The sequence below is a fragment of the Stegodyphus dumicola genome, chromosome 7 (genome assembly GCF_044657685.1).
Source record: "Stegodyphus dumicola isolate Sdum_Otavi_A_Nest chromosome 7, ASM4465768v1".
Taxonomy (NCBI): domain Eukaryota; kingdom Metazoa; phylum Arthropoda; class Arachnida; order Araneae; family Eresidae; genus Stegodyphus; species Stegodyphus dumicola.
In genome coordinates this window covers 7,146,308-7,218,396 of record NC_140774.1, presented here as the reverse complement: position 1 = coordinate 7,218,396, position 72,089 = coordinate 7,146,308, and the positions used below count along the sequence as shown (strand labels likewise).

General features: G+C 33.1%; 1 protein-coding gene across 1 annotated transcript; it reads left to right on the top strand.

The window, feature by feature from the left end:
- Positions 1-32,645: 32,645 nt before the first annotated feature.
- LOC118204337 (uncharacterized) lies at positions 32,646-46,097 on the top strand. The gene is made up of 4 exons (XM_085821341.1): positions 32,646-33,096; positions 33,206-34,362; positions 38,051-38,114; positions 45,769-46,097. The coding sequence occupies exons 1-4, from the start codon at positions 32,646-32,648 to the stop codon at positions 46,095-46,097; spliced, it is 2,001 nt and encodes a 666-aa protein (XP_085677467.1).
- Positions 46,098-72,089: the final 25,992 nt, after the last annotated feature.

The window sequence follows — 72,089 nt, the reverse complement described above, 5'->3', positions numbered from 1 at the left end:
TATAAGGCGTCAAAGATAAAATATGTAAGTTCTTAAATCGTGAACTAAAATTACGTTGTGTCCGCTAAACCCATTGATACATATCAACGAGAGATGAGATGTGTGACCTAAGGAAAAATACGTATAATTAAAAGAAACTTACCCAGAATCAAGAGACAGACGCAGAAGGATGAGCACAAAAATATGACATGCGAATTATTTTATTCTTATTTTTAAGCATCACTATTTCTAGAATAAATATTCATGAAACAATTATTGAAAATGACCAGATTAATAAAATTTCACACGCTGAATAACAAATATAATTTTTGCCAGATCTACGGTAGTATGGTTGGTTCTACACGTGATATCACAAATATTATTTACTGTGTAGAACACGTCGGAACAAGTTCATCATTTTCCATCCCTTCAAAAAATAGATTCTCAGAAGGCAAAGCCGTAAAACATCTTTGTAGAGAGCCAGTAGAAACCAGAAGAAGGCTTATGTTTTGAAATGATAGAAGAAACACGTATTCTCGAATACTTATATGATGAACCACGAGGCTGATGAAAAAATCATACCAGTGAAGCCATCTTTCGTGCCTATCTCGCTATCCAGTAGAACAGCGCTGTCCGACTTATCATAGCCCGCGGGCCATATTTTCTTCACCAAACATTTTGGGGGCCAAGAAGGTTGATAAATGAAAAGTCAGTTTATGTTAATTAAAAAAATATTGTATTTATACTAAAAAGAAAACTTTAAAATATTCGTAATATATTAATGAGAACATTGTGGCCCTCATTGTTTAGCAACAATATATTTTATGTCCACATCAATATTTGTGTGGTAAGTCTAATTATATCTTCAAGAGTGGAATCTTTCAAACTGTTTCTATATTTTGACTTTATATATTTCATATCGGAGTATGCACGCTCGCAGATATATGTACTTCCGAACATTGATACAATTTGAAGTCCAAAATCTTTTCTCTTTATCTAAAAATTTGATTATTTCTATTCCAGTTACTCCACAAGATGTAAAAAATGAGTCTTCCTGCAGGTCGCATAATTTTATTTGATATTTAAGATCAACGGAGTTGATATCAGTAGTAATTGGATCACAAAATAAATCAATATACGGTTTAAGATCATCAAATTGAGAAAAATCTTTCACTAAAATCTGTAATTAGCGTATCCAATTTTGGTAGAAATATTTTAAAATTCGCTTCTATATTACATTCTTTCATTTCTTCACAGATCTCTTTGCAAGATTCAAAATGAAATAAATTATTTTGCTACAAATTAAACCTTAACAATTTTAATTTGTTTCTAAATCCAGTAACAAATTTATAAATGCAAAACACATTTTGATCTTGTCCTTGCAAGGATTTATTCAAAATATTTAAATAATTTGTAATGTCCGTTAGGAAAGCAAGTGAATAAATAAAATTTTTATCAACTAAATTTGCTGTCAAATTTTCATCGACGGCAGTTTCTGTGAGAAAAAGATGAATTCTTTTTTCGAAGTGTAAAGAATCTCCTCAAGCACTTTCCAGCACTTAACCAACGAACGTTACTATGTAAAAGCAGATCTCCATACTCAGTTTCCAATTCATCCAAAAATGCTTTAAATTTTCGGTGTGTAAGAGAACGATTTCCTCCTCGAATTAAATTAGTTATTTTGTAAACCTTGTCCATTACGTCTTTTAGTTGTAGGGACAAACCACATAATGCCTACTGATGGATAATACAGTGTAACATACGACATGTTATTCCTTCTCTTTTGCGAAAGTCCGGCGAGCCCAATAGTTTTGCCCCTCATAGCTCTACCAACGTGGGTTACAATAGCAGTGCACTTGTCAAATCCGCCATACTGCTCTACTTTAATTGCTTGCAAATATCTTCACCTTTTGTTGTTCCGTGTAATGATTGTAATTTTAAAAGTTCTTCCGAATAATTATAGTTTTCATTTACATTTCTTATAAGGATAAGCATTTGACTTGTATCGGAAATGTCTGTGCTTACATACAATGCTACCGAAAAATAGCAGCAACTATTGATGAGGTTTTCTAATTTATTAGTGACATGCATTGCTAATGTCGTTTACACGTCGGCTTACAGTCTGGTGAGAAAGTGATACTGTTTGAAATTTTCTTACCATTTCGTTGTCATTAAATGCTTGAGCCATTTCTATGGCACATTTTTTAATGAATTCTCCATCCAAAAATGGCTTCTTTGCCTTTAGTATTTCTAAATAAACTTCAAACGATGCAGCTACAGATGCTTCTTGAAATTATGGTTCTTGATTTAAATAAATCGTTTGATGATCCAACTGCTTTTTCATTTTTTTCACTAGTGGTATTTTCATGTCTCGCGTATACGAATGATACGTTTTTTCATGCATGGAAAGGTAATGGCGCTTCAAGTTATATTCTTTACACACAGCTATGATTTGTAAACATTCCAAACACTGTGGTTTACCATTCTTGTTCAGAATAAATAAAAAATCTGTATCTCCCAGCGATCTTGAAATTCTCAATTTTCGAGGTCTATTTTTCTTTTATTAGTAGCATTTATATTCAATAATTATTTTAATAAGTAAATAAATATGAAATTAAGTTAATAATATTTTAACACATTCACCCCTCAACAAATTCTAGACAAGACTGCACTCGCACGATTGCATGAATCAACCAAATAGCGCAGGGTAGTGTGCGCATCACGTACGCCAACCATAGATAAACAATAACCAACCACAAATATAATATGTGGCACCAACGTTAAGCCAACCATCATCAGACGTTAAACGGATTGTTGCTGTATTCAGCCAGATTAAGTGAAGTTACTCAAACTAAATAGTACCTACTTTAAATTCAAATTAGATTTAAATTTTCACATAGTAAAATAATTTTAATATTAATAATAACAATTTAGTAACATAAATTTATTCATACTAAAATGTACTCGCGGGCCGTAAAAATAATTTGGTGGGCCGTATATGGCCCGTGGGGCGACAGTTAGACAGCCCTGCAATATAACCCTTTAACGCGTTCGATATTATTTTAATAATTATTTTAACTAAAAACTCTAGAAACTTAATATTATGGTCCTAGAGACAAATAGTATATGAATTTAAAAATATCTACGCTTGCCCATTGTTCTGTGATTGGTGGTCGCACTGTGAAACCACCGCGCGTCTAGGACTTTGAAACTTACCGAGGTAAGTAGGATAAAAAAACTTAACTTTCTCCGTGCGCGTCTCCAATAAATGACGAAATTTACGAATTTAAAACAAAATGCATGTAGGAATTGCATAATATATAATATATATTTTTTTACATTATTTTACAAAGTACATCGTCAGAAAAAAATAAAAAATAAACATTTATGTAAATTTTCTATAGCAGTGAAAGTACCTACATAATAAGGACGTTCGGCTACATGGATTAAAAAACTCAGTAAAATAGGGATAAAAAAAGACTCAGTGTTTTTTTTTTTAATTTCAAAGAACAAATATTTTTTGTGACACTGTTCAAAGCATATTTTGTCTTTTTGGTACATGCATGCCCACATTGCACGTTTCGCCACATGTATCTTCTTCTATGAGGTTTCTTCCTTGTGCTACAAAATGTACACTGATTGGATCTAAATTTCACTGGTATATGTCCAGCGTTATTTAGTTTCTTTTCACCCGGCACATGAAATTTGTGGGTTTTTTATGTTAATGAGGAGGGGCTTGGTCTTTTTAGCTTTGATACGCATCATTCGTTTTCCATTCATACCTATTTTATTCGAATTTTGTCCCAAAATATACAGAAAATATTTTTAATTTAAATAAAACTTTACGCGATTTCTATTTTTAATTATAGCAAAGTATATTTGCATTACATTTAAACCACAGGAAATAATTTATAAAATCACAATACTAGCTTGGGGAGCAGGTGTGTTGAGCAGTGGCTTAGCTACGATTCCAGCGCCCGGGGACAACTGAAGAATTTGCGCCCCTTTATGTGTGCCAAATGGGAAAACATTATATTAAAAAATTTCGTAGCATCAATTTGGCGCCCCCTGGATGCTGCGCCCGGAGACAAATGTCCCCCCTTGCCCCACCCTAGCTACGCCACTGGTGTTGAGGTCAGAGAAAAGTCTCTGGAAAAGAAAGACTTTTCACTGGGCAGGTGCATGTATTGTTTAGTAATAAAATAACTCTGTGATTTCAAAACCCCTTATCTATATCCGGGTAAAAATAAACATCCTATTTGAGAAGCAAGCAAACGCCATTGTGAAGAGCAGTTTCAAGGCGCGACCAGCATATTCACAAAGCCTATAGAACGGCAAAGAATCTTGCCTACGGGCTGCTCTCATTAGAGGAAATATCTGCTTGGCGGTCATATTTGGAATGGCGAGTTATCGCCTTGTAGGCGTGGTAATTAACGCAAAACAAACGTTATTTCATTCGATATTTTTTTAGTTTATGAATGAAAGCTTAGAGGAATTGTGTAGAATATATTTTAAATAACCTACTGATCTTATTAATAGTTTATTTGTATTTGAATTTAAACTTTTAAAAGTACGTAATTGTTTTACAAGAAAAAGGTGTTTACATGGAGATAGCATATGCACTTTTTCGTCATTTCTGTTGTGTAAATTTCCATAGCGCATTAATTTATACAAATAAAGGAATATTAAAAAATTAACCAAAGGAAAACATTCAATAAACAGTTAAGGGCGTCGGATACCTATTCTTTTTACCTAAATTATGAGTAACTATAACTAAAATTATATTTTATTCCATTATGCGCTATTTCTATTGAAATGCTTTTCGGAATCTTGGATAGTAATCTTGCTACTGGTACCTACTACAAAGAGTACAAACCAGTAAATAAAAATAAGAAAAATTAAAATTAACAAAAATAGAAAAAATAAAGGCGTTTAATTTTTAACACCACAACCGAAGGCGAAAAGATAAAATCATTCAATAAAGTTAAAATAAAAATAAATCCGTGCAAAGCAGAGTTTATGAAAGCTACGAGCGGGGGTAGAACCGGCGATCTAGAAGCATGAGATTTTTTTCCCACGCTCGTTACCGCTGAGCTTCGGTTTCTCCGATGGATTATGCTCACTTTTTGGTACACGACGCTGAAATACAAATTGTAAAGGCGATGAAGCAAAAGTCGCCAGCCAAGCACTCGATTCTGTAACCCTACCGTTTCCTGTTTTAAACGGTCTGTAGGTTTTGTGAATAAACGCGCGACCACAGAGCCTCTAGTGGCGCAGTGATCGCGCCCTGAAACCACAAAGCAAATGCCATATATATAGAGGTTTTTTTTTATATGCAGTTTAATTATTGCTATTTTTCATTGTTTATGATAGAAATCCTGATGTGCGATGAATAACTTTTGAAATTTAAAGTTGTTTATATTAATAAAAGGAAGTTATTTTGTCTCACTGAAAACGAATTTTAAAAGGCATCCGATTTGAAGTACTAAGACCTAAAACATGTATGATTCTGCAGTCATTTTGTGTTATTTAGAGGTAAAAGATCCGTAATCAATTGATTTTCACTCAAAAATTTCGGAAGAAAGAGGAGAAAAAAAATGGAATATTGGTGGTTTCAGGGCGCGACCACCGCGCGTCAAAGGGATAACAAATAATAACTGCAATCTTATAGGAGTCTGGAGTTTTCTTTTATTATGATTCACCAGCAAGTTGACTTGAAGCTCACAAATTAACAAAGAAAAAAAAAAAAAAAAAAAGCAGACATCAGTTATGGCGGCAAGGAAGGAACCGGCGAAAAACCCATCCTTCACCCTCGAACCCCACGCGCAGAACAGAAGAAAACCCAGTTGGTGGAATTCCTTTCAAGAATGTTCTCATTCGATGACGAGTACAAAACGATGCGTAAATGTAACGTGCTTGTTTGCCTGCACACTATTGATAACAAAATTCTGAATGTGTTTGGAGATGATGATATTAAACCTTCATTAGCATCTTCTATAATTAGCTTTCCTGACAGCAATCTCTTTAATTTTGATGCGCAATGTTTATTCCAGTTTATGAGCAGTGTGTTTTTAAACAATAGGATTCTTTTAAAGCCTCCTGAAACAACAATGCCGATGAATGATTTTAAAGTCGTGGAAAATTATTTTCGGCGATCATAGAATTTTCTTTATACAATGCCAAATAGAATTTTAGACACTGTATTATACAATACGTTATACAATACATTGCATTATAGAATTTTTTCTATACATTTCCGGCTACACAGAAAATTTTGTATCACGTAAACTTTTGCAGGTAACGATCACGACTGAAGTATATCTACATTGTAAGCATTCCTGCGAAAGGAAAAAAAGAAGGCCTTAAAAATTTTTCTGTTGACTCTAAGAAGGAAGAAAAATTGCTACCGGTCATCAATCATTCGATGGCCAGTTGGAAAGCATCGCTTTTTTTTTTCTATTATTTTTTAAACTGCAATGTTCAGAATCCCCACCTGATCTCTCTCTTGCTGAGAAAATTCACGATTCATTCATTCTTTGACCAGGATGAGAAGAAAGCACTAGTTATTGCGTCTGGTTTACCTTCCACATTTTCCAACCTTAAAAGGCTGCAAACAACAATTCAATTTTATTGGAACTGCAGTTCCAATAAAATTAACGTTACGAGAATTTTCGTTCTAAATATGATAGCGAATTTGTTACTTTTACTGCTAATTTGACTAGTGTTTCTGTATCACGGTACGCTATTCCGAATCAAACAACATGATGGTACAATTTTAGCAATACGAAGAAAATTTCAAGTTTTCGTTTTTCGGAACGAAATTGCTTCCGTGCAAGATTGGCAAAAGTTTAACCCATATCACACCAAACACTGAAAAAATTAAATTTTTTTTATAAATTTTTAAATATGTGGTTTTCTAAGACTCTGTATACATATAAAATCGAAAAACTTACCGAATTTGTCTTAGTTTGATTAATACAGCCTATCTTACAAATAATGCAATGGTATAATTCGCTGCTAATCATTCTTACTTTAGTGGATTGGAAGAAAGCATCTTAAGCATAGTCCAACGTTACATTTTTTACACATAAGTTGTTGGCTTTGCTGTGCAAGGTTTGTAGAGACATTAGGTTAATTTGGAAGCAGACAAGATGAAAAATTAGAAACCGCCTTCGCCGGGAATCGAACCATGGACCTCTGGAATACCTGCTCAGCGTGCAGAACCACTACACCACGAAGGCACACTAGGAATTTCCATTCCATTTTCCGCTGTTATACTGGACTTAGCCTGCGTGGATTGCAGGCTTTTTGCCAGTTGTCGTTTAATAAGGGTTCCTGGAAGTACTAAAAACAGAACAAAGGTGTCGCAGAGACAAGATGTGAAAATAAGGGAAAGTGTAGCACTTTCCCAAGTAGCACCGGAACGTTCCAGAAACGTTCAGAGACGGTGTCACAGCGTTCTATAACGGTGTTAGGTGTATTTAGAACGTTCTACACAACGTGCTAAAGTGGTGCATGTAACAACTGTGTTTTTAGTACGTACATTTCGACGTACAACACTGGTGTTTTTTCAAACGTTCCCAGAATGTGTTATAAAATACGTTTGACATAACGTGCTAAAGTTGTTCGTGTTAGAACCGTGTTCTTAGGACGTACATTTCTACGTGAAATACTGGTACTTTTCGAAACGTTCTCAGCATGTGCCATAAAATACGTTCTAAACGACGTGCTAAAGCAGTGCGTATTATAACCGTATTCTTAAAGTGTACATTTGAACGTACAATTCTGGTACATTTCGAAACGTTCTCAACAGGTACTATGAAAAACGTTCTAAACGACGTGCTAAGGCGGTGCGTATTATAACCGTGTTCTTAGAACGTATATCCCTACGTACAGCTTTGGTACTTTTCGAAACGTTCTCAGCATGTGCTATAAAATGCGTTCTAAACGACGTGCTAAAGCAGTACGTATTATAACCGTATTCTTAAAATGTACATTCGAACGTACAATTCTGGTACATTTCGAAACGTTCTCAACAGGTACTATGAAAAGCGTTCTAAACGACGTGCTAAGGCGGTGCGTATTATAACCGTGTTCTTAGAACGTATATTTCTACTTACAGCACTGGTGCTTTTCGAAACGTTCTCAACATGGGCCATGAAAAACTCTCTAAACGACGTACTAAAGCGGTGCGTGTTATAACCGTGTTCTCACGACGCATATTTCAAAGTACAACACGTATACTTTTCGAAACGTTCTCAACATGTGCTATAAAGTACGTTTTACAGGACGTTCTAAATCTGTGCGTATTATAACCGTGTTTTTAGGACGTACATTTTTAAAGAACAATACTGGTACTTTTCGAAACATTCTCAGATGTGCTATAAAGTACGTTCTGCATGACGTGCTAAAGAGGTCTGTGTAGTTCTGTGTTGTGTGTGCATGTTCTTACAACGTGCATTTCGACATAGAATACTGGTAATTTTCAAAATGTTCTCAATATGTACTATAGAGGCCCCCCAGCGGCCGAGCGGTAAGTCACTGAACACTGGTAGTTCGGTCCGAGGGCGCGAACGGGCTGGCTGCATGGACGTTTTCGTGTTTTTTTTCCCATGTGTAGAGTGTATACGAGACAGTTACCTTCAGAAAGACCTCCACGAAGGCCTCCCTCTTCCGTGTAGTCCTAAGAGCGGAGCACGTAAATAAATAAAAATAATGTGCTATAAATTACATTATACATGACGTGATAAAGGTAACTGCACAGAATAGAATGTTTTTTTCAGAGTATCCACTGGTAATTTTCGAATCGCTCACAGCATGCTATCAAATGCATTCTACATGACGTGCGTGTTACACCTGTGTTCTTATGCGCATTTTTAATGTATATAATGTATAACATTGCAGTGTTGTACCATGGTCTTTGTTAAAACGTCTGGTGTAGTATAAAGTACATGCTACTCAGGTTACAATTATAGCAATTACCTAGCCTTCAGGCAACCGTTAAATTATTCACTTTCAATAAATACTTTAATAACATTTATTTTGCCGCAGTATTAGTTTTAGAAAACATTTTCATTAAATATGCATTGTAACGACAGTTTTATTCGTAAGGCTTTTATTCCAAATATAGATAAAATAATGTTACTTCAAAACTGTAGTCTCTTATTTAATGTAAGTTACTTAGAATTTGATAAAAAAAAATAATAATAATATTTAAAAGTTCCTGTACATTTTTTCAGATGGAATGATGGCGTTTTTTTTTAAAAATTTCGTATTAATTATATAAACAGTACCAGTTATTTAAAAGTAAAATTTGAAATTGCTTCATTAAGAAGTAACTGGAGCAAAAATATTCAGAACACTGAAAAATTGTAGAATCCTAACTATTTAACGAATCAAATTAAAAAGTTGGTGATGCAACTAAATAATAAGTAGAAGTTCGCATAAGTAGAAGAGCATCTCTAAAAATAAAGGAATTAATGTTTTACACTGTTATTATTAAAGTCATGCGGTAATTTCGAAGCAAAATAAAGTTATCTGTGGTAACCATACAGTTAGAATGAGAAGAATGTTTGGTCTTTTGTAGTGGTGGCTCCCTTTAAAGCGATGCTGTTTAATTCCACTGTTTATAGTCTCAAAAATGTTGCTTACTTTCAAAAGTAATTTCCTCAATTGATCACTCTGAGAGTATTTGTTCACTTGAGTCATATTGGCATCGCTCCACATTTTAATAAAAATAAAATCATTATTATTAAGTATTAACTATCGTATGTTAAATTTATCTCAGGTATAGAAAATACAGCAAAATAAGAATTTTGAATTGTGGAATAATGTAAAAAGACCTGTACGAATGTAGTCTTTCGCGGCATTTTGATACTAGCAAATTGCTAGTTCTTGAAATAACTGTTATACTCTTCGACCGAACGTAAAGACATTTCGAAGTCCACTTGGCGAATTGATGTTCAGTTATTTTGGTATGAATAAACTGTTCCGGAGTAGCAACAGAACGTTCTCCCAAATGTTCAAAGGGCGTGCCATTCGTTCTATCCCAACTACCAACTACCTCAAGAACGTTCAGAGGACGTTTAAAACAAGTGCTTCACGAACGTCTCGAGAACGTTAAAGCAGAACATTCTAAATTAATTGTATATGTTACAGTTCTAATATGGACAATAACGTCAAATACTTGTATTCGTAGTACATTCATAAAACGTGCCATGAACTTTCTAGTAGAACAACAGTGTGAATAGTATGTACATTTCTATGTGCGATATTGGTATCTTCCATAACATTTGGAACATGGGGTAAAAAATTACATGTTATTCGCGTTATAAATACTAATGCACATATTTAGAATAGCAACAGAATTATGATGATCTTAGGAATGGAAAATATTCTACACTGCGTTCCAATAAGTGTTTGCTACACCGTGTTGTTGGTGTGCAGGAAAGTACAATACTGATACGTTTGGCAGTGTACTATTCCCCCCCTCCCTTCCTAAAATGAAATGTACGTATTATTCGCTTAATAGGTGTTAAATGTGGTTGGTGACGAACTGTTCCTTTCAAGTCGAAGATGAAAAAAACCACTTAATGATTTTTATTAGTCCAAAGGGGCAGTTTGCCCAGATGGACTATTAATTTCGTTTTGGCATTTTACGTTGATTCATTTTTCAAATTGTTGCCACCAAATATTATCGCCCTCTATTATATTTAAAGAAATTAAATCGTGAAAAATATTATTAAATGTATGTATATTTCTCACATTGGGATAAAACAACGGTACTTACAGCCATCAAATTTTGCATGACGTAATCCTTCTGCGAATATGGGCATCTGGAATCCCAAATTTCAAATTTGGAAATTCTTTTATTATCGATTTCATATTTTGTAAAACTTTAACGAATTTTTGATTAACAAACTCAAGGATTTCAAAGCGAGCAATAGCAACGTTGTACAGAAAAAACAGTTTAATCTCCAGCGCGAGAGACTGTATCGGGAATTCTAAAGATACGGTCATTTTAAATTTTTTTTTTTTTTTGCGATATTGCTCTTGAAATGAATTTTATAGTTTGAATTTGAAGAAACATGATATTTAATAAATAAAGGTAACGCACAAAAGGTTAAGAAACGCCCCTCCGGACGTAATTGAAAATCTGAAACATTTCGGAATTTTTTAAAAAAATTTTTGTTTAAAAACATTGTTTGAGGAATTTTGTTAATTTTACAAACATGTAAACACGGGCACAATAATAATTATAATATTAATAATAAAAGATACAGATTTGGTTCAACATAATCCATTTTCTGGCTTGAACATTTTTCACGATTCTCACCCCCTAAAACAGGCGTCATAAAGAGCATATTTGGCAGGCACTCAAGTCAAAATCTCTGGCGCGCCCCCTTCACATATTGCAATAACCTGTGATATTGTACAAGATTCATAATAAAGCAGCGTGATGTTATATCAAATTTAGGATAAAAAATAAGTCAATTTAAAATCAAACTTATTTTCGAGCGCATGTGAAATAATTAACAACACATGTTCCAAACATCAGAAGGGCACTAAGTAATTGATCAGTGCGTTACCGAATATCAGTTATAGTGAAAACTGAAAAGTGAATGACATCAATAGAAGACCATTATATAACAAGCATTAGTAAGTGCTAACAAAGATATTTTACTAGCCATTCTTCTTATCTAGTACACGCTAATGCTTAATTGCTTTTCTTTGGAAGAAATGCAAAAAGGGCTTGGGATTATTGCAAGATTCGGATCTCTAAAATATGCCACAAATGGAATCCCTTCCGAGTGACCACCAAAGGATTCACATGTACACAATTACATCTTCATAGGAAAATTAAAAATTGAAAATTAGGCAAAATAAGAAATTTATGAATTCAGAATATGTTGATATTTTACATTTGTTATTCATTTTCATTGACATAAAAAAAAAAGAAGAGTATGTAAAAGATAGTTTTTTCAACAGCATTTTAATTTCATACTCTATATATTTGTTGCTTTAATTTTTTTTCCTGTTTAAAAACTTTGCGAAAATGAAAATTTAATCCTGTTATTTTTCACAAATTTAAATAATTTAATCATTATTCGAAACATCACATATATGAAGCTAAAATTTATCAATGATTTTTAATTACATGCGAGAAATTTATATCCGCATCGAAATTGTTAGGAATATTATTCATCTGTAGATTTTCAAATGAACTTATATAGTTTCTTTAATATAAATGTGTCCTTTGTTCATATCAACTTTTAACTCAGAATTTGATTTCCTGTATGAAAACCCTATCATCCAATTAACTAGAAAGCTGTTTATGTATTCCTTCTGGTATTCCTTGCATTTAGTAAATATTCGCTGTTTTAATGAAAAGCAATTTTTATTTGCATTGCTCACCTATTGGCAATAATATGTAAACAAAGTATTCTTGAAAACTCTTAATTTCTTGAACAATCGTGAAATGTAGACCAAGGAGAAATGAATCGCACATAAAAGCTTATGCACATTCGGAAAACATGGGAAATAATATTTTACTTTATTTTCGAAAGTTTTTCTCGCAGAAGCCCATAAGGACATGTTTTTCATTTCCTTAAAGTTTCCCTTTGTGACTATGACTCATTCTTGAGGATTCAAAGATTTGCACCAAACTTGGGCATAAAGATGAAAGGCCTCAGGTTCCCGCTGCTTTTGACCATTCTCAAACTGGCTGTTAAGACCATGGAGGTAGGAAGTAAGAAGGAGTCGCCCTAAACAAGTTTCTCCGTACCCTGCTCTGAAGCACCGGCGATCCCTACGTGGTGACCAAAACATTGGGTCATTTATCATTGAGTTCTATGGGATTTGACGCGTTCGGGTGTAAATATTTTGTAATTACGTCGCAAATATACATATAAATGTATATATTTTCTTTTTTTACAACACTTCAGAGTCCTAAGTATGTGAAAACAACATATTTTTAAACAACATTTCATTCTGAACGGAATTAAATGCTATACTTTTCACAGGACAGTTTTCTCAGAATGGTTTAATTTGAATGAAATATTTTCACAAGTTTTCCTTAATTACATTAGAAAAAAAATTAAGGTAATTTGATTTTATATGGTTAAGGTACAAAAATTAAGATCAAAGTTTATTGTATTATTAATATTAAAATTATGCATTATTTCTTTTCTATTTATAGAGCTTCTTCCTAAAATACTTTCTTAAATATGACATGATTTTTTGGCTTCTTTTAAATAGAAAAATGTAAGTCAATTTATAATTAATGCTCTATTCGGTTCATTTTAAATTAGAGAATTATTAGGAATTAAATAGTATTTGACTTTCTCTGAACATTTCTGAAAGGGAATAAAACAAGTTTTTTTTTAAGTATTATTTAAAACTTGTAACTGAGTTATTATAAAATGTAAAGGGAATAATTCTTTTAATTATACTTATCAGATTTTTTTTTTTACCCTTCATTTCAACAATACATATTCCAAAACTCTTTATTACGTTCTTAAGTGCGCATCTCATAGCATTTGCTTTACAATATCTTTTAACAGATTGCTTTCCAATACGAACAATTCTTGCTTAAATAGTTTTATAACGTATTTGTCAACAGGATTTCAATTTATGTTTACTATTCAATATTAAGGTTATTATATATTTAGATAACATTTATAATCATTATAAATTAGATACATTTAATCATTAGATTTCTTCACAGTACTTTTACAGTTGTTTATAAGTGAATAAATTCTTCATTTCAAATACATTTATAAATAATTTAATGAATATTTAAGTATTTTGTCAAAGGCAGATACATGCTTTTTGCAAGCACATGCATAAATACCCATACATATTTCCTATTTATCATTTCCGGCATGTGCAAATCTTTAATTTCTGTGCATTCACTATATTTTTCGTGTAAAGTAATTTACACTAATTTAGCATACACCCGAAAGTTTTACATAAAAATATATATGAATATAATTTGAATGAAAATTATAAGTATTATTTTTAATACCCACTCAAAGGTCAGTTTTTCTTCAAAATTCCTCCACGATGGCATCTCTCTCTTTAGGCAGATAGCCCTTGCATGCGTTACTCTATTTAATAAAAACTTATCTGACCTATGTGCCTAATTACAAATATTTTAACATACATAATTTTATATTTACATTTAGCTATCAAGTTTCAAACTTTTCAAATCTTCTAGAAAATAAATTTTGGCAGATCTCTTTCAGCAATTTTCTTAAAATATATATTTTTGTAGTGCAACAGCTTATAATTTTATAAAACAAATTCATAATCAAAATTGCTGTTGTTAGTTATCGAAAAATAACCAAGATGTGATTTTTGCGTAAATGTCACTAAACTATACAAATTGCTATTATCCATCCCACTATGAATGTTTCTTTCATGCGAAAGTGTCCCTTTTTCGATTTCTATGGAACTGTCGTGTGTTGAAATACTATCAGAATCTTGTCAAGCGAGCTTCTGAATGTAAACAAAGAACAACCCCGTCTGGTGACCCAAGCTTCAAAGCAGTGCTTCACTTCTAGCGCGGAATGGCCCCTCCTCCCTTTCCTACCTCCATGGTTAAGACCAAGGAGGTTAGAATAGAAGGAGGGAGGGTTCGCAGTTTCCTCCACTATCGGGGAATGAAACTCCGCCGAACAAGCGGTGTCCATGTTTGTGACTTCAAAACATTGCATTACGGCAGTGACATGTACGTGTTTCTAAGCTGATCCGTGCATTTATTTTCCAGTAAAATTACGTTAAATTTATAATGAAATCCCCCGCTATTGTTGAATTTTTGTTTTAAAGTAATAAAGATGATATCCATAATTTACTATGTACAGCAAATTGTTAAGAAATAGTTCGAAATCTAAATGCATGCGCATAACATTAAAGCCTTTAAAAAATGATGTTTCTGCATATTTCACGGATTCGCTTAGGTTAGAAAATAAATCTTAATAAAATAAAACAGAATTCATTGATTTCAGTTTATGCGCATTTCATATTTATTAATCTCAAAGAAACTGCCTTTAATTAAGTTGAATTACAGAAATACACCTATATAAGTTTTTGGATACATCTTTCCACATGTTCATTTGTGTAAATATTTTACTTAATTTTATCACTATACTGCTCAGAAATTTGTAAGTTTATACAAAAAATTTTTAACAACAGAACAGTTTATCTTAACTTTAAAAAATGAATAATAATTAATATATAAAGAAAAGCATTGCTTTATTTAACACCTTTACAATTAATAAAAATAGTAACAATTGATTTCTTACTTTTCATGAAAGTTATAAAACGAATTAACTAAAACGTTCAAATTATACAATTTAAATCCTACCATATAGCATTGTATCTTAAGGAACGAAGATACCAGCTATAAACAGAAACATTAAAATGTATTTAATATATTTTGATTATAGTTATATTAATTAACCTATTTTAAGTCCTTTTTTTCACATCTGGAAAGAAAACCACATGACATTGTGATATTTTTTGACATAGCTGTCATATTACATAAAAAAAAAAAAAAAAGAAAAAAGAAAGAAAATTAATACTTACGTGTGAAAAATAATGCCCGGAATTTTTTTCGAGAATCTATTTATGCATCCATATGCAATACAAGCTGACATGCTTCAAAAAGAAAAGAAAAAAATGTTGCAATGACAGGCTTCCTTGCACTAGTCACGGTGATAACAGGAAGATGGCCGCCAAGCTTCACCGTTTGAGTTGAACCTTCCCTCCTTCTATTCTAACCTCCTTGGTTAAGACATTGTGGGGCGCCAAGTGCCTCGCCTGTGGCTACGTCTGGTAACAATAAAGCTGATCTTTCCGGTTACCGACCGCGATTGTCAGGTCTTTAGTAATTACTCTCCTCTCACTGCATGTAGTTATAGCCTTAAGCTGCGGTTTAGTGAAACATTTATTGACGCACAACAGAAAACTAATTCATCCTGAGCTTTGGTATAAGAAACAGTTGTAGATGCAATTTCAAGTTACGGTTTGCGATAAGAATAGGACTAAATTTTTTACCTAATTAATTTTCGCATAATTTTTTTTTCTCATTTGATTTTAATTAAAAGTAACGCATCTGCACAGGAAACATTTGTTTAAATTTGCACTTAAGTTTGAAAACAAGAATACCACAGTTATTAAAATTAAGAGGTTTATTTCAAAATTATTAGTCTCTGAGGGACTAATGTTTTCATTTTGCGTCGAATCACTCTGAATGTCCGTTTCACTTTTCAAACTGTTGCCACAAAATATTGTGATAAAACAACGGTACCTACAGCCATCGAGTTTCGAATGACGTAATCCTACTGCGAATATGGGCAACTGAAAGCCCAAATTTGAAATTTGGAATTCGTTTTATTATCGATTTTATATTTTGTAACGAATTTTTGATTAACAAACTCAAGAATTTCAAAGCGAGCCATGGCAATGTTGTACAGAAAAAACATTTTTATCTCTAGCGCGTGAGACTGTGAATCGGAAATTCTAAAAATGTGCTCAATTTAAAATTATTTTGCGATACTGCTCTTGAACTGAATTTTATGGTTTAAGTGCGAAGAATATCATATTTAATAAATAAAGGTAACACACAAAATGTTAAAAAAAGGCCCCTTTGGACGTAATTTAAAATCTGAAACCTTTCAGATTTTTTATTTTACTAAAATTTTAAAATCTAATTAAAATGGATCCCATAACCACGCGATCTGGATTTAAACATTTAATATGCAATGAACCCTCTTGTGGCGACCTCTTCCAAAATAATTTCTCAGAGTAGAAATTAACGCTTGTACCGAGCATTATCTCTTTAAGATGACCACTTCCACCAAAGACCAAAATAATTAGAAACGTAGATGATCGTATTAGAGAGGATTTAATGCATTTTACAATGCACCAATGCGTAACCTATTCAGAGCCGGACCATCTAGTAGCCCATAAACGATTATTATGACCATCTCCTTAAGACGATCACTTCCAAAAGTGACAGGCATTTCTATAGGTATAAACAAACACTTGCACTGAATATCATCTTTCTAGGGTGGTAATCTTCACAGAATACCAAAAATCAACTAGAAACATGGATGGATTAGGATTATTCAATTATGGCAAAGCGCACGAGGGCTATCTAGCTAAAGGGAGGGGTGCCTTCGTGGAGAACTTTCTAAGGGAAACTGGCTCGTATACATATTACACATGGGGAAACCACGAAAGTGCCCATTCAGCCAGCCCGTTCGCGACATTGGAATCTCGGACCGAACTACCAGTGTTCAGCGTCTTTACCGCTCGGCCGCTGATAGGCTGAAATCTGATGGATGGCTGATGGATATCTTAGAAAAGATTTTTACTTATAGTAGTTATATTAATTACAATTACGTGTAGAGCTTATGGAAACTTAAAAGCGGCCGAGCGGTTAAGTTGCTGAATACCCTGTTTGTTATATCTGGGTTCGATTCCTAGCAAAGCAGCTTTTCGTGGTTTTTTCCCTATATAACGTAGTTACGAGCTAGTTTTCCTTAGGAAGCCCTCCACGAAGGCAACCATTCTCTTAGGCAGATACCTTTCGTTCGCTTTGTTATAGTCAAGTAAATCAAACCAAATTAAAGAAGCTTATTCATTCTACTCTCCAAATTGAGCTCCAAATAAGTCATACGTGGGAGCTTTTCGTATTCATAACGTAAAACGTATCAAAACGGAAAATTAAATAAATTTAATTATTTAACTTGGTTATCTAGAATTCCAGTTTTTTATTTATCTCTTGTTTCCAAAAATTTGAACATGAATAATTGTGTAATAAAGCATAGACAGATAACTTTGAAATTCAGAGAATAACTTAAATGACCTTTGACCACTAGCAGCCGAGAGGTAAAAATCGTTGAATATTGGTAGTTCGACTGGCGCTCAAACCATGGCGGATGTGCTGCTTAACAGGAAATTTTCGTGTTTTTCTCCATGTGTAACATAAATACGAGTCAGTTTCTATCAGACGTATGAAATAATTTTTGTCAACTACTCGTTATAAACAGTCTTCCATGAAGGCATCCATATTCACTTCGGCAGATAATCTTATGGTACTTTGCCATAACCTAAATAATCTGATTTGATGATTATGCTAATTTTTTCTCATACTGAAGACTGTGATGCTTTAATTAATGTTTTATTTATCATAAACTGTGTTAACTGCTTTAAATTAACCAAATCAGGATTTTTTTCTGTTAGATTTCCTTTTTGAAATTTTTGACATCATTTTAGAAGCCTAAATATGTCAGATCGTTTTAGTAAGACGTATTATTTGTAACTGTTTTACATATAAGTACAGAGAATCTCATGACGGCGAACTCTAAAAGTGTTTCCTACAACATAAATAAACAGGGTTTTATACATTTGCCTCTCTAATGCAACCATCAATATAAGTGGCCTAAAAATCGCTTGAAGCCGCCGTTAGTGGTCGCATTAGAAAAGTCTCATTATATTTGCATTTTTGTGGCATTTAATAATTTCAGTTACATGTCTGCCTTATAAATTATAATATTGATTTTTCAAGGTCATGTAACAACTTTCAATATAAATTAGAATAGTAATAATCTTTTACATTCCATTCGGATTATTGTATTCGTATGAAAGCCTTGAATCAATTGTTGATCATTATATTCTTAATTATGATATTTTCCGATATTCGGGCTTTAAATGCCCAAGTTATTTAATTTTATGCCAAGATTTAAACTTTGTGTATTTACAATAGGAAGATCTTAATTCTGGAACTTTTTAACATCTGAGGCTGGTTAAAACTGGTTGAAATGTGTTGCAGTCGCAGTTCGTATGCAAAACCATTCTCGCACTAATTTGTTTTATGCTTAATTTATAGCAATTTCCCTAAGTAACCAAATTTTAGATTTATATCATTTTTTTAAAATTGTGAAAATAAACAAAAAGTTTTTATGTTAAACTTTAAAATAGTTATTAGAAAAATTATTAGAAGCATTTGATGTAATTAATGATCTACGTCGCCCATAGATTCGCAAATTTAGAATTTTCAATATTGTTGCAAGCACTTGAGCAGAAAATTTGTCTTTTCTAGCAAATTTCAAATTTTAAAATTCAAAAAATTAAACTCCATCAATCCAATTTTGAGACTCAATTAAAGGCACTGAAGTTATTTAACATTTAAGAACTCTCGGTGATTTAGAACTTCCCGGAATTTGTACTCAAATAATTTCAAAAATGATCTTCTACATCTATTAATAATTGTTCTATCCCTTGAATAGCTAGTACCTACTGCATTTTCTCCTCATTTCTTCTTTGGTGGTTATTTTAATCATGGCAAAGCACGGGAACTGTCTGTCTAAAAGAAGGCATGCCTTCGTGGAGGAGTTAACGAAGTTTGAGAAAGGGAAACTTGATTGTATTTACCTTACACATGAAGAAATAACTAAATTATCTTGCAACCAGCTTGTTTGCTGGGATTTGAGCCCCTGTCGAACTATGAGTGTTAAGCGACCGCCAGAGTCGTAGCTAGGGTTTTCAGCGCCCAGGGACAACTGAAGATTTCGCGCCCCTTACTGCTTGCCAAGGATGGAAAACATTTAATTCTACAATGTCGTAACATCAGTTTGGCGCCCCTTTTGGATTCTGCGCCCGGGGACAGATGCCCCCCTTTCCCCCTTCTAGCTACGGCCCTGGCGACCGCTGGAGCGCTGATGAGCTGCATTATGTATTCTGCTTAAGAATATAGAACACAAATTACTGTCAATTTTATTATATCTTCAGTGTTTGGTAACTTTCCCTATGAAAATAAAATTGTTAGAAATATGAGTGAAAAGACATGTAAATATTTTGAATTTGGATTCAATTTAATCCCCTTCATGTAACATATAATGCTGTAATTTACGTAATAGCATTTAAAATTTTTGAATATATTCACACAAAAGGATACGGCAATGCTGTAACGGCATTCGACAAAATATGTCTCGTTTACGTACCAATCTCTGCAGAAGGAAGAAAATTATAGCCAATGCAGAAAATTTCTAAATTCAATTTCGCCAAATAAATTTTACATAAAATGAAAAAACAATTTTCAGTACACATAAATAATTAATTGAATGAATGTAAATTTTTACTGCAGAATACATAAACTTATTTTCAGCTCAATGTAAAACTGTTCCCACGCAAAATTTATATTATAAGAAAAAGTTAAATGTCTGTTATGTCGAATATTTCTTCACTTAGATTGCAGAGACATTCGATATTTTATGGAAGCGGGAGACTTGAAAAATGAGCAACCCCCTCTCCGGGAATCGAACCGCGGATCTCTGGAATACGCGCCCTGCGTGCAGACCACTACACCACGAAAGCACGTCAAGAAGGCTCAAGATAAAATTTATGCATATTTAGTATTAATTCTATATTTTGCATATTAACATTTAAAAAAATACCTGACTAAATTACTCCTGAACGGTTGTGTACGGTTCACCAAATGACATAAGGTGAACAACAAAATGCCACTGATGAAAAGAAGTATGAAATTCTAATCGAATTCCTCAAAATGACGATTTAATAACAATAAGCAGCATTTATGCGATGGCTCTGTCAAGTAAATTTTGTTGTAGAAAACATTTTCAGAATAACTTGAAATTTGATTGATTTTTCAGAAATCATTGTGTTCTACTTATAATTTCTGAGAAGCGACATTGTATAACATTACTTTTGGTTCATGGGTTCTCACTTAGTTATAAATTTTACCTTATTTACCTTATTTGCCTAATGAAACACTTTCGTATTTGTATTCAAATACAAAAGCGGGCAATGCTACGAAATCTGCTTATTAGGATTTATTTCATTCATAATTAATAACTGCCAAGAATACATTATAATTGAAAATATTCCACCATAAATGGCTAAAATTTTAAACCATGAAAATAGATAGGACTAGGATATTTTCAACTAAGTTTCGCATCATGAATCTTGTCTTACGAGTGGACGTTATTAATGATGCAACTTTACAAATATATGTTACCCTTAAAGCGTATAATTCAGTTGTTTCATTGAAAAACTTGATTTTTAATGAAATAACTAGCCAATCGGTTAAAGTATGTAATTGATAAATAATTTCGCACTTTAATTAGTTATACTATAACAAATGATAGACCGGTAAAGTGAAAAATAAACAATTTGAGATTAAAATAAGTTCGTTATTTGATAAATTAACTAATGGTAAGCGGAAAATTCTCTCCAAAAATATATTTCATATTACGAATAGAATAATTTATAAATAATAAAGAAAAACAGAACATATAATATTATTGCTATATTAGTTAGCGGCTTTCCCGTGCCATCTTTATTAAAAATTCGTCATTTACTAACGCTTTAACACCATCTTTACTTACGATTAGGCATTTACTAACAATTTGACGAAGGGTCTTTTCTAATTCTTTAACGATTAGGAAATCGTTATTCTATAAAATTACTACTTAAAGTGTAGAATCCAATAACTTTATGTACTCTATATTATGTACTTTATATTACAACAGTTACTCTATATTTCTTTGAAATGCATACAATTTTACTACTAAACTCAGACCTTTCTCGTTTAAGTTTTGCCTGTTTTTAAAGTAGCATTTTTCTTACAAAATTCATCACGCGCTGAGATTTAGAGCCAGTCAGGTTTACCATAAAAAATCCATAAAACTCTGTCTATTACAGAAAGAAATAAAATATAAGGCTTTTGAAATGCAAAGGAATTCACGTAGAAAAAATATAATGCAATGGAATTAGATTTCATTTAAGAAAGAAAGACACAATAAATTATTTAATTATATTAACAATGCAGTGCAGATGCAACAACAGACTACGAAAAAGCAATTAATTTCAGTACAGTAACATTATAATTAACTTAAGCATTGATGGTAACAAAAGTTTAAATTAATTACAGTACAATGTGCATTAACAAAATAAGTTAACGTGTTCAATCAACGAGCACCAATTCTATTTAAGTGTACAAAATAATTCATTTATACTTTTAAAATTATCACTGCAGGAAAAGAACAAGTTTTATACTGTTTTAAGTTAAGCAATACTCGCTCTTAGCGGAATTATACAAATCGACTATTTTAGTAAGTTCTGATTTACTAAGTTTCTAAGCTGATTTACTAAGACTTGGAATGATGCTCAAGGCCTGCGCTAGACATTTTGCCGCACGGTGCCTGCTTTAGAACTTCAAAATTCTGCCGCCCAGCTCTTTCCAAAGTTCTAAAAATTTTGCGTTCTCTCAATTCTGCCGCCCGGTGCGGCGGCGCCGATTGCATATGCTCTGGCACCGGCCCTGATGATACTAGGAATGACTAGGAAACGATAATTCAGATAATACTTATTATCTGAATTGCCATTTCCTCATAAACATGATGCTTATTAAAAATTACAGATGTTTTAATTAATAACAACCTTAAAAACTGGTTGTTAGTAGCTTTAATTTTGACTCCATACACTTCAACAATTAAAAAAGCCAAAAGATAGGAAGTTTCCTTGTCAGCTCTTTTTGAGTCCTTTTCTAATACTGCTAAAATTCTGCATGATATTTGTTTTAGAACTGCTAACAAACTGCTAACAAAATTTTAAATACAAAAGTTATACTGCAATTTTAAGTCTGAAAAGTAATTAATTCAGACTTGAAAGCTCTTGAAACATAGAACTTGAGCTCAAAACAATAAGAATAGAATTTTGCATTCATTTTTTTAATTATAAGATTGTTGCTTCATTGATAACAATGTTATAAATAGTTCATTTAGAATTACACTACAATTGCTGCATTAGAATCCATATTTCTTACTAATTATTTAAACATGAAAAATGAGAACTATAATATTTATATGTACTTTTTAATCTCCAAAGTCATAATAAAGTTTTCTCCTAAATAGGAAATTGACTGTTTTCAACAGTTTTCACCTCTTCGTCAAGATGCATTTCTTTTACGGTCCTAATTAAAAATTACAGAACAGCAGAACATAATCTTCTATCTCACGAAATTTGCTAAAACAAATTCTTTCGCATTAATTTTGAATTTTATTTAACTCTAATTTATTCAATATTTCGAGTTCTGGATAATCAAATTAGCGGTATCATTCTAAAGCTGCAAAATGTAATTAAGAAGCTCAGCTTCGTTTTTAATGATTCATTTTACCACGCCACTGGGGAAATAAAAATATCTGAGTTTTCAGATTTTCAATTACGTCCAAAGGGCGTTTTTTCAACATTTTGTGTGTTACCTTTATTTATTAAATACCATGTTCTTTGCACTTAAACCATAAAATTCAATGCAATAGCAATGCCGCAGCATATCTTTAGAATTTCCCATACACACTTCCGCGCGCTGGAGACAAAAAGGTTTTTCCCAGCCGTAGAGTGTTACCATTGCTCCCTTTTAAATCGCTGAGTTTGTTACTCAAAAATTCGTTAAAGTTTTGAAAAATATAAAATCGATAATAAATCAAATTCCAAATTTCAAATTTGGTCTTCCACATGCCCATATTCGTAGGAGGATTACGTCATTCAAAATTCGATGGCTCTATGTACCGTTGTTTTATCACAATGCGAGAAATATACATACATTTATGCAGATTTTTCATTATTTAAAGGAAAATCTGAAAGCTTTTATATTTCATATTGCGCCCAAAAGGAGTTTTTTAACGTTTTGTGTGGTACCTTTATTTATTAAATATAATGTTCTTCGCACTTTACCATAAAATTCAATTCCACAACAATATCACAAAATATTTAAAAAGCGCAAAATTTAAGAATTTCCAATACACAGTTTCGGGCGCTGGAGATACATTTCTTTTTTCGTACAGTGTTCCCGTTGCACGCTTTTAAATCGATGAGTTTGTTAATTAAAAAATTCGTTAATGTGTTGCAAAATTGGGAATAGCTAATAAAACAAATTCCAGATTCGGAATTTCAAGTGCTCATGTTTGGTTGGAGTACTGCGTTATTCAAAATTAGATGGCTCTAGGTACTGTTGTTTTTTGAAAATGCGGAAACATTCATGCATTCATGCAGAATCTTCATTATTTAGTTTCTTTAAATATAATGCATGGCAATAATATTTTGTAGCAACAGTTTGAAAAGTGAATCAACGCAAAATGTCGTTTTGAGACTAATAGCCCTTTGGGTCTAACGCCCCTTTGGGCTTAAAAAAAAAAAAAAAATAAATAAATGTTAGATTAGCAAGTTAAAAGTCAGAAATAGCAACATTTAACCGATAAGAAAGTCAGAACTCTTTACTACCTCGCTCGAAAAATGCAATTTTGAATAAAATGATAATTTAGCTTCTTTATTAAATTATTCTTATAACAGGGCTTGCATGAATGGATTATATTCTACTGTAAGAAATTTTTTCATACCAATAAATTGCCACAGTTAGAGACAGAAAGTACAGTAAACCCTTTCTAAGATGACCACAGGTTCATAAGATTTTGGGCTTTTGCGAATTAGAGAAATAGCTCTCAGCACCGATGTCCAAGTTCTCAGAAATACTGATCATCACAGGAAGATAATCACCAGAAGAAAGTTCACTGTTCACATTCGGAAGTGCATTATTCTATAAATGAAAGTACATTAAGCCGATTCGATTGCGTGTATGGCCGTATCTATTTATATATAGGAAAAATTTTAATATAAAATAAATATAGTGCAAAATATATGTTACCGTTAAAGCGTATAATTAGTTATTTCCTCGAATAAGTAAGTATTTGGCAGGGGGGGGGAACTAGCCAAGCCGGTTTAGCTAATTATTTTAAAATAACTATATTAATTAGTATAGAATATAATATTCTATAAACTAACCAATGATAAATGCCGCTCAGACGGTGTAGTGGTTAGGGGAGCCAACTTCGATACCTAACGGCTTGGGTTCGAATCCAGGGGAATGCATAGTTCTAATGGTCCGTCTCTTCATAGGAGGCAAAGGTGGCCCACCTATTAGGTGACTGCATAATAAAGTGACAACTGCTTCTGGTCAAGTCGAAGTCCGCTGAGGGACCATCATTCATATTTAAAAAAAAAAAAAAACTTAATAACAAACAAAAATCTTAAAGGTTTCAGGTTTTAAACTACGTCCAAAGAGAGCGTTTTTTTTTAACGTTTTGTGTGCTACCTTTATTTATTAAATATCATATTCTTTGCACTTAAACCATAAAATTCATTTAAATAGCAATGTCGCAAAAGAATTTTAAAAAAGCATATCTTTAGAAGAATTTCCGATACACAGTTCCGCGCGCTGGAGATAATTTTTTTTTTCGTATAGTGTTGCCATTCCTCGCTTTTAAATCGTTGAGTTTGTTAATCAAAAATTCGTTAAAGTTTTACAAAATATGAAATAGATAATAAAACAAATTTCAAATTTGGGCTTCCAGATGCCCATATTCGCAGGAGGATTACGTCATTCAAAATTCGATGGCTCTATGTACCGTTGTTTTATCACAATGCGAGAAATATGCATATATTTATGCAGATTTTTCATTATTTAATTTCTTCGAATATAATGCAGGATTCTAACATTTGTTGGCAACAGTTTGAAAAGTGATTCGCCGTTTATAGCGATTCAACGCAAAATCGCAAAACGAAAAGAATGGTCCTCCAGGATCAAAGTCTCTTACACCTAATGATAAACCGTTAAAGTGGGGAAAAAAATGACACTATAAAATATCTGTCGTTTTATAAATTAACTGATGATAAACCGTTAGTGTTTAGAAAATTATATTTCATATTACGGATAGATTAAATAATAACGGAATGCATAATATAATATTATTGCTAGATTCGTTAAACCGTAATAAAAAATAACAAACTATACTACGCCAATAGTTCTGTTTAGCAGCTTTCGTGTGCCGTCTTTACTGAAAATTCGTCATTTATCAACACTTTAATGTGAACAAGCTGTTAGCTTCCAGTTAGGGATGGATGAAATTTAGTTTAAAGACCGGCAATCATTATTTAACAGAGGAGAAACATTTGCTCGCCGTGAATTCTTTCCTTCCGGGTGAGGTGGGTCGGTTTCTTTAAGGAAACGGGTGAAGCAAACCACGGGGGAGAACATACGATTTTTCCGCAGGCAAGTTGGAAAAACCTGCTATCGAAATGACCTTGCTCAGCTGCAGCCAGCTCAACGTCTTACCCTTAAAACCTCCCTCAAGAGAGCCCGCTATAACCCTGCCCGTTTGGCAGGTTTCCCCATCTCCAATCGGCGACATTATTTGGCGAGATTTTAGAGTTCCTTTTTTCCGTTATTCCTTATTTTCCGAGTGACATTTTTTCCGTTCCTTATTTTCCAGGGACATTCTTTCCGTTTCCCTTCTTTCCGGGTGACATTTTTTCCGCACACCTCTATTGGCAATATTCAAGTAAAACAGTATGTAATATCTTGAAACGAAATCGTTTCAACTTTAGGCTTTGGTTATAACAATGTGAAGTTCGTCATTTCCAGATGTTTACAGCTTTTCAATTAAATCTAAAGTGCATTTTATTTCTTTCTTACAACTATATCACCTTCAGTACCTTCTTATTATTATTATCATCATCCATTACAAAAGAACTTCAATACCTGAACTCTACGTAATTTTTGTTTTTAAAGAATGAATCGTGTTTTGTATCTGGTGTTTAAGGAATAGAAAATATTTTACTTTTCTCTTAGCTCTGTTATCTCTGATGAAACAAAACTTGATATGTAAAAAATTTATTCACTTGTAGAACAATAATCGTATTTAGCCTACAAAGAAAGTATTTGTTTCGTATCCGTAATTAGTTCCACACACAGTAAATAAATATGCTCTACATGCGTTAATCCAAACGTTAATTTTGAAACAGAATATGCCTCTTATATAAGAATAATTTTACTTTATATGTATGCATACTGCTCTACTTAGTGATGAAAATTTCAAATGAAGCAACACAGAGGGAGTTATGCGTTTCTGCAACAAAAAAATAGCTTTCTGGCAACATGGTGGTTAAATAGATTTTTCTCTAATAAACTAGCTAAAATACCGCCGATTATTGATTAGCAACCAATCTTTTATGCTCAAATATTCGATTACTATTACATAAATGATCACATATAATTAATTAAAATTTACAGTAAACTATTTTAAGAATACAGTTAAAATACCCCCCCCCCCCAAAAAAAAAAAGAAAGAAAGAAAGGAGGAAAGAAACTTACATTTAAATTGTGCAATGTGGGGGGGATAATATCTATAAAGATTTTAATTTTTAATAAACGTGCACATATAAAACTTAAAATAAATACTCAAAAAATCCTTTTGCGACTATAGTACTTTAAATTGTTGCACAATACGTCTGCATGCATATTCATAACAGCATTCGAAACCTATAAAACATTTATATACATTCTCTTTTGCAATAAAACTTATGAAATTTCCATAAAAATTTCAATCTGATTCTGCGAATTCCAACTTAACAGCTAATATGAGCTTAAACCAAAGGCATTCTGTTCCATTTAAATTATGCATGGTCATAAAAATTTAAATTTAATTGACATACGATGCATTTAAATGATGTGTACGGTCATAAAAACTTTTGTCAACAGGAAAATTTATTAGTTGCATATTTATATGAAGCTAATGATCGTTATAACGTCATTTCGCATCCTTAGAAAATGTCATTAAAATGAGTATCAACGGTATAGGAAATGTGAATCAAATAATTCAACTCAAAATAAAATTCAAAATGAAAAATTGTACAATGTTATGAAAATAATGTTGTAAAAATATTATTCATTTGGTTTATATTGCACGCTAGACGTAAAAAAAAAACTGATTGGGGTTTTAAGAGTGGTTCTACTCCAGTTAGCATTATTTCGATATTTTGAAACTAAGGTATCCTATAGTGGGAAAATGTTCACTGAATTACAATTTTATTTATCACCTGATCTTTGGATACCTTGCACATTGCCGTGTAGAATCATATATGATGATGGAAAACATGAAAGATAAAACAAAGTGGGATATATGCACGAATGTTTTAGGAAAACACAGAAACTCGTTATATCTTGTATGCTCATTGCATAATTAAATTGCACTATTAATTAAGCGATTTTCAGTTTTATTTTCTGCATCTATGAAGCGCGAGAAATTCTGATAGTCATGTACAATTCAAACAATCTGCGAAACTAGTTGAAGTGAGAACTGAAAGCTGTAAGTCTCAAATTCCGGGCATTTGTAAGGCCAGTCTTCATTAGTTATTCAGCCATTTCATCACAGAGAACACTGCTATGAGTGCGACCGATCTTCTGCCGTGAGAAAGGGAAAAGTTTCGTCGCAATTTTGATGGAGAACACTCCGAGGGACTCTCACCTCTCTTTCCTTGCCAGCAAAACACTCAAAAGGACTCCCCACTTGTCAGTATTATAAGTGCTCCTTGAGAACTGATAAGTAGGAACTTAAAAATACAATATATATATTTTTAAAAAAGTTTAAAGGAAATTTTAAAAGGAATAAAAAGAAATTCCATCTGTTTCTGTGAGACATTTAGTTTGTTAAAATAAATCGCAATGTTTAGATTTTATTTACATCTTATGATCTGGTCTAATACTTATTTTTATTTCAGTAAAGTTAATAAAATAATTCAGCAGGAAGATTTGCAATTAGAAACTGCAATTTACAGGAAGAATATGTCGCATTTGAAGAGGGTTTTTTTTTTTTTTTTTTTTTTTTTTTTTGTATGCTTCTTTTCTATTTGGCTATGAAAAACGAACATAATTTTGAAAATTGTTGATGTACAAAATATATTTCATAAGTAACTTCAATTTTTAATTTCGAAATAATATGATTAATGATAATAAATTAGGCGATAATCTAAACATACTATAGAAAATGCAATTTAAAAGAGAAACCGTGTTAAAGGGCCTTAAGATCCAGGTTGCGTAGATTACCAAAGTTACTTAAACCGATTCTAATCCCGCGATATATTTTTTACCTAATTGTGAAGAAAAGTTCTGCTGCATATATTACAATTTTTATTCGCTCTTCTTTCCGCATACATTCGTACGGAAACTGAAACCACGCTACTACGTATTTGGAAGATTCGGAATTCGAATCCTGGCGAGAGCATTGCGGAATTCTTCAGTTTTGTGAGTTCTATAAAGGAGGTTAAGAGTTACAAGGGACGCTCGAAATAAAAGGCGGTGGACGACAATTCGTCACGACCAGAATTTGGCGCCTGGGTCACCTAATACCTAGTCACCCTTTAAAAGGGTAAGTAGTAACGTTATAATGGCGGTGTCAGTTACAAAAACGCTCTGAATTATGTCTATATTTTACAACTTTTTTGCCGTATGATCGCACGTCAGTTACTGGTATTGGTAGCAGTTTCGATTACATGTAACGAAAGTATAAAAGTTTACGTAGTAGTGCATCTAAAACATGCCATATGGAACGGTGTATATGTTCATGAAGTGTATCTTTTTGATATTTTAAATATCATAATGATGTAATAAATAAAGATGTATGTTTTTTAATATTTCACAATGCATTTAAAAAGAAAGCTGGAAAAAAAAAAAAAAAGAATGCTTTCTCGTGAAACATTCAGAAGCAAAACCCAAACACACACACAAGCATGCCAAATAAATAAATAAAATAATTAAACACGAGAAAAGGCACTCTAATATTTCTAAGTTAATGGATTTAAATTTCCTACTCTCTTCCAATCACGAAGATCAGTTTAATTTCCAGATATATTGGATATATTTCAAAATATTCGAATATACTTTTTAACCAACTTTTGTTTACCACCAGATATAAAATATTTCATTACAGTTGCGCTATGGTACGTTGATCTTTCTATGATACTTTTTCGAAAATTATTAAAAAAAAAAAATTTAATGTCGACGTGAATAGGAAAATATTTTGGTTTTCTGAAATAATTATCTGATTAAATTTTGAAATTAAAAGTAACTTTTGCAATGTGTGGAACTTAAATTCAGTAGGAAATCACTTGCAAGAGAAGCTGCTAAATAAATTCCTGATTTAATGAGAAGTTTTAAAATTAACTCCCACTTTTTCGCTTAACTATTAAACAATTACTTTATTAAATCACTGCCAAAAAGCCAAACAGTCTCTGCAGTGAATGTGTTGTAAATTGTAAGGTGCCTAGTAAAATAGTCTTAATTTTTAGTCGATGGATTAATCAAAACAAAATATTTTTTATACTTTTACTTTTTTTTATCATCTCACTTGGCTTATAGATCTGCACACAGTGGGCTCCAAGTTGGAGCTTTTTCAGCTTCTCCATATGTGGGCCCACAGCATTGTTTCTTTCAATGACGAAATCGCTTTTTTTTCTCACGGTAGTCTCCTCATTCCCTGCGGTTCCCCCCCCCCAAAAAAAAACGTATGTAACCAATCAAATCCTGAAATTACTGACGTCCGGCATATTCTGACCTCAGTCAGGATTGAGGGAGAGCGATTCGAAAGACTGGGGTGTGAGGTCATCGAGAACACCGCTAAAATTGTTATAGATCGAAGGATAGTATTGGTGACTTAGATTTTATCCGCTTCTTTCTTCGCTCTACTAAAAGTGTAAGTATGCATATTTTCCCATTTTTAATCGTATTTTTTAATAATGAAGGATTGCTAAAACTGTTTTGTACATGGCTAAAATCTTCAGATGCTATAACATCTCCGGGTAAATTACCGAATGTCAAGATTTTAAAGATTCGATATTTAAGTCTTTACTAAAGAAAATTTTTCTCAGCAAAAAACGAAATTTATCGAAATAAACTTTCAGGTAGGCAAATTGCATTCGTCCACCTGTAATGATTTTCACAATAATTTTTCTTGTTAAACTTTATTTCACAAAACTGTATTTTTTCTTATTAATTTTATTGACCTTAATAATTTTTCTCATTGAATTTCGTTTAATCTGATCTAGACATTAGTAGATTTTTATATGTAGATTTAAGCAATGTTTAATTTCTTAAAGTTCGTGTTTAATTTTGTATATGGTATATTACTAATTTTATCTGCAGTGTTAATATGCATGTTTTATTATATGTATGTTGTGTGTATGTGATTATTTAAAAATACTTGGATAAATAAAAGCCTTGCTTCACTACTCATGATTTTCTCAGCATAAAAGGTGAAAAAATAAAAAAAATTAAATTAGCAAAGAACGTCAATTTTAGACCATCTAATGAAATGCTAACACATCATCAAAATTGAATTACAAATAGTTTAGTAACTTGAACCATCATGCATCATAAATTGAATCAAAGTGAGTTTGGAATTTCTTTGAAATGGTGTAGAGGCGCAGAGTGAAAACCCGTCTTTAACGAAAATCTTACGTCTTTTAAGATTTTTTCAAGGCTGGAAGCTATGATCTACAAGCATTTATGATTGTGCTTATGGCTTTAGAAATACAATTTTTATACTATTCAAATGTAGACTCGTATTTTAGCACACACTGTTTTCATTAAATTGTAAAGAAAATTAAAACATTAAGAGAATTAGATATCTTATATTTACTCAAGTATTGAAATAGAAAATTTTTATTATTTAGAGTTAAAAACTGAAATTTTGAGTAGCTTCATAACTTTTTGATATTTTATAAGAGCAGTTTATGTTCCCCAGCTAAAGCGACGCTAAATAAACAGATAAATAAGTAAAAAATTCGCATTAAGCACATAATTGTAATTTAATCTCTTCACTTAGCTATTTTCTATTACATCGCAGCTCTTCTATTCGCTTAAGTACTTTTAGATTAGAACTGTTTATAAACATCAATTATGATTATTTATTTATTTATTTTATCCTGCATCAGTTATTTGGAAAGGAGCAGGTGATCAACAAATGTAAGCAATAATTTTAAAATTTTCCCCAAATGTTCATGAGGCTAATCTATAAATGATAAACCTTTCAGTGAAAGTTATATGACATTTTGTACAGTAATATTTTGATAGTTTTAGTAAGCACAAGAATTTGAAAATACACCTTGCAATTTTTTTATTTCAGTTATATACTAATACAATAAGGCTGAAATTATTAACCCTGCATAAAATTAATTTACGCTTAAAAAAGAAAATTTTAAATTGCCAAATGCAGGGATATTTGGTAAAATGTCTTCAAGAGTTAGTTTTTTCCTTCATGATAATATAATTAGAATGAAATCATTACAGTCATAAAATAATTTATGCTTAAAGAAAAAAGAAAATGATAAATTATCAAATGTAGTGTTATTTGGCAGAATGTCTTCGAAGATGGCTTTCCTCTACTAATACAATAGGAATGAAATTATTAGCCAGACATAAATTAATTTATACTTAATAAATTGACAACTATATTATTATTTGGATAGAAATTAAAAGTAAAATTGACACCTATATTGTTATTTGGGCAAAAAATTTCTCGAGTTCATAAATTGCTCATTTATTATATACATCTGGATAATAAAATTTGTATCTAAAATTCTGCTGTTTAACTTGCTCAGAAATTAATATTCGCTATTCATAATGACATAGAAAACTATTTTGCAAACTTATTTCAAAGGTAATTTGTTAGTGTTATAAGAAAATATTATTTATCATATTTTTTGAAAAAGAGCTGTTTAATTTTTTTTTTTTTACCATTTGATTTCAGATGGAATCCCTTGTTAAGAAAAGCAGGCAGCATAAATATCGCCTACGTACTAAGTCTGTAGAAGCACAATGCAAAGAAATTACTCTAGCCACAGTTGTTACAAAATATAAAAATAGCTTTTGCTCTAAACATGTGCATAAAGGAACTAAACATAGTTCAGTTAGCAATTCCGGTGTCGATCGTGTTTCCAGAATTAGTGAACCTAATTTCACTCATCCAGCAGCATCAACAATTATAGTTGACAATTTGTGTAGTACAAGAAATGGAAATATTTTCAGCGATTCCAAAATTAACAGTAGTATAGAATTTTTTCCGGAGTCAAGCTCTGATAGTCAGTGCGAAAAACACAAAGCTTTGGAAAATCCGGCTCATAAATCTATAGACATTGATGAATTGCGTGACTGGTGTTTAAAGCACAAAATAACTCACTCTGCAATTAATGACCTAATTGGTATATTGCCTGAGCAATGGAATTTACCAAAAGATGCTAGGACATTACTGAAAACTCCTCGTTCAACTCCCAATTAAAAAATTGCAAAATGGAGATTATTTCCATTTAGGGCTATTAAGCGGAATTAAAGAAATTTTGAATGCTACACAACCAAAAATCAATGATTTTATTTTAATTGATATAAATATTGACGGTTTACCACTTTACAAAAGTTCCGGTCTGACATTCTGGCCCATTTTAGGAAGACTATATCATATTCATAACAAACCGTTTTTGATTGGCGTTTTTTGTGGAATGGGTAAACCTCTAAATCTGGAACAATACCTTGAAAGCACTATTAGAGAATTTACCGAGCTTCTTGCTAATGGTATTGAGCATAATGGTGCACTGTACAAATTCAGAATAAGATGTTTTATATGTGATGCACCAGCTCGTGCTTTCTTGAAATGCATCACTGGGCACACTGGCTATCATTCCTGCGAAAAATGCACTATTGAAGGAAAATGGATTAATGACAGAGTTGTATTTCTGAGCTGTGATGACAATTTGCGAACGGATGCTTTATTTCAAAATAAAAGTGATAGAAAGCACCACGTACAAAATTTAACATCACCTTTGAGTCAGTTGCCACTCGGTCTAGTATCCCAATTTTCCCTAGATTATATGCACCTTGTCTGCTTAGGCGTCATGAGAAAATTGTTATTTTCGTGGGTTAATGGAACTTTCAATAAATCACTAAAACTTCACTGGAGAGATGTAAATGAAATATCTTCATCTCACATTGGTCTAAGACCTTACATACCAAGTGAATTTAGCCGTAAACCTAGAACGCTTAGAGAATTACATAGGTGGAAGGCAACAGAGTTTCGATTATTTCTATTATACACTGGGCCCGTTGTCATGAGTTCAGTTTTACCATCTGCTGTGTACAACAACTTTCTTTTACTACATGTGGCTATTTTTATTTTAATACAACCTTCAGATATTGCTTTCTCTAATTATGCATTTGCAGAAAATGCCTTAAGAGCTTTTGTTAAACACAGTATTCGGTTATATGGGAAAAGATTTATTTCCCATAACGTTCATTCTTTAATTCATTTAATAAATGATGTTCGAATATTTGGGCCTCTTGACACTTTCAGTTGTTTCCCATTTGAAAACTTTTTCGGAAAACTGAAAAATATGCTTCGTTCTCCTTCAAAACCTTTACAGCAGCTTGTACGTAGATATGCTGAAAAAAGCTTTTTTGAAGAAGAAAAGGAATCAGTAAGTGAAGGAAGGCAAAATATATCGTTTCAACTCTCAAAATTTAAGATATCTGCTGACACTGGTGATAATTGTTGTTTATTGAAGGACAAATCAGTTGTAATAATCAAAAATCTGTTAGAAAATTCATCGGGAAAAAAAAATTGTTTTTTACAGATTTGAAAAACAAAAAGAATTTTACAGTTATCCTTTCAGTTCTCTAAATTTAGGTGTCAGTATAGTTTCAGAACTATCAATAAATTTAGAATCTGCATCAGTGGATTCTGTTAACTGCAAATGTATGCTTCTACCATATAGGGATTATTATGTTTGTTATCCGTTATATTTTTAATCAGGTACTGACAGGGTTTCCCTCACCTAGAAAATTCTAGAAAGCCATGGAAAATAAAAAATTATATTCAGAAAGTCAGGTAGGAATTTTCCCAGAATGTCAAGAAAGTTGAATTCGTATAAGGTAAGCTTTTTAAAAGTTGATATTAGCTATATATAAAGTAAGATTGCTTCAATCAGTCTCGGAAATTTTACGGATTTATTTCATCACATTAATAGAAAATGACATTTAGCGTTGTATTTTTCCTAACGACCGATGAAGTGGCTCTCGTCTCAAGTAAATGAGTATCAAATGATAAAAAGACATGTGTCTGGCCTTCGTATGTCTGGCCTTCGTATAAAGAAAGCAATCACATGAAAAAAGCAATTCTGGAACACAGAGAACCAGTTACATCCTGGGAGAATTTTGAATTTGTTGTCATGGGAGAATATTGTAAGTATTTTACAAATGATTTTTATTTCTGTTTTTCCATATTATTTTAATTGGTAGGAAGTTTTTCGGTAGTATAAATTTGAAATAATTTGTTTTCTAAAATGAAACAATGAAATTTAAAAAAAAAATGTTTTGATGCGTAGAAAAATTCAATACTTCAATTTTTCTAAAAAATATTATTTATCCTTATTCTCTCTTAATTAATTGTAGTCATATTACATCAGCTTATTTTTTAGTAGTTTTGCTCCGAAATAAATCATGTCTACATTCTTTATTACGTTTCACTGTACAGCTCTAGTATTCAACAAGCTTTTTCATTTTGTGAATTTTAATACAACCTCCTCAAAATCTTACTCAGGTATAAAAAAAATGGATGCAAAGGGAAAGATTTCAGCCTGAGGACCAACATTAATGTCAAATTCAATTCCATTGAGTGAATTCATGAAACAGGCTTCAAAATGTTAACAGTGTCTTTAAATTTATTTAAAAAATGCATATATACTTCATTTAAAAATCTGAATAAAAATATAATTTTCAATAATAAGATTTGAGTTTTCTGTAAGAAATTTTAAAGTGTTTAACGATTCTAAACATAAAATATGCTATTGAGTTAAAGATGAGACTTTACCTAATGAAAAATATATATATTTTTGTAGCTAATTATGCTACAGTCGAAACTAAGTGTAAAAAGACCTTGGAGACATTGAATTTAGATACAGATTCAGACTTTGAAACACCGAAACAGAAGCGAAAGAGGCCTAATATATACATGTATCAGGATGTTGATTCCTTGGATGATGAATTAAATACAAAAAGAAATAAAACAGAATTACCTCCTGCTAAATTTTAAAATTCCGTTTTAATTTTTCCCCGTGGGGTAGCGAAAAATTAATATTATTATGTTTGTTATCCATTATATTTTTAATCAGGTGTACTAACAGGGTTTCCTTCACCTAGAAAATTAATAATCTTTTACTACTGCAATTAATAAAAGTAATTGCAGTAGTAAAAGATATTTTTAATCATTTATTTCAGTTTTAATTTTTTATAATTAATTTGAATTTATATGATTAATTCTATTATATTAATTTTGCATGCTGATTGTCCTTTTGTAAGTTAAATTTTATTTTAACAGTTTCGCATTATGAAATTTTGGACAATTTTGCCTGTTATAAGATTTTTGGATTCTACATTTCTCTTTTTCTTGATGGCTTGTGCTTTATGTCACTGCACTTTTTCAAGCTGCTGTTTTTATAAAAAGTTCCTAACTTTCAAATTAACAAAATTTCCTCTTTTTTAAAAATACTTTGACTATTTAATATATTTTATATATTGCGTAACTAATTTGAATCACGTCAGAAATAATTAGCTATTTAGTCATTTACTTTTATTTTTCAAGAATATTTAATTCAGAGGCACTTAGCGCTGTGTTTAATTCCTCAGCATTAACTTTGCTTATAAGCTATTTTTTTCGTCGATTTAAATTATTTATTATTATTATTTTTTAATTTGATAAGTTTATTAAGTCCTTATTATTCTCTGTGTTTTGAATTCTGCATAGGTCTTTTTCGTTTTCTTTCTTTTTTTTTTTTTTTTTTTTTTTTTTTTTTTGGGCTTTTCAAATTATGTCTACTTTATGTCTACACTATCTCTATGTTTCTTGTACATTAAGTACTATTTTCCAAATTATTAATTTTTAAAAACTTTTTAATTTAAAATTAATAAATGTACTTTCTCTTATTCTTCAAAGCGTTTAAAAAACACTTCAAAAGGCACGACTAGTCTATTTTTGTAATTCATGTATCCAATTTTGAGTCCCATCGGTGTAAGTTATATCGTGATAAATACTGATTTCAGATAATTGCAGTTTTTATCATTACTTTATTTTGCTTCATCAGTGGCTAAATATTTAACACCACCGAAGATTGGGAGTTCGTCCTGGGTTATATCCCAGGCGAACGGTCTGGTTGCGAGTTACTTTTCATGGTTTTCCTATGAGTAGCATGAATACGAGCCAGTTTTCCTTAGAAATTCCTCCACGAATTGATTGCCTCCCTTAGGCAGCTATCACTTGTGCACTTGGAGTATCCTTACATAATCCTGATATAAATTTTTAAACAGTTTAAATTTTTTGGAAAATTTAAATTTTGAATTTTTGGTCTTTTAATTCAAAGGATTCTTTTATTAGTTCTATAATTCATCCAGATATAATTTAGAAATCTCTGTTTATAATCCTATTTACAATTATTTCGGCTGCTCCCTGATGAAGGAAGTTTTTAAAATTATTTTTTATTTTTAAAATTTCATTCGAACTTTGTTTTATTTATGCATTTATTACTTTTGCTTCAGTTTTGTTTTCCATGTTTTTGATTCCTTCTTTTGATTAGTGCCTCATTGCTACAGAGTTCATGATTTTGGGTTTATATTAATTCGTTTTAATTCACATCTCTCTCTCTCTTTATACATATAAATACTGCATACATACACGTTTTAATTCATTCGTATTGTAATTTTATCTGCCTATAAAAAGGTTACACAATCTTATCCTGTACATATGAGTTTCAGGTACATTTCCAAAAGGTATCTGAAGCATAAATGTTTCTGAGCCGAGGCATTATAACTCTGAATACAAACAGTCAAGCAGGTATATGCTGTATATTGACTTTTTATATTCTTCCGAAAAAAGACATCATCACGAGTACTCACTGTAATGAAAATGTATTTAATGTGCTGTTTTCAACTGGGGACGTTCCACCCGTCATCGTTAATTGCAATGTCATTACAGCGATCACTGGTTTTACTTAAGATAATGAAAATAATTTCTGTGTGATAGATAAGCTAACATCTAAACTTGTGTTAGGAGTTACTGGTATAATGTTTTAATATTTTTATCCTTAAATGTTAAATATTTTTCTTTTCTAACAGGTAAAATTGTTTTCCTGCCGAGTAGGTGCTGGCGTCAGCCATTCAACAAGAAGACTTTACCTTCGTAATTACAAACAAATTAGCCCAAGTATACATTGGGCAGAAAAGCAACAAAAGAGTTAAAAACAGTTTCTTTGATATTATGTAAGTATTTTGATATTTTAATAGATTATAACTGAATGTTTGAGAACTTCCAGGCATTAAAATTTTAAAATCAAAAAATACCCTCACTTTAATATTTCACTTAACATAATCTTTCAGATCAAATCGTTATTTCAAAATACATATAAATAAAAATTAAAATGTTTCAATGATTTTTTCAAGGATTATATATTTTCTTCAAGTGAATTTAACTAAATTCAAATAGTGACATTACAGAGCGCGCTAATTTTGTATTTCAGTTTCCAAAATGAATTCTTCAAACGGCGAACATTCCGAGACCGCTTTAACATTATAAGAGCAATTGATAGTATAAGAAATTGCAGCGCTATTTGTTGGCGACGTTTGGTACTATTCTTGACCCTATACAATAATCTTCTGCGATATTAATTTTAGTAAGTGTCATAATTTGCTTGCTATTTCGTTTTGAAACTTTTCATTACAGTTTTTTTGTGGTTAAAATTAATTAGATCTATTTTAGTAAAATCTAATGAGTAAGTATTATGTTGCATTTCTTGTAGTGTATAAGTTTTAAATCATAAGCACTAATTAAATGAATTATGAAATATCTATAGCATAACTATTGTATTAAAAGACGTAATTATTACCCAAAAATTTGGCTACCTAGCTTTCCTGAAGTCTATTGCTCTTAAAAAGAGTCTGCAACAAAATGCTGTATTCTATTTAAAACAAGGGTGCCAAAATTCCTAAATACACACTTGTAGGAATCAATACCATTACATGTTAAACTTTTTTCTGACTTTACATTCCTCCATTTAAGTTGACAAATTTTCATGATTAAATACTTTACTTTTTTGTTAAGATTATTTGACGTTTAATTAGATACATCCACAAATTTAATACAACTAAAGCACATTTAACAACATATAATGACATTATTCTAACTAATCAGTGAAGAACCTCTAATACTAAATGAAATTTAAATTTGAATAAAGCACTATGATGAAGAGCTATTGAGATTACTGAAATCTATTCACGAATGTAAAACAATAGCAAATATATCAAATTTAATTTCTCAATTTGGTATTTATTATATGTATAATAAATTCAAAAATTTTCGGGAAAATGTCATTGTAAGGTATTTTTGTTTGCGAACGAAGATGCAAGGTTTTTCTTTCAAAATCTATTTGTTCTATTTAATTTCCTTGACATTCGTATTAAATAAATATATAATGTGTATATGTATATATATAATCTTTACATATATATACGTATGTAGTTAAATTTTTATCATAGCTGCACTGTACTCTGTTATTTTAAAATAAGCATTTCAAGGTGGTAGTTTCTATGGCCCTTATTTTCGTTCCTAACATATGTGTTGCATTCCTTCAATGAAATAATTTTTTCTCCTCTATGACTGTAGCTCATATCAAACTTTATGAGTATGGTTTATCTTATTGCCGAAATAAAAGGAAAATAGGAAAAACAAATCTGTAGAATCCAGTCTCTTCTGCAGCACATGCTATTAGCATTGTTTACTAGAGAAACTAAATGGGGGAAAAAGTAGCATTCACAGCTACTTGAAGGAAACATAATTCAACATATTTTATTTGTAATTTTAAATTTGATAATCTTAGGTCTACTTCATTCTTTTCAAAATATTTAACTAGACCAGCATTTCATAATTTAAATAATCATTTTCGTTTCTTTTTTTCGAAACAAATTTCATTTTTTATTGTTTATAATGATGCTATCTGAGATTACCAAAAAATGAGGTATTTGTATTGCACAAAATCTTTATCAAAATCTCAAATCTTAGTTCCATTGCACTTTTAGTTCCTGTTTTCTAAATGAAAGTCCAATTTACAATTGTCTAATTCGTAAAAAATTGAAATTTATGTAAAATTTTGATTTTTTAAAAATCTACCCTAATGTAAAAATCTCAAATACAAAATTTTTGAAGCATTATTCTACAGTACTGTTTCAAGATAACATATATTTACATTAAATTGACCCCATTACATGAAGCAGCATCGCTTTTATTAAAAATTGAGAGAATTTATTATTTCTTGATTATTTAGTTTAAAAAAGTATTTTTTATTTTTTTAGGTGCCTTCAAGGAAAATCGGGCCATCAGAGAGGTGCCTTGCAGTGTTATTGAAAAAATTATAAAAGACTGATTGAAGCATGATTCCTGTCCAGAAAAAGTATCATAAACAAAAAGGAAAATTTACAACAGAAGGAAGTTTGTAAACAATGGAATAAAAAATTTGTGTATTATCTTATACGAAAATACTGTAATTAAAGTTATTGATTGTTCAGTTCGTTTCATAACTTTCATGAAGACTTGGATTCCTGAAGGATACTTAGCTTAAGCATTGCATAACTGAATATGAAAATAATTAGTTCATTGAATATGAATGCTTGATTCTAGAATAGAAATTTATTACATGAATGTGCAATATTATTTATGAATTTTATTAATTATATGTAAATTTTCATTACATTTCCTTTAATACTTTAAAATTTCATGAAATAATTCAAAACTATCAGTTTATATATTCCTGAAATTTAATGCATTCCTAATAGCTAAATTAAATTAAAAGAAAACTGGACACTTTTGCAATAAATGCTTCAAATTTTAAATTATAACAATAATTATATTTTAACTGAAATTGCTTCTGAAAATAACTGAAATCAAGATTCTTATCCACTGACTGGAGTCACACTGAACTAATTTTGTAAATCAAATTTATGCCAAAATAATAAATTTGTGGAAAATATATATCATTTTATTTGTTTATTAGCTTCCAAAACAAGTCTTCTAACTTTGTAAACAAGTTTCATGGACAGAAGTAATTTTTACGGAGAACTGTTTAGTACAGCTTAATTGCTTGTAAACAGAGCATAAGAAAAATATTTATTATTTGGTAAATTCGCGTACATTTAAATGCAAACTTTTAACTTTATTTTAATGACAAGAAATATCCACACATTCACTTTAATTTCCATCATCCTGATACTTTTAGTCTGCTACAATGACAAAAGATATCAGTAGTCTCATATAACGTTTAAATAAAGTTACTAAACCGGCATATCAAAACTTATTAATGTTCAAAGAAAACAATTTGTTTTCAATTTACTGCAAAAAAGTACTGAGGATTATATTTAATAAGAAATAATTATTTCGTCCAGAATATAATACAGTCTTCCATTAAAATAGTTTGGTGCATATGATCACATGAATAAGGTTTCAGAATTTGGAAAATGACAATGATTCTGTCCATATATATTAAAAATCATTATTTGCTGCTCTGTTTCCTTTTCCTTCCAACAAGAACAGTAACTTGATTTCTTGGTTAATTTATAAAGCTTAAAATACATTTTTTATCATAAAAAAAGAACTGCAACAAATCTAGTTTTTATATGTAATTAATAGGTATTGCATGTAAAATTTTCATGAAAATATAAGGTCTAGATAATATTGCATTGGAGGAACTACATGTAAATGTAGAGAAAAAAAAGTGGAAAATTTCATTAATAAATGGCATGTCTTTAATGAAGTAAGAAAATGTGAAAAAATAATAAAATTTGAATTTTGATGCATATATAAAGCATGACATATATCTGTAAATGTAACATTTCAAGCTCAACTCTTCAAACAGATAATTTCTTTTCCAGAAAATTGCTGTGTTCTTTTTCATTAAAGAACAGTAAATTTCTATATGAATTCACAAGTTGGAAACTAAGTTTCTGGCACATTAGATGCAAGTATTACAAACACAAATATTTCACTTACAGTTTGTTCCTCTGAGTCTATACATATAGACGGGATTCAGAACGTTCTAGTTAAACGCGATTTAGAACGCTCTTTGCAGGTTATACAGAAATGTCAACAGCACAAGTATTTGACGTGTTATTGCTCGTTATAAACCTGTAATCTATAGACGACATTCAGAACGTCTGCCCAAACGTTAAAAGAACGTTCTGCTATCACGTTATAGAAACTTTCATAGAACGTTCTAGGAACGTTACATAAAATTGTTACTAGTACCATATTTTGACGTTCTATTGTCCATTAGTGAACTAGATCTAAGAGACGTAATTTAGAACGTTTTGCCTGAACGTTAAAGAAACGTTCTGCTAGAAGGTTACCGGAACTTCCATAGAACGTTCAAGGGACATTTTACAAAACTGTTAGTAACACCATTTTTTGACGTTCTACTGCCCGTTATTGAACGGTAACGTAGTGACGTGATTCACCACGTTCTACCAAAACGTTAAAGGAACGTTCTGTTAGAACGTTAGAAGAACATTCATAGAACGTTAGAAGAACATTCATAGAACGTTATAAAAAAGTGACAGTAATACCACTTTTAACGTACTACTGTCCGTTACTGAACTGCAATACCTAGACGTGGTTCAGAACGTTCAGGTAAAACGTGCCAAAAACGTTGTGCTAGAACGTTAATGACACGTTGCATGAAAGTGTTACAGACACAAGTATTTGACGTGTTATTGTCCGTCTTAGAACTGTAACATATAGACGGGATTTTGAACGTTCTGCTTGAACGTTCCCGACACGTTTGTGAAGCACTTGCCCTGAACGTTCTCTGAACGTTCTTGTGCTAGTTGGGTTGCCACTAAAGAGTGTAACATCGTGGGGTGGTGTAAAATACAAATCAGATACAAATATGCAAAAAAGTTGAAATGATGAAAGTCAAAAATAAAATAAAATTATTCAGAATGAAGTTCCATAATTGAATCTTGGTTAAATATGAGTATTTACAAATATACAATGTTAGCGTAGAAAGTCAAAAGTGGAGCCATGTCATGTGATGGCTAAGAAAACTTGTTTTTTAAAAAATATTTGTCATTCAAATAATGAAAACATATTTTTCTCTGAAGGGCAAGAGTTCCAGTCAATGGATTTCACAAGAGTTTTTCACTAACAGTTCGTGAAATTGCTGCAAAGTCCAGAATTTATGAGCACTGGGCGTGGCGTAGCACAGAGTTCATCAGTCTCAGTAGTGCTCAGTTGACAGAAAATATGCAGTTGTAAATAGCTTATTGAGGAATATATACACATTGGATAGAATAAAAATAAGTTTATAAAGTAAAAGAATCAGTAAAATATGTACAGATATGTGCAGTCATTTCAGTAGCACTGAGTGATCCAAAGCAGAGATAGAAATTTTCTAAGTCCTAGGTTACGTGAGGGGCCACCCTCCCGAACTGTGGCTTCGAAGGATGCTGCTTGGTTTTGGGAGATTAAGTAGGATGATTATCGTCAGCATTTAATGAAAATGCAGCAAACGGACGTAGAAATTGGTCTTCTGCAAGGATTTCATAGTTTAAGGTTTGAAAAAAGTTTAACTGACTGCAGTTAAATGCTTTTTGAAAAAAGTTTTCGTTGCTCTTGTGCAGGAAATCTTTTAAGGTGTCAATACGTAGATCACTATGCAACACAGAGTTCCTCACATAGTAAGGGGCGTTTGTAGCGATTCTCAAGAATTTATTTTGCACAATTTGCAGTTTATTAATGTCGGCAGGTTTTGCCGCAGTCCATGCAGGAGATGCATATGTGAGGATGGGTCTCACAGCAGTCAAGTAGATAAGTCGTTTCTTGCGTAGATCAAGCTTGGAGTATTTTCCTAAGATGGGTAGGAGACAATTAATGACTTTCAGGGCTTGATTCCTGACATTGTTAATGTGCGGTGTCCAGGTAAGCTTATCATTAATAGTGATCCCGAAGTATTTGGCCTGGCGAACTATGGGAACAATTTCATTAAACAGGAAAAGGTTGTTATTTACAGGGCGGTTTCGTTTTCTTCTTCTGATGAGCAATAGTTGTGATTTACTTGCATTAATTTTGATCTTCCATTTGCTACACCAGTTTTCGATGGATGGGGTGAAGTTCTGTAGGACTTTGATGGCGTGGTTGAGGTTAGCTGATTTCACGGCAATAGCCGTGTCGTCGGCATAGCAGGCAAGGATGGAGTTGGTAGAGCTAATTTTGGGAAAATCAGCAGCGTAGAAAATATACATTACAGGTCCCAAAACACTGCCTTGAGGGATGCCGCTTTTAATTTTCCTTTCAGTGGAGAGAGCATCGTTGACACAGACTTTAAAGTTCCTCTCAGTGGTGAACGAGTGAAGGATGCGAAGTAGTTTGGGTTCAAAGTTGTAGCTCATTAGTTTGATAATTAATCCCTCATGCCAGACGCGGTCGAAGGCTTTCGCCACGTCCAACATGAGGATAGCCACATTTTGTCTGTTATGCAGAGCCGAGCCTGCGAATTCGATAATGCGTACCAGTTGTTTAGTAGTAGAAAGATTTCTTCTAAATCCGAATTGCTCCGGAGGAAGTGCATCCAGGTGGTGTTGGATTCTGGAGAGTATGATGCGCTCGAAAATTTTACTGAGGACTGGCCTGTAACCATCGGTCTGGGTGTGATTTTTTCCCGGCTTTGGGATCATGGAAAGTGGGAGAAGTACCTTATATACTCCCCTTTCTAAAGGGTGAGTGGGGTTTTCGGGGGACCCAATCGCCAAATCCTGGGTGTGGAGAAAACCTCGCCCAACAACCTTTTAGTTTGGGCGCCACTGTACAGACATTAGGATAATTGGAAAAGCCGGAGAGATGAAAAATGAGCAATCGCCTTCTCCGGGAATCGAACCACGAACTTCTGGAATATCGGCCCAGCGTGCAGAAACACTACACCACGAAGGCACGCTAGGAAAATGGGAGAAATACCTTATAGTTTATAGCTGACATCTTCTTTGTCTATTTTATGGATCTATTTTATGGATTTTATTCAACTGTCAGCAAAGTTCGCTCAGATATGAGACTCGATTACATGTGCATGGCTTTACTAGCATTTCCTTGCATATTATTTTATATTCACAATCAAAGCTGGTATTTTATTTTTCATTATAATCATCTAAACAGTAAAACATAGTAAAAATATTATTCATCGCATTACTACAGCCTGCTATATACCAAGTCCATAACACAAACATCCCATTACAACATTAACAAGAACGCCGCCATGTTGCTTGTTTGGGAAATTACCAAAAAGGAGAAAAAGGAAAATTTTTCCCTCACGTCAGAGTTAACTCTTAGAAAATGGTTTTACATTTGTGAATGAACGTGATCGCTTTAATCCATTCCCTGCCATGATCCCCATATGGGGATCGCCTACATTTGTATACATTGTGACGTCATGCTGTACCTGGGTGATCCCTTACGGGTGGTCATGCTTTCCTGAAGATTGAAACTAAGGGTAGAAATCTTAAACAAACACGTGGACTCAGTTAGTTGAGCTCACGAGTTTATTTTTCTTGCTCTCTCGTTACTTTTCACGAGAAAAATAATACAGTTATTTTCAAAGCACAAAAAAGATACTTAGGAACAATTATTTTTGTTGTACTGAATTTTCCTTGATCATTGGTAAGTAATTAATGTATTTATATATTATTTATCCTCATACTGTAATTTGGATGGGTACAATGAACCCAGATATATCGATCCCCATTTAGGGATCATGGCTGATACTGACTAAAATTGTCAAAAAACTGTTTTTCTTTTTTTCCAGGAAATGTTGCGAAAAGATATCTTTCTTTAAAAGAAATTGAAGAAATTGTAAATGCTGATGATTTTTTTGCATCTGACGATGACGACGATAATAGCCCCATAGATATTGTTGAAATTCCACCAGAGTGGGTTGATGAGATTTCAGATAATGAGGATATGGATGACAACGTAATTGATGATGAAGAACCACTTGATGTTCCCGGGTGTGTTGAAATTCACCGTGTGGCAGGATTTGAGGACAATGTTTTAGTGAATGTAACTGAATCTTCAGCAAATGAAGTAGCAAAAGATACCGGCTTCCACCTGCTAAAAAGAGAAAAGAAGTATTGACTTCCAATTGGAAAAAGAAGCACCCTAAGTACTCGAAACTATATGAAAATACTGACGTTATAGAGACAAGGTGAAATGATGTCATTAGAAACCTCAGGGGAAAATCCCCGGTAGAGTGTTTTGAAATACTTTTTGATAATGAAACTGTCACCTATATTGTCTAGCAGTCTGTAATATACGACAGACAGAAAAACAATCGTCAATTTCAGCTTTCTAATAACTGCCTAAAAATTTATTGGAATGCTTCTTTTCACTGGCTATCATTCATTTTCGCAAGAACAATTATATTGGTGTGAAGATGAAGACATGAACATTCTGTGTGTTAGAGCATGCATGAGTCGGAATAGGTATCTGGAAATTAAACGGTACCTACATATCAGTGACAACTCTGATTTAGAAAGGATTCCACTAGGTGAACGTGATAACCTCTTCAAGATTCTCCCATTGATTGACAAGCTGAATGACAAATTTCAACAATTGGGGGTGTTTTCTGAAAGTTTGAGCATTGACGAACAAATGGTTCGTTATTATGGATATCATTACCTCAAACAATTTATACGTAGTAAGCCAGTGCGCTTTGGGTTCAAACAATGGACTATCTGTTGTTCACAGACTGGATATTGTTATGAGACTCAAGTGTATGAAGGCAAATCAAAGAAATTAGGAGATGATAAAAGCATCAGTGGGCTTGGGACATTTGTCGCCCTTCATATGGTATCTATTCTTCAGACACCAAATGCTCATAAAGTTTACTTCGACAATTTTTTCACAGGATTTTCTCTGATGAAACATTTGCAGGACATTGATGTTAGAGCAACAGGAACTGTTCGATTCAAAAGAATGAATAAATTCCCTATTGCAACAGACAGAGAGATAAGGAAAAAAGAACGCGGGGCATATGACTACAGATTTGATTCCCGTAATGAAATTTTAGCTGTCACGTGGAATGACAAGAGTTGTGAAAGGCTTCTGTCTAATCATGAAACTAGCAAACCAATATCAGAGGTAAAGCCATGGAGTAGAACAGAGAAGAAAGATATTCAAGTACCACAACCCAAACTGATATCAGAATATAACAAATACATGGGTGGAGTAGACAAGATGGATTGGAATGTTCAAAAGTACATAATCAGAATAACGGGGAAAAATGGTGTTTTCCTTTGCTTACTAATGCCATCAACGTAACACTGGTTAACGCCCACGCACTGTATTGTATTTCAAGTGATAAAATTCCATTGCTAGATTTTAGGAGGATGGTTGCTATGATATCTTGCTTTATCTTCAGAACTCTCAGATGCAAAAAAGGGTGGAAGGAATTCTTTTACTAAAGGATCAATTAATCGTGTTCCTACTGTTATCAGAACATCTGGTAATCATTATATTGAACGCACCGAAAATGGTAAACAAAGAAAATGTGCAGTGTGCAAAACAAATGCAAGAAAACAATGTGGAAAATGTAATGTTGGATTACACGTAGACTTGGCATTAAAAGTAGATAGCATCAGCCATGATCCCCATTTGGGGATCGGACTTAAATTTAAAATTTCTGAAAAAAAATTGACGCATTTATGAGAAAAACATGTTTTTCTTATTATTTAGATGAAAAAACTAACAGAAATAAAATAAAAATTGATGAAATAAAAATTTGGCAGTTAATGGGTTAAGGAGATGATAGTTAATACCGGTGTTTATTTGTACTATCAGAAATGTTGATATATGCGAATATAAGTGTGTGTGCATTCAATTCGTGCCAAAATCACCTCCCTAAGATGACCGCCTCTGAAAGAGACCGGTCTTTCTGAAATCAGAAGTATATGTTGGTATTGAACATACTCTTTGTAAGACGACCACTCACAAAGAAAATTCTGGAAACGTGACTGGCCGACTTAGAGAGATTCATTTCGTAGATGCAACATTCCTAAGATGACCACCTCTCAAAGATAAACGTATTTTTGAAAACCTGAATATATTATGGTATTGAACCACTGTTCCCAACAAAAGTTTTAAGAAACGAATGAGCAAATATAGTGAAACCTAAAATGACCACCTACGTTTCCAGGTTAACCTGATGGGCTTAAATAGGCCGTATTTAATGCTCCTATGTATTTAAATTATTACAAAGACTGATCGTCTTAGAGAAGAGGTGGGGATGAGAGGGTTCATTGTACTTTTTTATTGACGTTAGTTACAAAATTAGCATAAACCCATATAAATCAATAGAAGATTTATTTGGCTTCCATTCCGACCAGTAAAAATCAATAAAAAGCAATAAAAACCAGTAGAAAGTTCTGACATTGATGTTGGTTGTATGCGTGTCAACTGGCTGATAGCAGTAAGAAAAAAACTGACAGCGATCAAAAGCAACCAGTAAAAATCAGTAAAGACTAACAGAATTCTATGGTTACCAGTAGAAAATGTTACTGGTTTTTCGGGACGTTTTGAGACCAGCAAGAAAAACCCACAGAGACCAACAGAAACTAGCAAACGTCAGTAGAAACCCATAGAATTCTATGGGTACTCAGAAAAGGTTTTACTGGTTTGTGTCATTTTAGCAGGGTGGCGAAATTGAAAAGTAATTCTTGTAAAACATGCAATGGAGGTACTAAAGATTTTCAATTTTTGTTTCGGTGTTATGCGTTAGTCAATAAGTAGAAAAGCGTGCTCATATGCTCCAAACAAGTAGCTGATCTAGTTATTAATCATAGCTCTCGACGTTCGTATTTACTGTATGCATGTTTTTTTCCTACTATTCGGTCAGCTTTATGGAAACACAAAAATTCATAAATTTTAATAAATTGGTTCAGAGCAGTTAATTCAATTACTGATTGTCAGCATTATAAATGATATAATAGACATTAGAAATATATTTGAAGGGGAGCTTTTGTGTCTTATTACTACCTGTAATTTTTTTTTTTTAATTTTTTTTTTTACCAAAAAGGCAGGACACTTGCAAATTTTTATCTGTGACTGCAGCAGGCTTAACGCAAATAACAAAGTGGGCGTTGTCCAGAATTACTCAGAATACACCTCAATTATTGATAACGGATCCCAATTAAAAACGTCCTACGTACAGCATGCTTTCAGGGTATCCCAGCACAATTCAGGGCCACTTTCTTTTTATGCCACAGAGAGAAGTGTCAGGAGTTTCGGCTCTCTGCAACATAGGCTGAAGCTTGGACCTTGTGTCCTAGGTAGTAATCAGATTCCGGTGTTCTATTTTTTTATTAAACAGCCTAAAAATACTTGCATACTTCTTGTGAGTAATAGGCCCACGAGCGGCTGAGCGATAAAATCCCTGAATACTGGAGTGCTGCCCTGAGTTCAAATACAAACGGACTTGATACAACTTGTTCAAATACAAACTTGTGCGTTTTCCTGGATTTGCGTGTGTAACGTGTATACGAGCTCGTTTCCTTTAGAAAGTTCCCCAGGAAGACATCCCTTCCTTTAGGCAGATAACGCTAGTATGCTTTGCCATAATAAACGAAAACAAACCAAACCATATTATTAATAACTGAAAGCTCAACTTAAATCAGAAGATTGTTGTAGTACTTGTTAATTAAGAAGTAAATTTTAATGACTTTATTGAGGCTAATATATACGTGGGAAAATAGACAGTAAAGGCGTTTACGGGATTCGACGAAGGTCGGCATCAGAGGAATTGCAAATGTGCAACCACTTAGGGCAGAAGGATTTATGGTTAGCAATAGTTTTTGAATTAAGTGAAGCATCGAGCAACAATATTTAGGCATTTAAAAATTATTAGAGTTTAGTGTACGCACTGACTAGCAGAGTTTAGTAGCAGAAAAAGTTTCAGGAAGCACCAAACTGCAGAATTTAGTACAAACAAAAAAAGATCATTGGCTTTCTTGCGTATAGGTCTACGAAAAATATTCATATGACCTCTGCCCATATCCTGACTTAGGCATACTCTGCAATAAACTCTGTATTACATTTTCAAACTTTACATTAAACACGAGCTGAAATGAATGAATTTCATATTTCAACTTCAAATTCTCGTTTGGAAGGTAATGTTTCAAATGAACGTAACATTTCAAAAAGTTTCAAATGAACTTTGCATTTCATAAACGAGTTCAAATAAATTCTCCAGTATTCTGGCGTTTCTCAATCAAAAATATCTTGGATTTGGAATTGTGATCTAGGCAGGATGATCTGTGAGATCTCTGTATCGGGCCTTTCCCGATGTAACAAATTAATCACTTGAATTTTCCTCAATACAAATTCAGTCAGTTTTTCGGGCACACTCTGATATCTACTAAAGAATTCAGCTTCCAGATTCGCGCTATCTTTTCTCACGGAATATCCTTTGCAAGGACTGTTTGCAAACTGCGTTCCGTTGATTACACGAGATTGTTCGGCCATCAGTATAAAGACTGATGTTTTTTGGTACCATATACTGGTATCAAAATCCTACTATAATGTTAGTGAATTATCACATGATCTGAAGTTAACGACAGAATCCTGGGATGGTTTTAAGACAAGCTTTTTTTATTAAATCATAACTTGAATATAAATGTACGTCTCGTGCTAGACAAAATCAACGAACCACTTGAGACGATGCGACTTAGTAGTCGAAAACTACAAAAATGATTTAAAGCGAAGTGGGTTGAAACATCTTACCGGCTTAACAGTTTGAAATGATGGCAGCTATAATGCAAAGCCAAATTATTATAATCTATCAGGTCTACCGAAACCTAATAAAGTGGCCTTGAGAATCAGAAACCCTCTCTATCATAAAATTCAAAAGCTTCATGTTAAATACTCTTAATATGATTTTTATTCTGCCATTTTAAAGGAAAGGTTGGTTGGTTTTAATGGTACAAAACCTTGAAGGTTATTATGCGCCAGACGAATCGTGAAAAAGACGAATGGAGCGGAAAGGAGAAGTGAAAGTAGAGGAAGAAATTATAAATAACTAATTAGAAATGTTACGTCTAAATTTGTTCAACTGTATCTTACTTAAATTCACACGACTGTTATGCGTGAATTTAGCAGGTAACTTCTATGTAAATAATTTCCGTACTTTAATCGTATTCATGATTCCATTCCACAGCATTGATTATGTCCAAATCATTCCTATTTAATGACAAGTACTGTATGCATTTTATGTATAACTTTGTTCAACAGTATCATAATTAAATTCACATGACTGTTATGCATGAAATTAACAGGTTACTTCTATGTAAATACTCTATGTAATTTAATGGCATTCATGATTACATCCCACAGCATTGATTATGTTATAATTATTTAATGACAAGTACTGTATGCATTATTACGTGTAACTTTGTTCAACTGTATGATACTTAAATTCGCATGACTGTTATGCATGAAATTTGCAGGTTACTTCCATGTAAATATTATATGTACAGTAATGGTATTCATAATTGCAACCCACAGCACTGATATGTCCATACTATTTTTATTTAATGACAAGCACTGTATGAATTTATGTGTAAATTTGTTCAACCGTACCACACTTAATTTAGGTGTGCGTCAGTTGGATATATACCATGTCTGTTATGTATGAATTTAGCAGGTAATAACGACAGAAACTTAGGACTTAATTCCTTTATAGGGTTTATATTTATTTTAACTAACATTTATTTTAAGTTTAAACTATCTTTCCTGTCAAGCCTTACTTTCCCCTGGAATTGCCAATGCCAGAGTATGTAAATTTTAGTAGAACGCGCAAGGATTCAAATTTTCATCGGAAGTATCTGAGTTAAATAGAAGGGAAACGAGTTCGAAGGTGTGTTTTCTTGCTTCACGAGCGTGGAGGTGGCTAGTTAGAGATTGAAGAACCACGCGTTTCTGCCTGTGTGCTTGCCTCGGCAGTTTGTTAATCTTTCAACGTAATATTCAGAAGTTTGCTGAATTATCAGCGGTATTTTAGAACGCGGTGAGGTTAGTTACGATTAGAGAGCCTCGTAGTTAGTCACTTGTTACTATTCTTTTCTTAGTTTCTTATTTTTATTTTACCGCCGGGTCGGCGTAGTTTGTGAGCGTCAAGAGCACGCATTTGTAACTTCTAAAGTTGAATAAAAAGGGATTTAAACCCTTCTCAAGACTTTGGTCTACTTTCCAGTTCTTAGCAGTCACCACTATTGTTGCGTGCAGGTTGGAAGCGCGCAACGTTACACCCTATTGCGCACATTTCAATGTAACTGTAAAGTTTTGATACGTATTACTACGCTAGCACAGAGATAAGCCCTTGTATGGCCATGTATTGTTTGATTAGAATCAGTAAATACTGGGCCTGGGCAGCTGGCTGGGAATGCATCCTTGCCGGCGGATTGGTCAGCAGCACTGCAAACGGGATGGTCTGGGCGCTCCGTGCGAGACCCCCGCGTCGCTCCAAATGGTCAACTCTAGATAAGGACAGATGTGGTGCTACTACCGGTTAACCTTAACGGTGGAGGGATGGTGCCCACATCCTCCGTTACTACCACTACTATAATAACACTGCAACGTAAAGGCTGAAAACATGAAAGAACTAGCATTTTGAGACATCATAAAAGAAGCTACAACAATTTTTTCTACCTCAAACAAAGCACGTTTTATTTCTTTCTTTGACTAAACTTGTACGGTGCTGGAGAAAAATAAAAATTTAGTTGCATTCAACAATGACTGACGGTCGTCTGGATGTTTCTCTCTCTATATATATATGTTAAGTGCACATCTAAAGCTAATTCAAGAAAGAAAAATCGAAATACGTAGAAATATTAGAAAGATTTAGCTCAGACAAGAATAAAATTATTGTGGTATAAGTTAAAAGAGAGAAAAAAGTTTCAGTAATCTCATTTTCCCCATTCCCAAACTTTAGCAATCTGCTTGATTATGTATTGAAGTCCATTGCTTATTCACTCGTTTATTGGATTAGGCCAAAACACGTGATTACTTATTTTCAGCTATCTGTTTAAGGGAAGGGATGTCTTTGCGGAAGATTCTGTAATAGAAGTCTCGTATTCACCTTAAAAAGATATTTTCAAAAATCACGAAATTCTCATGCAGCTAGCTTGCTAGCCATGATTCGAAATTTTGGGCCAGTTTGCTAGTGCTCAGATGTTTTTCCGCTCCACTACTAGTGTGTATATTAAAAATCCAAATTTAATTTCTGAATCTAAAGCCATTTTCACGCCTCTGGCACGGATCATTGCTACGCACATGCACATATGTTAATGCCAGTTTTTTCTTTCCTTCTCTGTCTTGGTTTTTGGTTTAGCTACATCAAGGTAAAACTGGCAGTGGAAAATATTTTATTGCTCCTTTTCCTGCTGGATATTTCTGTGTTGGATGAACTGTCTTCCGGCTATAACCCGGTTCGAAAGATCCTGAATGTCAGTAGTTATACCACATCAGACAGAGCCTTTATTACTGACTGGCATACATATGTCAAAGCTCTAATCTGCATTCAGAAGACTACCAACAATACATTCGGGGAGTGACATTGACGGTTTAGTCAAGGACATTATCAATGTTGTTCAAGATGCCCACAAGAACTCATTTTGGTACTGTTAGTTTAAACGCGTTTGATCACAAGCGAACGGTAGGATTGCACAGTTGGTGATTCGTTTTTGTGCTTTCTTTCATGCTTAATGTGAATATCAGTCAGTAGACAGATATCACTTGTGTTCCAAATGGCGTGCTTCGCCATATTTGAAAAGCCTAACTCAACCTATCAACGCGTTTATTATCATTGTAAAACTATATCTACATGACCGGATTTATGCTAGTTTTATAACAAAACATATTAACTGTCATACTTTTATAAATCATTTTACAAATTGAGGTGCATAATACAAATATAAAATAGAAAGAGTAATATTGTTTACAGCTTTAAAATGAGCAGTTGGTAAAAATTAGAATGCATTACATCCAGTAAGAGAAATTAATTATATTTAAAACGCATTTTTTAACTTTAATCAAATCATTTTTAAAACAGTTAAACGTTTTGGGTAGGCAGGATGTAGGAACAATCACATTAATTAAATAATTGGAAAAGCAAAATTTTAAAATTACACAAGAAGGGAAAGGTGCGATGTTACGTTTTTAAAAGCATAACATATTTTTTAATGTTCATTTATTTTATTTTAATTTTTATGACAAGTAATTATAATTCATGCAACAGAATTTCGAAATCTTTCAAAAATGCCTTCAGTGCTGCGAACAGACATGAAAATATCTATGTTGTGAAGTTATTTTCTCGCTTTTTGCCCTGTGCTACAGACCTGCTTTGGTTTTACTATATGTATATGTAGTTGTGTATACACAAAAAAAGTAACTTTTTATCCCTCCTTTTATTGTTGCAGATGTTTGTTTGCTTGAATTGTGCAAAACAAAGAACGCTGGTCTATCTAAAAGAAAGAAGCCCTTGTTGAGGGTTTTCCATGGAAATTGGATCACAGTTTTGCTGTTGCAGTGGACTTAAATATGATTCTAAATAAAAAGTTGGAAAATTTTGTTTATTGCTATATTAGTTTATAATAAAATACCCTCATAATATGATACAAATTCTAAAGTAAAGATGATTCAACGTGTCTATTAAAACTTTAATACTATTTTATTTATTGCTATATTAGTTTATAATAAAAGACCCTCATAATATGATACAAATTCTAAAGTAAAGATGATTCAACGTGTCTATTAAAACTAGTCCTGTAATTTATGCGGAATTGCGCTGATTCTTGTTATCTTCAGTATCTCCAACATTTTTCTTCGCCATATTATTTTAATACATATTGAATATGATAGATATTTTACTGTTTTCAAAGTATACAGATTTTCATTTCTATATTGCACTGTTGTTATAAACTTAGAACATGTGCATTTCGTTATTATTACTTTGTTTTTTTGTTACAAATGTAGACAACTTTTACCAAAAACATCAGATCAGGAAACATTGTTTCAATGTTGAATAATAAATTTAAAAACCTGCTGTTTTCGGGGAAAATGAAAATGGGCACGACTTATTTTTTCAGTTTTATTAAATTTTAAACTTCAGCAATTTCTACATAATTAGAAATGTCGCAACAATTTTTATCTTACAAAACATCCTTTTTATCCATAGGCCAGTAAATCACATTACATATTTCAGACATTTTTTAAGTTTTAGGCGTTTTGCCAGTGGTAGTGCGAGATGTATGGCATCTTTTTCTACATGTCTAATATTTTTTCTAATAAATATTAGCTAATATGGCTGAGATTTTCTAAGCCAAGACACTGCTTCGATTCATGAATGACATAATTTAAGAGCTGAGTTCTATCATTTAAAATTTCAAAATTTCTAAACTCTTCTAAAGTATTTTCTCGATTTAGGGACCGTAAATTAGCCCCGGAAATTATGAGTAAATCAACTAGACTCTGGCTTCCATTCCTACATGCATAGTGTAATGGCGTATTACCAAACTCGTCAGATCTGTCGATGTCACTACTAGAAATAAGTTTCCAAACTACATTTTCAAGGTCTAACAAAACAGCAAAATGCAGAGCAGTTCTACCATATATGTCCTGAGCATTAACAACACATCCACGGTCTATAAACAGCATATAGAGAAATTTTGGAATTTGCGGAAAGTTCCGTTGTATAGCCATCCGTTTTTATTGCAAGGATCAGTGGTGCTCCCGGGCAGGCAAGGTTAATCTGCAAAAGAAAGAGGATATAAAAATTTGAAATAAATTAAACTGTTTGAGTAACAAGAGTTACAAAAATATTAATTATTAAGCAATTAATTTTATTTAAGTTTCAATAAATTAAAAACTCCCACCAAAAAATTATCTTTACTTCAATAAAGGCTTAACTGTGAGAAATCTTTAGAAAGCCAGCATAGAAGAAATGTCCCGTAAAATGCCATCTCATAAATTATTGAATAAAGTACTGAGGCCACATTTTATACGCTTCCTGGTTATGAGTTCTAGAAATCCGTTTTGATATAATTCTATATTATATTTTAAATTTTATTATTAATTTCTATTTGCTCTTTTCCTGTAAGAAAGGAAGAGCTAAAACTATCGTAAACTGAACTTACGTACGTTTTGTTTAGAAGCTTCAGAAGTTATGCATTTGGATTAAATAATTCATTATTCAGAAACACTAGAATGGCTTTTATTTTTTTTAATTTTAATTTTGGAAATTTTAATAACATTATCGTCATTAAAAAATTATTTAGCAGATTTAATTCCTGCATGGAGAACATAAGCCAGTATGTTTATCCAGAAATAATAAAGAAATTATTTTTCTATCATGATAACTCTCAAATAAGTGAATTCAGAATATATCAGGAGTTCGAACTATTAAAAAAAATGAAGCTTGCATAGTAGAAAATTCTGTCCGCAAAACTACTTTTCGTTTGGGTTAGAATGATGATCATTGAATACAAGTAGTTACAAGTTACATAAAACATCTCATCAAGAAAATGTTTGCTGTGTGCCAAGATGCTGTTTACAACTTCATTTTGGAAATTGTATTAACTGTCTACAAAAATTAAATTTACGTTGATGGAGGGGCATTATTAAACCTATTTCATCATTATTTAAACAGTATCTCGTAATGTTAGCTGGCATAGTGCTTCAAAATTTTACGAATATTTGATATACCTCTTCGTTTATAGTGTTGTTAACTGGCTTTCGCAATGATCCAAAAAACAGAAATTTCATCAGACGTTTAATTTCAGAGAAACTGTATTCATCTCTGTATACGTTAATATATATACCACAGGAGTGATTGCGACCAAATTTCGTATATCTTGAAAAGTCTTGTGTGATCATATTTTATATATATTGACAAATATCCAACATAATTTCAAATAATTCAGAATCTTGATGCGAAATACACACGTTCCAACACACATATTTTCAAACTGTTATTGTTGAAAAACAGTTATTAGGTTAATGTTGTTTTTCCAAGGGAACGGTGCCCACCAGCGGCCGAGCGGTAAAGTCACTGAACACTGGTAGTTCGGTCCGAGGTTCGAATCCCACGAACGGACTGGCTGCATGGATGTTTTCGTGGTTTTCCCCATGTGTAACGTATATACGAGCCAGTTTTCCTTAGAAAGTACTCCACGAAGGCATCCCTTCCCTTAGGAAGATAAGCCCTAGTGTGCTTTGCCATAATTAAATACACCACCACACACACCACCTAGGGAACGGCATTTTTCTCTGAGAACTACTGCTTTTTTCATTATGACGTTATGATTAATCAGAATTTTGATTTCTCACTAAATAATCGGCGAGGTGTGTTGTTGGGTCCAATATAGCCTGCAGGGTGGACTGACTGTCGGATTTTATTAAGGCTTGCCTTAGATTATTTCCGTGAAAATATTTGAGGGCATGTTGAATTGCCATTGCCTCGCTCTGGAACACTCTATTTTCAATATTGTGGCCCTTCCAAGAGGTCGTGGGAACATTGTTCTTGTACACTATGTAGGGGCATCCTATTTGTCCATCGACCTTTGAGCCGTCGGTGTAAATAATTCGGGATGCTGTGATGGTGTTTACATCGTCTTTTGAGGGAGACTGACTCCTATGCCCTGAGTAGCTGTGTGAGTGTCCAGAGCAATGACCGGTCGCTCATAAGCTTTTGTGTCGAAGCTGGTGTCGTCGAAAGTGGCTGTCCTGTTCATTAGTTTGACCATCTGTACAGCTGCTTCCTGCTCTGTGCTTATGTGGAGAGGCAGGAGCCCGGCAAGTACATTAACGGCGGCCGTCAATGTTGTGCGATGCGCTTTCGTAATGTTTAGAGAAAGGGCCTCTGTATGCCGAGAAGATGTTTAATCTTGCGGCCCTGCATGGGTTGTACCCAGACGGCAGCTGCGTATGTTACGATTTTTTCGAGGACTGTCTTGTAGAGGATTTTTTTATGTGGGGATTCAGACCCTACTTGAGGCCTTGAATATGTCGTAGCCGGTTACAGATTGCGGCTGTGCGTTTTTTGAGATGCATGATATGGGCCATCCAGTTCAGCTTCTCGTCGAAGGTCAGGCCTAGATATTTTAGCTGCCTCACAATTTTGAGCCGTGATCCGTTTAGCTTGATGGTAGAGCGTCGTGCCAGGGAGCCACCTTTCTTGGGGATAAGAAGGATGTGCGATTTGTTGTGTGCTATGAACAGCTTTTGCTGGAGGCAGAGTTCCACAAATCTGCTGCAAAGGTCCTTTGAATTTCTTTGGAGCTCATCTCGGGTCTTGCCTCTGACGATGAAGGTTTCATCGTCTGCGTAGGCGAAGACTTGAGTGTGTTAAGGCCAAGTCGTCTTGAGGATTTTACTAAAGGTCAAATTCCAAAGATCGGGACCCGCACAGGACCCTTGGGGGCATCCTCTGGTCTGTCTGCGTGAAATTATGCCGTTATTGTGTACCATAAGTAGCTGTCTGTCTTCAAGATAGTTGACCAGGGTATCGTGGATGTTTCGCGGGCACTGTGCTTCCTTGAGGGCCTGTATGATGGCGGGCCACCACAAGGTGTCAAAGGCGCTCTTTAGGTCTATACTGAGGAGAGCCGTGTTGTGACCGCTGTTGCGACTGGAGTAAATGGCGTCGCGTATGTCGAGTAGTGCATGCGTCATTGACTTTCCCGCAACGGAAACCATATTGCTGTGAGCTGAGGAAGGCTGTTTTTTTGAGGTGGTGCTTTAGCCTGTTTATGAGAAGATTTTCGAAGATTTTGCCTAGGGCTGAAATTAGGCAAACTGGGCGAAAGGAGTTGGCAGCTATCGGGTCTCTGTTCTTCTTGAGGAAGAGCACAACTTGCCCAATCTTGGAAGCTTTGGGAAATGTGCGCGCTTGTAATAATTTGTTGAAGTAGGTCCGTAAGAGAGTGACGCTCGTAAGAATGACCGCCTTAGTTATATTGTAATCTCCCCCGTTTGGACCAGGTGCCTTCTTTTTGGGCAGGTGGTGCAGAATTTCGGCCGTCGTAAACTCCGTATCGTCGGGAGTGTTTGACATGCGTGTTGCAGAACGCACAAGTGCTTAGTTTGGTGTGTCTTCAGCAGCATCATCTTGCCTGAAAACGGCGTCGGAATATGTTATTTAGCATCGTTTTCATATGACTGCTTGAGCACTGAGAGAAGGACTGCTTTGTTGGTTGAATGTAAAGTTGTGCTGGCTTAAAGATTTTGTCAGTGCTAATTTTGGGGTGCAGGCCGTAGACTTCTTGATTCTCTGTGCAGAATTTGGGCCAGGAATTAATTTTTGCTTGTATTAGCATTTTTTTTGTAAGTCGCATGTTCTCGTTGGAAGATCTGCAGTGTGTTAGTCGCGTCCCCGTTTCTTCTTTCTTGCTTTAACCGGCGCCGAAGAGCTCGGCATTTCTGCTGCTGGGCACGGAGATCTTTGCACCACCAATTCAGATCCTGAAGCCTCTTGGTGTGCTTCTGGGGAAGTGTTTCACTTCACGTGAGCTGTATATTGTGCACAAATTAATTTGTTAACGCTTCCAGGTCTTCTGGGGTATGACTTTCGTAAAGGGCAAGCTCCAAGGCTTCTAATCTATTCTTGATGATACGCGAGAAGGTGCGAAGCTTACTGCCGGGCAGTCGATATCGTTTTATTATTGTGGCGGTGGTTGCTTTGTCAATTGCGAATGATATGTATTTGTGATCAGAAAGGCTGGTATCCTCCTCTACTTTCCAATCGTGTACGAAAGCGGCCATTTGTTGGCTTGTCAACGTAAGGTCTGGCCATCCAACTGCGTATAATCGGTCATAGGTGAGTGGAGCATCTGACGTGACGCGTGATTCTTTCATGCATACAATTCAATTCACAAGGCGCGCTGCTCCTTTTTTAAACACCACGGAAATTTAATTAATCCTTTTCTGAATGCCTTTTGATGCCCTGACAAAATAAAATGTATTCCTACTTGACAGAAATTTCTTTGCGAACCTAGTGCACGAGCGATCCAGTGAAATCAATACATATGGGCATAAAAATTTTTATAAGGGTCCCATAATTTCCCTGTGGAACTAATTTTTGATGAAACAATGTTATAGCAAATTTTTCATAGTTTCAAATTGTTGTTTTAAAGAAGATATTTTAAATGCATGATTTTTATATTTTGTATCCTGATTTCTTGTTTGCGATTAGTGTATTACAATAATTGCAAACAATTAGTTATTATTAACTACTTTGGCTTTTAATTCTGATTTGCGTTTGCAGCTTTTAAGAAAATTTATATAAAACATATTTTTTCACTTTCAAAAATTGCATTTTATTTTTTCTTTAATTTTAAGTTTTCAAATTATTCATTTTTTATATTTTTAACTTATTTTTTTTCTTTTAATTTTAGACAATAATTCAAATTTTTCTGTTTAACTTCTAAATCCAAAGAAGGAACTGAAATAGTTTAGAAAATTTTCAAATGTTTACAGGTACCTCATTTTTTTATTACCAAATATTTTGATGTTAAGCAAAATCAAAATGTGTTTTGCTTTACTTCAAATTGAGCAGTTTTATTACTTTTTAGTTTTGACTGACATTTAAAAAACATAAAAATTAGAAACTTTTATATAACATAGTGGAAAAATGGTTTCAAAGAAAGCACCGAATTTTTTTTATCGTTGCTTGAAAACTTTAATTGTTTAATATAAGGTAAGTAAACTTTACACGAACATAAGGTTTCAGGTTTTATACTACTCAGATATCGGATAATATAATGTGCTTGATTTCACCAATGTAACACGTATCCTAATTATTACGGCTCTTTATTTTAAAAACACATCAAATAAAATTAAATAAACGAATTAATTTTCAATTAAATAATTGACGAAATAATACTAACATATTTCATAAGAAATTATAAATGAATGCTGAACATTCTGTCCTAAAACTCCCTTGATACGAAAAGATACGAATATGAAATAATAAAAACATTATTATACACACATAATAAAACATTAGCAAAACTCATATTTGAAAACCGCAAGCGGCTGTCAATTTTTGCACATACATATATCATTTACTAATAAAATGCAGTATGGAAAACACACCATTCTGAACTTGTACTACGAAAATTCTTCCTGAAGCTTTGAAGACAGTATCTACTGATGCTTATCAAACTGGAGGTACAGTAAAAAATTCTCTTGATAAAAACACTGCAACCTATTTTTTATACGCTCAACGACGATTTGAGAATTGTTCCTTCATTTCAAAATTTCACATTTAGCAAGTCACGTTACTATACGCTTGCGCAGTACGATCTCTCGCTTTTATAACCAGAAATGCTTTTCTGACCATGATGTCTCAGTCATTGTGCTACAAACATTGTGCTACAATTCAAATTCTTTGGTGTTACTTCAAATTTGCCCTGATTTTCAGAAATTTGGAACCTGTATGTAACCTGTAAACCAAAGAACGTGATTCTTTGGCTAAACTACGATTATAAGAGATAACTATCTTAAAATATTTAACGTCAATCTTATAAATAATGTAATTTATATTCTTCTTTTGAGTAAAATATATGTAAAGAAAATTTTGCCTTTTATTATGAAGAAAAGTTTATTGGAACGCGTGGTGTTGCGCACAATGATTGATGCATCGATTAAATGATTTTTATACTACTTTTTGTGATGAAGAAACTGATGCGACATTTTATAGCATACGATCATGGATGGTAGGTTTTTGAAAGTTCTAATAACTGTATTGAACGCTGAGTACTAAATTAGAAGATTTTATTTCTTGTTCTTGAAATATTCAGCAGAAGATGAATTTTGTTTCGTAAGTTAATTATTTCTTGTTTTTGAAACGTATATTTTTGCATATGCGCTGAAATCTAAGAAGAAATATAAATAAATTAAAAAAGAAAAGAACTGTTTTAAAAACTTCCGTTGCAAAACTATTTAAAAAAATCAAAAGTGAAATTGATAAATCTGAAGATGTTAATGAGCTTGAAGAATAGTTAGAACAGTTCAGTTTTAAAAACAAAATAATTTTTAATAGCGATGTCGAAGCTGAACTAGCTTTGAGTGGAGGTGGATATGAAAATGAACAGGAAATTACAGAAGAATACCGCGAGAAGATAATAGTAAGGAAATTTAATCATAAGAAACGAATTATGAACTTACAGTCATGACTAGACGTTAATTTTTCAATTGTGACGGTTCAGGATGTTACTTAAATATACCGAATACTCAGCAAAATGTAAAATATAAATCTAATGTTAAATTAGGAAAACTTTCGATTTCTGTCTTTTATGGGGACACTAGTTAATGGCTTAATTTTTGGAACAGTTTTGATTCCTCGCTCTATAATAACCAATTCTTAAACAAGGTAGAAATATTTAATTAGATAAACATATAAGGGAACAGCTGCGAGATACCTTCAAGTATTTTTATCGCTAAAATGTTATGTTTCAGCAATTCGTACATTATACGATAGTTTTGGAAGGAATGACATTCTTATTAATGCTCAGATGAATAATTTGTGGAATGTCGACCCATTAAAAATTGCGAATGATCTAAAATACTTCTCCATTTTGTATGACAAAATACAAACACAGATAAGATGTCCAGAAGAGTTGGACATTGTTATTACAGTACTTATTTGTGTCCGATGATTCTAAAATTACTGCCTTTAAAACTGACACCTGAATTTAATAGAACTGAAAATACTACCTGCGATTCAACATCAAAGGTCATAAAAGGTCAACGATTTCGCAACAGCAAAAAGCTCCGATCGGCGACACTATTCTTCCCCCTGCGCAACAGAAACCATGCCCGGTCCTCTAAAGAGACTCAATAACCCAAAGATTCTGACCTTTACCGATTTGTTTACGAAATGCAAAGCAGACAGGGAAATTTAAAATGCTTATTTTTAATAATTTCTGCAAGAATTATGACAATAGTTTCAATTCCGGCTTACGTTTAAATAAAAAAAAGGGGCATTTTAAGAAAGCTAAGTGCTTCCTATCTATAAATATTTGAAGTCTAATCATTTAGCATCATTAGTCATTGCAAAGCAAAAATAACTTGTTTTATTTGCAAAAAATAAATATTCAACTATTATGGACAATAAGAAAAATTCTTCTGCCTAGGTTTCTAAAGTTAAAAAATATGAAGATATAGAAAATATTTTCAAATCATGCAGGATGTTCGGAAACAGTACATCTACAAATTTTAGTTGTTCCCATGTATAGAAGAGGGAATTAAAAATTTATTCGAGCATTAATCGACATCGGAAGTCAGAACTCTTACATAAGCAGGTATGTGGCAGAAAGATTATAATTAAGAAGATTAGGCACCAAAATTTCGGTGGCAAAGAAGTTTCTAAGAAGCACAATCGTTGTACAATAATAGCGGGTAGCGTAGATAGATTATTTCCGAGGAACCTGCAAGAGATCCATTTGTTGTTAGAAGCAGAAGTTACTGCAGGTTTATTTACAGACAAAATCTAACCTCTTCCTTGGGAATGTCTAATGTTAAAAAGTTAAGAAGATTTCTAATCCTGCATGCTTTAAAACTGAATTAAATATATGAAAAACAGAATTGAATATTAAAAAGTAAAACTAGATTAAGATACTATTTCAACCTTGCATAGTTTTGACAAAGCTATAGAAACACTTATTTTTATAGAATTATTTAAACTATTTACTATAAAACATATTATACTATATGATTATTTGTTTCAAATGCTTCTATAAAATAATGAGGAAGCTAATCATGCCCAATATTTTGAAATTCAGTATATAAACGACACAAAAAAGAAATTTGAGCCACACAGTTAATACCAGTAATACTAGTGCTTCAATTTGTTGTTGCACAGTGTTTTTTAAATTTATTTGGAAAAAAAAACTACTGAATATTAAAGACATAAGATTTTTTTAAAAATTTCATGCAATACATACTAAACTGAAACGATGAACGATGAAAACAAAATTGTTTTTTGTTTGTTTCAATAGCTTCATGCACATGATATTGTCTATGTTAAAGCAACTAAAGAGAAGGTAGGACACTTTAATAGCACAGTAATAGGCTTTATCCTAAGCGTCCAGATTTTTTTTAATCACGTCTAACATGATCTATTAGAAATTTCATTCTACATCCTTTGGAATGTGGCAAAAATATTAGAAAGTACATCCAAAGCAGTTAAGATAAAGTGTTCAAGCACAAGGAAATAAAACAAAACTTAAGCTTACTAATAAACAACTTTTTTCTGAATTAGAAGAACATTTTGTAATGTAAATGAATCCTGAAACTTCCAGATTTATCTATATATGGATACAATAGCCAAAAAAGAACAAAATTTTTCATAAATAAGAAAATAAGGAATCTGTATACGCAAGTATTTATGAAATTTGGCACAATGTTATACTTGTACAAGAAAATGAATTTAGTACATTTAGATAAGAGGAATTATCATGTTACGTAAGGCACTTATGAAAAGAATCCAGAAAACTTTTACTTCTATTAAAAACAAAAGTTAGATGCTTTACTGCAATTGGTGTTTGAAGTTACGTTTTCATACAAAGCAGCACACATAAATATACAGCGATTCAGAATCAAATTTTGAAAATATGTGCCAAAAATGTACTTAAGTTCTACCATGAAAATGATTAAAAATATACAATTCTAAATGTTCGATTTCCCTGAAGTTATCAACATTTCTCAGCTTCTCCAAACTGAAACCCTATTAAACATGTGAAGAATTAATTAGAAAATGGAAACAGAAACAGAAAATCTTACAGAAATCCAAACAGAAAATAATTATGATGAAGGCATGAAACAAAATAGCCTGGTACTACATGAAAATATTTGTTAAATTTATGGCAAAATGTATATAAAATATAATTTAATTAAGAAACAATTAAATATTAAATGTTCTGTTGATTCCATAGTTTCTTAAATATCAAATTTTTTTTAATGTATCCAAACACTTAACCTTTTGTTATTCAAATGCTGTCTTTGATAAATCTTCTGATAATTAAAAAATATCATCCCCATTTTTATAAATTTACCTAAACCAAGCAAATGAATTTTTTCTTTCCCTCCTACTTGGAATGCATAAGCATTTTAAGTATTTGAAAGAGAAACAATTTGTAGTTCAAACAAATCGTTAGACAGTGGATGTCTGTAGACGTTGAAGAAACGATGATGGTATGTTTTAATGAAGTCAAAAGTGAGGTAAAAGATTCTGATAACATTGCAGAGCAAAAATGCGTTGAATTTGAACAAGGTAGTGAACCAACCTTATCCAAAAATACTAACAGCAAAAGTGAAAATTTTAGAAATAAAGGAGTTGTAGATAAAAGTAAACGTACGTATGAACATAGCACTAACATTGTGTAAAATTACTAGTTTTAAAAGGAACAGTTTGAGAGCTAGAATAAAAAGCAGGATTATTTTATGTATAGCAGCTATTACATCTTACATCACAGCAAGAAGAAAAATGTAGAAGGAAAGGAAAAGTCTATATTTAAGAAATCATTAAAAATCCAGACCCGTGCAAGATGGTATGGAATGGCAGCCACAGAAGCCTTGATAATATCATGAACTATATTTCGTAGTAACTTCTAATCTCAGTAAACCAGAAAGTTAGAATCAATTTATGATGATTTATTATTCAAAAATATAAAATGGGCTTTTAGGGTGACAGGATGATAAAGTAACTGTGTAAGAAACCTACTTGCCTCTAGTATTTTAATTTAAAGTAACAGCTGTATGTGAAGCAGAGGTTTAGAGCGTTCAGCAGTTAAAATTCACAAGCATTTTTAAATTTTTACTTTAGAAATGATTTATTGACCCATCTACTTCTAAAATATACTTAAATAATAACAACTGGTTCAAAAGTATTGTACTGTTTTCTATTTAGCAATTACTTTATGCACTTTTTATGTTTAGTATATTTACGCAGTTGTTTTTTTTGTTGCAGTGCTTGAAAATTTTTATCTCGTTATTGTATCACTGAAAAATAATATATGCTTAATTTCTAGCTAGCTGTAAATAAATCTTAGTAACACTTCTCTTTTTAGATGTTTTAAAATGAACAGTTTCACAGACAAAACTTTGCCCTCTTCGCAATAAAAGTTCACATGATCAGCTAAAGTTAATGCAAGTTCTTTATCAACACTTTCTAGACAAATTATATTTAAAAATGTTCTCAGTTTGAAGAAAAATACTTTTTTGCAACACGTGGTTTTGAAATACATAAATAACAATATATGTGAATAAAATATGAAGTCAGTTTTAATTTAGATGATTTTTGCATAGAAATTTCAAAAAACAAGTGTCTGAAAACACTGTTAAACATTCAGTACAAATAAACAGCATAGATAAAGTTGGTAAAGCAGTTTAATTTTAAAAAGACTACTACTACTAGTAATAAAAAGACAACTGAGTATGTTATACTAATGGAAATATATTTCACTTGTTATTAAACACTTGGCACTATATTTCACTTGGATAGCACGACAAATCAGGTATTTGAAAACACATAATTGAGGTATAACTCTCAGAATGTTTATGATATAACGCAAGACAAAAGAGGTAAAATTTCAGTATACAGTTTTTAAATAATTATACAATGCTTGTAACACAATGTTAACAACTCATTAAATTTAAAGCTGAAGCTCGCCAACACATGCAACTGTCAAAATTAAATATAAACGACAGAAATTCGAAAAGCACTAAAGTAAACATAAAAGTATTACAACTGAATTTACCTTATGTACAACAAATCCACAGAACAACTAATGGCGTAGCCATTTTGGCTTTTATTTCAAATCAGACCTTTACCGATTTTGGCGGAAGAATACGAAGGTTATTTTAGTAGTAACTAGCAGTTTGCTCGAATGGAATGTGCAATGCCACGAAAGAATATAGTTCTACAAAGCTTTCTAAATTATTCCGTAATAAACTCTAATTATTTCATAAATAAGGATACCGTAATAAACTCTACTTATTTCATAATTTTTTATTTATCTCCTAAACTAATTAATGGAGTGATAGTTAAATAATGAGGACTTCATTTTATTAAAATGTAAAACATAGCCGGTAAGATATAAATGAACACATTTGTGATGTCTGAGAGTACACTGGTGTGCAAACATTAAGGACGAGACGGTTTTTTCAATATAACTTTGTACAAAAGCTTTCCAAATCAACACATTCAACACCGTAAGATCCTCAATACGTAAGGACATGAGTAATGTAAGCAACACTTATTAAAAGAGAAATCAGAGGGATAAAAAGAAATTTTATTGAAAACGTAGCATGGAGCGCAATGCGACTGAAGGCCGAAACATCTCTGTGATGGGTGTCCAGCAAGAAACATCCGGTCTTTAATAGGGGATAGGAACTCCCCTGACTGCTAGGCAGGTTTCACAGCGTCTGCCCATGCTGAGAATGAGGGTGTCAATGAGTTGTTGAGGCATTGCTGCCCATTCGTCTTGCAGCGCCAATCGAAGCTCGGAATCATTACTGGTGGTAAGGTACGAGCTGCCAAGCGTCTGCCTAGAAAATCCCATACATGCTCGATGGGATTGAGATGCGGAGATCGTGCCAGCCAATCCATACGTTCAATATCCTCACTATCTAAGAGCTGTTCGGCAGCTACTGTGCGATGACATGGTGCATTGTCTTCCATGAAAAGGAACTGCGGACCCATAGCGCCTCTAAAAAGACGCACATATGGAAGAAGAATCTCGTTACATTAACGGGTCCCGTTGACTGAACCTGCGTCGAAGATGTGAAGGTCTGTACGACTACCAAGCATGATGCCTCCCCAAACGAGAACACCGCCACCTCCATACCTGTCCCTTTCAATGATGTTCGAGGGATGATTGCGGGTTCCCCGCTCTCTCCAGATGAGTATGCTATGAGAATCGCTACTCAGACTGAATCTGCTCTCATCTGTAAAGAGTACTCGTCCCCATTCATCGTCTCTCCAATTCCGGTGTTCCCGGCACCACAGAGAACGCCTTCTCCGATGGGCAGGCGTTAGAGGTACACACCGTACAGGGCGTCGTGCAAACAGACCACAACCGTGCAGTCTTCTGGCCACGATAAAACGCGATATCGGTCGTCCAGTCGCCTGTGTCGTGTGTCTAGCGATTTCTCCCGCTGTCTGCCGCCTGTTTATTCTGGCCTGTAAGGCAATATACCGGTCATCTGCAGCTGTGGTATCAGGTTCAATGTTCCTTCTAACCTTCTTCGGGAACATACAACGACCTGACTAGGAACAGAGAGCTTACTAAAGCTATGTTCACTAATTGTAGTAAGTAGACAGGATACAGACGAAGGGTATACAAAACCCTTTATTTTTCTCTATATATAATAACTTCCGTACTTCGGAATACAATGACCCGCCACTCGGGGTCTAACGTAAAAGTAAAAAAATAAAACTAAACTCTAATTTAACTTTAGAATAATACACGTGGAAGATTGGCCTTATAATAACAGGAAGCGTATGTAGCACAGAGACTGTGAACACTACAATACGTTTAATTTATCAAGAGGATTAAAACCTCTGGCCTGGAAGGCAAATAGCAACTGCGTAACTTCTAAGGTAAGCGGCCTGCTTCGAACTCACTGCTTCCTCTCTTTCTTGCTTGGCAAAAAGCCACAACTTAAGTACTTGGCGTTCGCCAGACGAACTTTGCATAAAAACTTTCACGTTTATAATTCTGGCCGGAAGTAGAAAATAAGAAGTGATAGTAAAGATTTAAAATAAAATAAACGTTAGTAAAACTTAAGATCCTTACATACTTCCCGCCAGAGTTAATTAGTTTGAAACTGAGGTCTAAAACGACCTTGTTGAAAACTTTTAGCTCTAGAATCTAACGCGAGGCCAATCTTTTACAACATAACTTCTCTAGAAACTAGAAACTTTAAAAGAAAGAAATTTGTTACAATAGCAGCTCCCAGGATACACAACAATCTTTTTTTCATCTGTACTGCATCTAAACAGGAGCTTTATTCAATTCTGGTTCCTTCCAGAGATCTGGAAGGAAAACTAGTTTAATGAAATGTTACACAATGACATTGCAAATAACATATAGATTATACTTCTCTTAACATTCTTATTTCATTCATGACTATTTTAATTATCTCTCCCCGTGCTCTCTGACATGTGTTGTAAAAAAACACCAAACACGAATGTGTTTCTGTCTACGTGTGCCACACTTCCTCCTACAATCAAAACACTAACGTGTTAAAATTCAACATAACGAGACCTCTTAACACACCCTACTTTCAACTCTAAACCCTGAGGTACTATTCTAAAAGTGGCTAACTCTACAGTGTAGAGTCAGAGAGCCTAACTACATCATTCAACCTTTACCACATATTCGCCATGATTTAATCTTTACAGTCACACGAATAACAAATTTTTAACATTACTTTCACTTTTACCATATCACGGTATTTCTTAACATTTAAAATAACAGTTCACATGTATATAAGAACATATCAACATGCCGTTAATTTTACAGATTTGAAAACATACATTAGTAGTACAATGTTAACTTCTATTCTTTTCAAAGCAAGTGCCAATTCTTTCTACATTGAAATAATACTACATTTCAAAAAGTCTTTCAGACTAAAACTTCTTTCTTGCTAGAATGTTTTAAATAAAATTTATACAATAACTTTTTACAATATTTAAGTCTTTACACAACGCTATTATACATCAACTTTAGTTTTACGCACGAGTAATTTAAAAACATAATACGAAAATCGGTCACAACTCATTTCTCGCCCTTTTGGCGATAAAGGTAGACCTCGCATGAGGTAAAACTTCTTGAAATCTGTCACTTGCAGTAAGAATGAAAGATTAACTTAAGTTTGCAAAGTAACATAAAATTTTACTTATCTTTGTAATATTCGGACATCCTTTTCTGGGGCCAGTCTTTAAAGGTATACTGCAGATAGTAGCTTGGTTTATCCTCCTTCTTGTACGGGCTCGCCCTTCAGTGCTTTCCTCTGGAAGCTTCCTTTTTTCACCAGTACGACCATCCTTGAATACTTTCCTTTTCTCCTCTGCTTGTGGTCTTTGCCATTTGATGGCAGCTGGTCTTGGCGGAACTGGGAAATTTCTTCCGTGTTCTTGCTGGGACCTCGTTGCTGGCCGTTCAAACTTTCCTTGAACTTTTTCCTCCGCCGCTGATGGCCCTTCCGCAGTTCGGCGACTTTTGCTGCGGAGAGTTCTGTCGGATGAGTAGATCTTCCGTTTTAGAGCCGGGTTATAGTTGCCGTCATTTCTCCTGGTCCTCTTCACATACGTCGTCCTTCTCCCTTCTTCATTCTGGGGGTGTTCGTGAACTCTGTTTTCTGGACGGTGGAACGGCTTCTTTTTCTTGTTACCTTCCATTTTTCCGCGGGGCAATTTTCTTTTCACTTGCTTCTGTCTCTCATTGGCTTGCCCTTGTACTTGTCGTTTTTTCACCTCTGGAACTTGTACCTGCGGTGTCTGCCGTGCCGGATCCTGCAAAAGATCTGAAAAGATTTGCATTTTATTACGATCGAAGTAGGGCTTGATTTGATCAATGTTTGCGGAACAGGTTTCACCATTTCTGGCTTTTAACACTACAACAGCGTGAGTTATTTTTTCTATAACATATGCTCCTTCAAATCGTGGAAAAAATTTGGCAGTTTTATCTTCTGGTGCTGAAGAAAGTGAATGCTTAATTTTTAAAACTTCATCCCCTACTTTATAAGTTACTCCCCGTCGTTTCAAATCATAATATAATTTCTGTTTTCTTTGTGCTACTTCCGTATTCTTTTTTGCTTCTTTTATTAGTTTTTCTATATCACCCATTTTAAATTCTGGGGCTCTTTGTTGCACATAAAATAGTTTATCTAACGGTGTTATAATCTTTCTGCCTAGAAATAACTCAGCAGGAGTTTTGCCCGTTGTATCATGTTTTGCGGTCCTAAGGGCGAAAGCAAATTCATTGACATAGTTATCCCAGCTTTTATGAAAATTTTTAACATAACTACGGATAATTTTCACTATATTTCTGTTGACCCGTTCCGCTATATTTGATTGCGGCCGATACGGGACCATTTTTAAATGACGTATGCCCAGTTTTTGGCACATGTCTTCAAATATATTACTTACAAATTGAGGACCATTATCCGATATAACTTTTAGGGGCGCTCCGTATTTTAAAATATATTTATTTAAAATAGAATCGGTAACCAATTTCGCGGAGGCTCGTTTTAAGGGAACAATTTCGGTCCATTTACTAAAATGATCAACCATAACAAGGAGATAGCGACTTTTATTTAACTGACTTTTTGGGAAAGGGCCCAATAAATCGATGCCAATTATTTCATTTGGAAATTCGGATTTAATACTATTTAGAAACCCGGCCGGGCGGAAATTAATATAATTAACGGCTTGACATGTTGGGCAGGACTGGACATACGCCCTTGTTAACTTTTGCAGTTCAGGAAAGTAGACTGCCTCGTGTACGCGTTGGATAGTTTTTCGAATACCAGCATGAGAAGCTAAAGGGCTGTCATGGAGCTCATGCAGGATATTTAATCTAAGACTAGCTGGGATAACAGGTCGAAATTCGTTGTTGGAATTCGTAGTTTTTGTATAAAATTATAGACCATCTATTAGTTCGTAATGGGCCGCCCTATTTCTTATCGCCACAATATCTTGGTGGCTAAAATTTTCAGGATCCTTCAAATAGTCATAAATACTTCCAAACTCAGGATCCTTACCCAGTTCTGTTATTACAGTTTCTCGGGAAGTTATTGTACTCGCTGTAAGCATTGCAACTTTTACGGTATTACCCTGTTCGTCTAATTTAATTCGTGATAGGGCATCTGCTACGATATTTTCCTTTCCGGGGGTATGCTTGATTACCAGATTATATTCTTGCAGCTTGAGTGCCCAACTTATTAACCTTGGGGATAAATTTTTCCCTGATTACAATCTAGTTACCGCCGCATGATCAGAGTATACTGTTATCGACGCCTTTCCAAAATAGACTCGGAACTTTTGCACTGCTAACAGAACTGCAAGTGCCT

Excerpts from the sequence above, each read along its gene's own strand:
- LOC118204337 (XM_085821341.1), top strand. The coding sequence starts at position 32,646 with ATGGAATCCCTTGTTAAGAAAAGCAGGCAGCATAAATATCGCCTACGT. Across the intron at positions 34,363-38,050 it reads TTGAAGAAGAAAAGGAATCA|GTAAAATTGTTTTCCTGCCG; the intron begins GTAAGTGAAGGA and ends CTTTTCTAACAG. Across the intron at positions 38,115-45,768 it reads AACAAGAAGACTTTACCTTC|GAAATGTTGCGAAAAGATAT; the intron begins GTAATTACAAAC and ends CTTTTTTTCCAG.